General features: G+C 38.7%; 4 protein-coding genes across 4 annotated transcripts; all 4 read left to right on the forward strand.

Moving 5' to 3' along the window:
- Positions 1-3,456: 3,456 nt before the first annotated feature.
- Positions 3,457-7,079, forward strand: LOC306783564 (C-type lectin domain family 4 member E-like; the record flags this gene model as incomplete). The annotated part of the gene is made up of 4 exons (XM_079277272.1): positions 3,457-3,613; positions 4,714-4,856; positions 6,040-6,143; positions 6,398-7,079. 4 exons carry the CDS (start codon positions 3,457-3,459, stop codon positions 6,552-6,554), a joined length of 561 nt encoding a protein of 186 aa, XP_079133398.1. The 3' UTR covers positions 6,555-7,079.
- A 4,994-nt stretch (positions 7,080-12,073) lies between these two features.
- LOC306783565 (C-type lectin domain family 4 member E-like) lies at positions 12,074-17,265 on the forward strand (the record flags this gene model as incomplete). Its single annotated transcript, XM_079277273.1, has 6 exons — positions 12,074-12,140; positions 12,211-12,318; positions 14,234-14,347; positions 15,445-15,587; positions 16,144-16,247; positions 16,487-17,265. 6 exons carry the CDS (start codon positions 12,074-12,076, stop codon positions 16,647-16,649), a joined length of 699 nt encoding a protein of 232 aa, XP_079133399.1. The 3' UTR covers positions 16,650-17,265.
- Positions 17,266-30,514: 13,249 nt separating this feature from the next.
- On the forward strand, positions 30,515-45,851 carry LOC306783566 (uncharacterized protein). The gene is made up of 12 exons (XM_079277274.1): positions 30,515-30,625; positions 30,696-30,803; positions 33,680-33,859; positions 34,516-34,658; positions 35,888-35,991; positions 36,246-36,396; positions 39,687-39,771; positions 39,842-39,949; positions 41,911-42,153; positions 43,320-43,462; positions 44,692-44,795; positions 45,050-45,851. The coding sequence occupies exons 1-12, from the start codon at positions 30,541-30,543 to the stop codon at positions 45,204-45,206; spliced, it is 1,611 nt and encodes a 536-aa protein (XP_079133400.1). The 5' UTR covers positions 30,515-30,540; the 3' UTR covers positions 45,207-45,851.
- Positions 45,852-55,668: 9,817 nt separating this feature from the next.
- Positions 55,669-58,083, forward strand: LOC306783567 (uncharacterized protein; the record flags this gene model as incomplete). Its single annotated transcript, XM_079277275.1, has 4 exons — positions 55,669-55,778; positions 55,849-55,956; positions 57,728-57,886; positions 57,950-58,083. Exons 1-4 carry the CDS (start codon positions 55,694-55,696, stop codon positions 58,081-58,083), a joined length of 486 nt encoding a protein of 161 aa, XP_079133401.1. The 5' UTR covers positions 55,669-55,693.
- Positions 58,084-72,089: the final 14,006 nt, after the last annotated feature.

The raw sequence follows: 72,089 nt of genomic DNA on the forward strand, positions 1-72,089 counted from the left end.
GACTGAAGCTGAGCGGTGATTTTCAATTGTTCGTCCTTGGTACCGAAAACAATTACTTCTGTTTTATCTTTGTTTAATTGAAGAAAATTCTGGCACATCCAGTTGTTGATTTGTTCAATGCAGTTACCCAGCCCTTGTATGGGATTATAGTCCCCTGGTGACATAGTTATGTAGATTTGTGTATCGTCTGCATAATTATGATAACACACTTTGTTGTTTTCCATAATCTGAGCTAGTGGAAGCATGTAGATGTTGAACAGAAGAGGCCCCAGTATTGAACCTTGGGGAACACCACATGTCATTTTAGTCAGCTCCGATGTGTAATGAGCTACAGACACAAAGTATTCTCGGCCCTTCAAGTAGGATTCAAACCAGTTAAGTGCTGTGCCAGAGAGTCCCACCCAGATTTTTAGTCTTTCTAGGAGTATGGCATGGTCGACCGTGTCGAATGCAGCACTGAGATCTAGTAAGACTAAGACTGAACTTCTGCCATTGTCTATGTTTAAGTGGATGTCGTTGAAAACCTTAACAAGAGCAGTTTCAGTGCTGTGGTGCTGTCGAAAGCCTGACTGGAAAACATCAAAGCAGTTATTTACGGCCAAGAAGTCGGTCAGCTGTTGGAAAACCGCTTTTTCAATTATTTTACTCAAAAATGGGAGGTTTGATATTGGCCTATAATTTTTCATCGTTGCGGAGTCTAAACTAACCTTCTTTAGGAGCGGTTTAATAACTGCAGTTTTTAGGGCTTGTGGGAAGACACCTGAGAGAAGGGATGTGTTTACAATTTGTAAAAGATCAGGCCGAAGGTATTTTCCTGACACTTCTGTGGGACACTCATCCCCGAAGACTGGTCGGACTACTGACGGAGTTACCGCCGTGCTGGGTGCGATTCTGCCCTTTTTTCTGTTGGGCAGGACCCGCTCACGCTACACACTTCTTTACTCTTTACCACTTCTCTTTACCACTTCTCTTTTCTTCCGAAGACTGCTTAAGTTTTTTCCAGAAAGATATGATGAAATGAAGAAGACCTTCCTGAAAATGGTTCTGAAATGTCAACTTTTGTGTGTTTATGATCAGCAGCGGACAGCTTCCACATTTCAGGCAAGAAAAAGACAGATTTTATATATTTTAGGTGAGTTGAGGTTTCATCTTTTCATTTATTAAAGGATGACATTACAGGTGAAGCAACTTAAAAACACAGTTGTTCTGGTGTGTGTGTGTGTGTGTGTGTGTGTGTGTGTGTGTGTGTGTGTGTAATCATGAACATGAATAAAATCGTATAAAATGTTCCTCGAGTCTCGTAAGATCTCTTCTTGTGTTTATCATCTTATTCGATACATTCTTCAGTAAACCTTGGTCGTCTTTGATCTCCCTGAATTCCTCACAGCCGTCCTGCTGTCTTTGTCTTCAGGTTCAGACAGGATGTCACTTCACTGTCATGCTGTCAGGCCTCTTATTAAAGCTGCATAGAGAGAGCTTTACAGGATCAGTAAACTATCCATATTATTCTCCTTCAGTAAGTTGATGTCTGAGATTGGCACGCTGCTTCCAGTCTTGAGATAATGAGTTCAAAGTTTTTCATATAAATAAATGTCTGTTGAGTCACTTTCTATCTCAGAAAGACTGTTTGATCTCTGGAATGTGAATACGCACCTGCAGTTACCACGTATGGCCACAGGTGTCGCTAAAGAGAACAAAACACATCTTCGAAATTGTAACTTACAGTTTTTCATGTTAAATATTTGTCTTTTAATGTTCCACAAAAGAGCAAGTTAGCATTTCACAAAATGTATCTCAGACTCTGCTAGGTGTTCCTGTAGTTTTATTATTCATGCATTTATTTGTTCGCTTTGATGTCATTAAGAGTCAGAAATGGATTTTTGAATCCAGATTAGAGGAGATCTTCAGCACGCAAGTGTTCATGTGACTGCTGTTAAACAGATTCAGTTTCAGTGGTGAATCATGATGAAGATTTTGTTTTTCCAGCATCTTGAAAAGTCATGACTTCCTCTTTTTCTAAAATAGATTATAACCAACAAGAGTTTCCTCATTTCATGCAGTGTGTGCTGCAGAGCTGACCTGCTATGAAATAGATGTTATCCTCGAGAGCGATGGAGGAATTACACGTCTATGAATATGATGAACCTGACGACTCGAGCCCTTCCACCAATGGGACAGGTGAGAATGTGAACAGATGAGTGCTGTTTATTGTATTGATGACTGTGTTCATGGTCTTCTCTGTGTTCAGGTCCCAGGAGCTCAAAGTTGAAGAGCAGATCTGATGGAGCTGTTTTTCTGTCTCTGGGGCTGCTGAGTGTTTTCCTGCTGGCTCGACTCATCAGCTTCTTTGTCTACCGTGAGTCTGATCTTCATCCAAGTCTTCACTTGAGATCTACAGCAGCGTTAATCTGCTCTGAAAGATGTTTTACCTAAATGTCTATCTGCATCCTGGCTCCTCTGACGCTTTTCTTTTTATTGACTTTTCAACTTTTGTTCTTTGTCCTTGAATCACTTTTTAAATATGTTTTTAAAAGCACCACAGAATAGAGTGAAACACTGACCTGGTGAAGCACTTCTTTTGTAATTATATTAGTTATGAATATTAATTTCTCTGTCCTACAGCATCATGTAGATACACTTCTCTGGTCGATGAAGAGCGTCGCCTTTCACCAACTTTTAAATTGACACGAAACCATGTTTGAATTCAGGTTGTTTGTCATGAATAAACCAGTATGAATACATGAATACACCAGTATGAATACATGAATACACCAGTATGAACACATTAATACACCAGTATGAACACATGAATACACCAGTATGAATACATGAATACACCAGCATGAACACATGAATACACCAGTATGACACATGAATACACCAGTATGATACATGAATACACCAGTATGATACATGAATACACCAGCATGATACATGAATACACCAGCATGAACACATGAATACACCAGCATGATACATGAATACACCAGTATGAATACATGAATACACCAGCATGATACATGAATACACCAGCATGATACATGAATACACCAGTATGAAAACATGAATACACCAGTATGAATACATGAATACACCAGTATGAATACATGAATACACCAGTATGATACATGAATACACCAGCATGATACATGAATACACCAGCATGATACATGAATACACCAGTATGAAAACATGAATACACCAGTATGAACACATGAATACACCAGTATGATACATGAATACACCAGTATGATACATGAATACACCAGTATGATACATGAGGTGTTATGATCTTGATTTGTTCCAGACCATAACTCAGTGGGTGGATCAGCTGCAGATCTGTCCACTGTCAAAGCCAACCTGACTGAGTGTCTCCGGGCCAGTGAAGACAAGCTGTCCTCTGTGTCTGAAGAGAGAGACCTGCTGAACGCCAGCCTCACTAATCTGATGGAAGAGATGGACAGACGTCAGCGTTTGTCCACTAATCTGATGGAAGAGATGGACAGACGTCAGCGTTTGTCCACTAATCTGACAGAAGAGATGGACAGACGTCAGCGTTTGTCCACTAATCTGATGGAAGAGATGGACAGACGTCAGCGTTTGTGCAATCAGAGTGAGTGCTTGTCTCTGTAAACTGTATTTACAGTCTGTTCGTCCTGTCCAAATAACTCTATTTAAACATGAATTATGTACAAGGCATCTTTTCCAAGTGATGGTAGCATCTATTTTATAGCTAAAGCCAGAGTTTTAGTGTTAAATGTTTTAAATGTGTCCTCTGCATCTTCACTTCAACTGTTCTTCAAAAGTCCTAATTTTGAAAGACGTTCTGGTCCTTTCATGATTCTGATCATCTTCAGAACAAGTCGTACATGTGATAAACATTCAGTGCAATATTAAAGTCATAGAAAGGGTTAGGACCATACAAGTGTTTCTGCCTCCTCCTTATTGTATGTATAATATCTATCATAATTACCATCATTAATAGTTTTGTTTTCTTATTGCTCATTTTATTGGTGATTCTTGTTTGGTTTTCTTATAATTTGTTAAATGTACACCTAAATATTTACTTTTTATTATTATTTTTCTTCTCTTTTTAAATACATTGCCTACTTTTTGTTCTGATGTGATGAAGAAATAAATCTGTAAGTAATCAGTCATTTGATCCAATAAGTAGTTGTTCTGATAGTCGAGTGTGAGGAGTCACTACAGACCCTTCAGATGAGGCCGAGGGAGGAAAGTTTCAAGTTATTTATTGTTATGTGCACAACAACTACAGAGAAGCAATGTTTGCAATGAAAACCTTAATCTCAGTCTCCCGACAACAATTATCAATAAATATGTATTTTAAAAAATCACGCAAGCAAAAATGGATGTATGAGACATAAAATAGTTCAGAAGTTCCAATAAAGGGATAAAATATAACATCTATGAAATTAAATGATGTATTTGTGGAAGATAATAATTGCAAGATGCATAAACTTTGATGTAAACAGGTATTTAGTTCGTTTCTCTGTGTGATGAGAAGTAATGAATCTTATATACAGAGATGTAGAACAGTAAGTTAAAGTAAAGTGATGTGTGTCGTAGTGATGCGCTCCACAGCTCAACAGTTCAGAGGTCTCAGCAGGAAGCCAACAACAACACAACGGCTTCATTTTAAAGACGTGGGTCTCGTCTGATCTTTATTGGTTTATGTTTGCATCATTTTTACAGAGAAAACGTGTCCTGAAGGATGGAGGAGGTTCAGTTGTTCCTGTTATCTTCTCTCTACACGGACTGGTTCCTGGGAGGAGAGCAGAAAGGACTGCAGAGACAAAGGAGCAGATCTGGTGATCATAGACTCGCTTCAAGAACAGGTAGTGTGAAATTATATATATATTTATCTTTAGTGTTTCCAGATGACAACCTCTGGGTTTGACAAGTGAAGCCAAAGCTGCATTCTCTCTAGTGTCCACCAGGGAAATGACTCTACTTCTCTCTTGATTTATTACCTCAGTAAACATTGTAAACATGAGTTTATGTCTTAATCTCTAGTTTCACGTCTTCTTCAATACAGCATGATGTTCATTTAGTACATTATGGTCCATTTAGAGTCACACAGACCATAAAGCAGGGGATGCTTTAGGGCGGGGCTACACAGTGATTGACAGTCTGTGTATTCATATTAACACTTTCACAGTTTGTTTTCATGAAAGTTTATTGTAATATTTTGGTCTGTGGAGACTGTAAAGCCCTCTGAGACAAACTTAAATGTTTCCATGTTATACTTCATTCATATACTCCACTACACTTCTGAGGCAAATATTGTACTTACAAAAAAAACGACATTTACTTCTAAGCTTTAGTTACTTTAATATTCAGATTATTAATACACATTTTTATTGACAAATAAACTGTCATAGTGTAGTAATAATAATAATAATAATAATAATAATGACAATGATAATAATAATAATATTATCATAATAGTATATACTGTTTATGCTTAAATGCGCCAGTCTACACAATGAGTACCTATACTTTTGTTTTAAGTACATTTTGATTCTGATACTTATGTACTTTTTCTTAAATACAATTCTGAATGGAGTACTTTTACTGAGTATTGTAGTATTTCTACTTTTATTTGAGTAAAGATATGAGTACGTCTTCCACCACTGACCACGTCTGCTCCTTTTTCACCACGCTGCACTTTAATGGTTTTATTGTTCAGATACTTTTTATTCTGAAATATATTTTTTGTTTTTGTTTCATGGGTATTCATGCCCTCCCGTCTTTTCTTCTTCTCTTTTACTCTGCTTGTATTCTGTATATTACTCTATACAGATGTGGACATTACATCCTGTTAACATCCATTTACTGTATATCAGCTATAATGATTACATTAAAATAACATGGCATATCTTTGAGCTAATATGATTTATAAGTGAATTTTTATCAGCGTTTGGATGGATCACTCTAAACTACGTTAAAAATGAAATTAAAATGTAAATACAAAAATATATATCTAAATACAGACTCTTTCTTTTTAATCTTGAACAGGAATTCCTCTTAAACATCGTCACAGAATACACTTGGATTGGTTTGAGTGACGGAGACGACGAGGGCACCTGGAAATGGGTTGATGGAACTCCACTGACTGAAGCGTAAGACACACAACAATGTTCATATTTGAAGATACACACAACTATTGCTGCATAATAATAAGTTATTATTCTAGCAAAAGTCCCTCAATAATTATTACCAAAATCTGACTGAGCGGAAACATTGTTTTGCAAGTGTTGCTGCTCTGCACGGATAATTAAAGTAATTTGGTTAGAAGATAAAAAATCCTCATTTTTATTTTACTCGAGAAACTTAAAAGCTGCATTATTAAATGTTTTGAATAATCACCTCCTAGGTACTGGGACCTTGATCAACCTAATAACGGTGCAGGAAATCCACAGTTGGGTGAACAGGACTGTGGTGAAATTGTAGTTAGCAGGAACGCAGAAAGAAACTGGAATGATCGGCGGTGTGATGACCCTCGGCATTGGATCTGTGAAAATCTGGCTTAATATTTCAAGGTTCAAGGGTTCAAGGATCATTTATTGTCATTGTTAAACACAGAGATGCTCAATGAAATGAAGTTGTAGCACATTTATAACACAACAAACACAACAAAACACAAACAGCTGTACATTCCTGTCGTGCATTTATTGAATTTGCATCATAAGCAACAAAAACAATTCTCTGGTCAGATAATACGGCCGACATCTTCACATTAAAAATTCAACATGAGGAGAAAACATTGTCCATCAACTGTGACTGTGTTTGAGCAGCAAGCATCACGATGTGATGTGAAGTGTGTCCTGCTGTCCACCCGTCAAGTATTACATCTGTCAACATGTTATTATGATTCTGCAAAAGGCTTTAAATGGTGTGTGTGTGATATAAAGAGAGCATGTAAAGGGTTGGAGGTCAGGTATCAAGTTCTCCGTGTGACTGTTTTGTGTAAATCAGCTGCTTTGTACCAGGAAGATGAACCACAGGAAGCTGTGATCTTCATCTGTATACATGTGCTGATGACTGTAAAGAATTAAAGCTGCATATTATACTGAATAGATACTATAATGAAGCTTGAGCCTGAAATGCACTTATTAGGGTAATAAAGTTGACTTCAGCTGTTTTCTTCCACATTTAGAGGACGACTCATTTATTCTCACACTCACCAATGCACCGTACTCGTATGAACATCTCTCAAAGTCCCTTAAACCTACTATATTACAGTCCACTTCACAAATAACATCGACACAGCATATTTATTTCTATGCAATTGAAAATGACTTCATTATTGGACCATTTAAGGAATTGTTCTCAAACTGTTCCTGTTTGTGAGAGAAGATTGCCATCAAGTAGGGTGTGTTCACTTGTTACTTCCTCGAAAGTTAAACTTCAGAGAAAACTATTGAGACCAACAAGACTGGGTTTAGTCGTTTACATGTGTCGTAGTTCGTGCTGCAGGTTTGACCCTTCATGAAATAATTTCCATCATTGGAGGAAATCTATGCCAAAGTTCAACATGACAATCCTGTTGATACAGACAGGCAGTGTGTTTCTGACTGTTTGTCTAAACTGTTTTTGTCTAACTGTTACTCTTGTAAAGCGGCCTTGGGTCCCCTGAAAGGCGCTATATAAATCAAAGTTATTATTATTATTATTATTATATCTTCATCTGTCATAGTTACGGTTACTGACTTGTGTGATGGTGTGTTAGGGTCATAGGAGGTCAAATATATTCATTACGGAGCATGGGGAGAGGGTAATAATACAAAATGAACTGAAGAGATTAAAGTTGTAAAAAGTGAAAATGTGTTTGTTCTCAGAGATAAAGTTGCAAATTTCATAAAATAACAGACTGAGCATTCAATAAAACATCTTCGTATCTCGCTTAGTGGCAAAATTCAGATGACGGCTGGTGTTACTACGGTTTTGCGATCAACAATTTTTTTTATTTTCTTGTAAATTGTTGACTTTATCATTTCAAAGAATATTCAAGGGGTCTTTTTGCAATGAAAATTTTTTTTTTCTCATAGATTTACGACTTTCATCCTCAAATTTCGGAGTTATTTCTCTGAATATTCGCCACTCCCCTGACTCTGTATTTATTTTTTACGTTGTTGTTTTTAACTACAATGGCTCGAATAGGTTGTCCTACATTTGTCTGTCTTGTTTCATTTTTCTCCTTTAAAGGAACAGTTTGTAGGATTTATTGCTATTTGGCAGAAATATAATATTTATAACTATGTTGTCACTCGTGTAAAATCACCTGAAACTAAGAATTGTTGTGTTTGTTAGCTTAGAATGAGTCCTTCATATCTACATAAGGAGCTTTGACTCTTCACAGAGTCAGCCATGTTTTCTACGGCAGCCCAGAACGGACAAACCAAACCCTGACTCTTGTTGTGGAATATTTCCTTAACAAGTTCAGGAGTGAAGTTGGTTTTATCCAAAGTGTCTAACATAAAAACAGAGTCTCGATGAATGATCAAAGTTTCAAGAAGTCAATTTAATGTTTGCAAACAGAGAACACAAAACACCACCACGTATTGCAGTGAGCTGTGAATATGCTCTAAAGACACAAAATCCAAACAAGATATTTATACCGGCCGGCAGAGAGAACCAGATAAAACACAGGAGACTACGGCAGAAATGTTTAGTCTAACAAGAATCAGTTGATCCAGAGAAAGACCACGTCGGCTGTTTGTCCCGACTGGGAAAGAAAAGTGACCTTCGTCCTAGACCAAATAGGTCAATGTGTTCAGACATCCAGACGCCCATACAAATGAACTTTCTAAACAGCAATATGTCTCACAGATAATAACATGAGGAGGTTAAAACATTTTTTATCATTACACTCCACTCTTTTGGTTATACCATAACCACAATTAACATAATAAAAAAATGTAACCAGACTAACTAGAGACAAAGGGTGGACTGCCTTTGTCTCAACGGACCCCAGAGGATTATTCTGCCTCTGTCTTGAGAGGTCTGTTCCTAGCTAGATCACGCTTCATGATGAAAGGCCTGGGTGGGCTCCGTTTCGAGCCCTGCTTCTCAGGACCACGTTGAGGTTGTGATGGGTAGCGGGTTGTTGTCCTTTTCTTTTCCCTCGTGGTATTGATGAGTTGTAGACAGTTAGCACAGATCACGACGTGTCTGTCGGCCACTGCCCGTTGTGATCCCGTCCGTGAATCACTGCTTGTCCTCCTGCGATGGTTCTTTCGGTGGTGCCCGTTGGCTGGCACTGGATGCAGGTGTTTGCTCACCTGAAGCTTCTCCTGGGTCGGGAACCTTTTTGCAGTGTGACGCGTGGACCCAAGTGGCTCTCTCAGCTACCTTTACTGCCGTGTGGGTGATGAGGAGGATCTGGAACGGGCCCAGCCAGCGCTGTGCTCTCCAGTTCTTCCGTCTGAAATCTTTCACCACTACGAAGTCACCGGGTTTCAGGTTGTGGAGCGGTCCCTCTGCTTGCCTCGGGAGGGCAGCTGCCACCTGTTGTCGTATGTCAGATAGAGCAGAGGACAGTTGCGCACAATATCTCAACATTTCATGTTCGCATAAGGCGGTGGATGGGGGCGGTGCCGTGGGTGCTTCCGTGCCTACATGAGGAGGAAAACCAAACAATATCTCAAAAGGACTCAGATTGCTGCGTGTTCGTTTCCTCATACGCATGTACATCAGCACTAGAGGCAGGGCTTTTGTCCATGGTAACCCAGTGTCAGCACAACATTTTGCTAACTTTGTTTTGAGGGTACCGTTTTCTCGTTCCACAGCGCCACCACTGGCAGGATGGTAAGCACAGTGTGTTCTTAAGTCGATACCCAAATAGGCGCTTAGTTCTGTAATGGCCTGGTTTACAAAATGAGAACCGTTGTCACTTGATATTTTCGTAGGAATGCCCCAACGAGGAATGATTTCCGAAATCAATGCCTTTGCCACTGTTGCAGCGGTCTGTTTGCTTGATGGAAAAACTTCAACCCACTTTGACCACATGTCCACCATCACAAGACAGTGTTTCTTACCTTCAGATGGAGAGAGCTCAACAAAGTCCATCATAATGTGTTCAAAGGGCCGTGTTGGAGGCGGATGTGCAGCTTGGCTGGACACCGCTACAGGCCTGCCTACATTGTGAGTAGAACAGGTTACACATGCAGAACAAAATTTTTGTGCATATGAGGTGAACCCCTTCGTGAACCATGTTTCATTTAATGCCCTCAACATTCCTCCTTTTGACACGTGGTCTAACCCATGTGTCAACTTGGCATAATGATTGAAATAGTGCTTAGGCAGACATGGCTTAGCATCAGGTCCCACCCAAAGTCCATCTGTGTACGTACACCCTGAACTAGACCACAGCCGTCGCTCTTCCGGAGTGGAGAGAGTTTGCATTGCTATGAGCGAAGAAGGAACTTGCACGCATGAAAACGCGAGAGCAGAGGAAGTGGGGACCGGACGTCGAGCCGCAGCTTTGGCAGCCGCGTCTGCTCGTGCATTTCCTGTTGGTACGTCATGTTTTTAAGTTACTTGAAGTTGTTCCATGGCAGTGAAACGAGGCAGTAGTAAGGTACAGACGTTCTACGTAACTGTACTCAAACTGGGTGTTCGGGTTACATCCTACTGAGAGCGCCTAGGGCGTATTCGTACAAGGCTCTCAGAAAGACAAGAATTCCGAAATTAACGACTCAGCTACGGGGTGAGATAACAGGCCGAAGGTATTTTCCTGACACTTCTGTGGGACACTCATCCCCGAAGACTGGTCGGACTACTGACGGAGTTACCGCCGTGCTGGGTGCGATTCTGCCCTTTTTTCTGTTGGGCAGGACCCGCTCACGCTACACACTTCTTTACTCTTTACCACTTCTCTTTACCACTTCTCTTTTCTTCCGAAGACTGCTTAAGTTTATTCCCCGAAAGATATGATGAAATGAAGAAGACCTTCCTAAATGATTCTGAAATGTCAACTTTTGTGTGTTTATGATCAGCAGAGGACAGCTTCCACATTTCAGGCAAGAAAAAGACAGATTTTATATATTTTAGGTGAGTTGACTTCATCAGGTTTCATCTTTTCATTTATTAAAGGATGACATTACAGGTGAAGCAACTTAAAAACACAGTTGTTCTGGTGTGTGTGTGTGTGTGTGTGTGTGTGTGTGCGTGTGTGTGTGTGTGTGTGTGTGTAATCATGAACATGAATAAAATCGTATAAAATGTTCCTCGAGTCTCGTAAGATCTCTTCTTGTGTTTATCATCTTATTCGATACATTCTTCAGTAAACCTTGGTCGTCTTTGATCTCCCTGAATTCCTCACAGCCGTCCTGCTGTCTTTGTCTTCAGGTTCAGACAGGATGTCACTTCACTGTCATGCTGTTAGGCCTCTTATTAAAGCTGCATAGAGAGAGCTTTACAGGATCAGTAAACTATCCATATTATTCTCCTTCAGTAAGTTGATGTCTGAGATTGGCACGCTGCTTCCAGTCTTGAGATAATGATTTCAAAGTTTTTCATAAAAATAAATGTCTGTTGAGTCACTTTCTATCTCAGAAAGACTGTTTGATCTCTGGAATGTGAATACGCACCTGCAGTTACCACTTATGGCCACAGGTGTCGCTAAAGAGAACAAAACACATCTTCGAAATTGTAACTTACAGTTTTTCATGTTAAATATTTGTCTTTTAATGTTCCGCAAAAGAGCAAGTTAGCATTTCACAAAATGTATCTCAGACTCTGCTAGGTGTTCCTGTAGTTTTATTATTCATGCATTTATTTGTTCGCTTTGATGTCATTAAGAGTCAGAAATGGATTTTTGAATCCAGATTAGAGGAGATCTTCAGCACGCAAGTGTTCATGTGACTGCTGTTAAACAGATTCAGTTTCAGTGGTGAATCATGATGAAGATTTTGTTTTTCCAGCATCTTGGAAAGTCATGACTTCCTCTTTTTCTAAAATAGATTATAACCAACAAGAGTTTCTTCATTTCATGCAGTGTGTGCTGCAGAGCTGACCTGCTATGAAATAGATGTTATCCTCGAGAGCGATGGAGGAATTACACGTCCATGAATATGATGAACCTGACGACTCGAGCCCTTCCACCAATGGGACAGGTGAGAATGTGAACAGATGAGTGCTGTTTATTGTATTGATGACTGTGTTCATGGTCTTCTCTGTGTTCAGGTCCCAGGAGCTCAAAGTTGAAGAGCAGATCTGATGGAGCTGTTTTTCTGTCTCTGGGGCTGCTGAGTGTTTTCCTGCTGGCTCGACTCATCAGCTTCTTTGTCTACCGTGAGTCTGATCTTCATCCAAGTCTTCACTTGAGATCTACAGCAGCGTTAATCTGCTCTGAAAGATGTTTTACCTAAATGTCTATCTGCATCCTGGCTCCTCTGTGACGCTTTTCTTTTTATTGACTTTTCATCTTTTGTTCTTTGTCCTTGAATCACTTTTTAAATATGTTTTTAAAAGCACCACAGAATAGAGTGAAACACTGACCTTGTGAAGCACTTCTTTTGTAATTATATTAGTTATGAATATTAATTTATCCACCCCACAGCATCATGTAGATACACTTCTCTGGTCGATGAAGAGCGTCGCCATTTACCAACTTTTAAATTGACACGAAACCATGTTTGAATTCAGGTTGTTTGTCATTTCAACATTTACTCAGTATTATTATGTTTACTGGGAAGATGATGGGATGTGATTGTAGATATACTATAACAGTGTTTAGATTTATTATATCTTTATCTTACAAGACAATTATTTCTTCCATTTCATATTTTCTGAAATGTTGTGTAAATATGCAAATGAGGCATTATCTAATATTTGTTAGTGAATTCAGGAGAAATCTACAGATTCAAATAGAGTGTTTTTATTTTTATGTTTTCTCTCCACGAGTCTAAAAAGAAGCAAAGTAGCTCAAAGGTTTTGCCCGTCGCGTCACCTTAAATTACCACCAGTATGAATACATGAATACACCAGTATGAATACATGAATACACCAGTATGATACATGAATACACCAGTATGAATACATGAATACACCAGTATGATACATGAATACACCAGCATGATACATGAATACACCAGTATGAATACATGAATACACCAGTATGATACATGAATACACCAGTATGATACATGAATACACCAGCATGATACATGAATACACCAGTATGATACATGAATACACCAGTATGATACATGAATACACCAGTATGAAAACATGAATACAGTATGATACATGAATACACCAGTATGATACATGAATACACCAGTATGATACATGAATACACCAGTATGAACACATGAATACACCAGTATGATACATGAATACACCAGTATGAAAACATGAATACACCAGTATGATACATGAATACACCAGTATGATACATGAATACACCAGTATGATACATGAATACACCAGTATGATACATGAATACACCAGTATGAAAACATGAATACAGTATGATACATGAATACACCAGTATGATACATGAATACACCAGCATGATACATGAATACACCAGTATGAAAACATGAATACAGTATGATACATGAATACACCAGTATGAACACATGAATACACCAGTATGATACATGAATACACCAGTATGAAAACATGAATACACCAGTATGATACATGAATACACCAGTATGATACATGAATACACCAGTATGATACACGAATACACCAGCATGATACATGAATACACCAGTATGAACACATGAATACAGTATGATACATGAATACACCAGTATGATACATGAATACACCAGTATGAATACACCAGTATGATACATGAATACACCAGTATGAACACATGAATACACCAGTATGATACATGAATACACCAGTATGAAAACATGAATACACCAGTATGATACATGAATACACCAGCATGATACATGAATACACCAGTATGATACATGAATACACCAGTATGATACATGAATACACCAGTATGAATACACCAGTATGATACATGAATACACCAGTATGAACACATGAATACACCAGTATGATACATGAATACACCAGTATGATACATGAATACACCAGTATGAATACACCAGTATGATACATGAATACACCAGTATGAATACATGAATACACCAGTATGAACACATGAATACACCAGTATGATACATGAATACACCAGTATGAACACATGAGGTTTTATGGTCTTCATTTATTCCAGACCGGGCCAGTGAAGACAAGCTGTCCTCTGTGTCTGAAGAGAGAGACCTGCTGAACGCCAGCCTCACTAATCTGATGGAAGAGATGGACAGACGTCAGCGTTTGTGCAATCAGAGTGAGTGCTTGTCTCTGTAAACTGTATTCACAGTCTGTTCGTCCTGTCCAAATAACTCTATTTAAACATGAATTATGTACAAGGCATCTTTTCCAAGTGATGGTAGCATCTATTTTATAGCTAAAGCCAGAGTTTTAGTTTTAAATGTTTTAAATGTGTCCTCTGCCTCTTCACTTCAACTGTTCTTCAAAAGTCCTAATTTTGAAAGACGTTCTGGTCCTTTCATGATTCTGATCATCTTCAGAACAAGTCGTACATGTGATAAACATTCAGTGCAATATTAAAGTCATAGAAAGGGTTAGGACCATACAAGTGTTTCTGCCTCCTCCTTATTGTATGTATAATATCTATCATAATTACCATCATTAATAGTTTTGTTTTCTTATTGCTCATTTTATTGGTTGTTATTGTTTGGTTTTCTTATAATTTGTTAAATGTACACCTAAATATTTACTTTTATTATTATTTTTCTTCTCTTTTTAAATACATTGCCTACTTTTTGTTCTGATGTGATGAAGAAATAAATCTGTAAGTAATCAGTCATTTGATCCAATAAGTAGTTGTTCTGATAGTCGAGTGTGAGGAGTCACTACAGACCCTTCAGATGAGGCCGAGGGAGGAAAGTTTCAAGTTATTTATTGTTATGTGCACAACAACTACAGAGAAGCAATGTTTGCAATGAAAACCTTAATCTCAGTCTCCCGACAACAATTATCAATAAATATGTATTTAAAAAAATCACGCAAGCACAAATGGATGTATGAGACATAAATATTTCAGAAGTTCCAATAAAGGGATAAAATATAACATCTATGAAATTAAATGATGTATTTGTGACAGATAATAATTGCAAGATGCATAAACTTTTATGTAAACAGGTATTTAGTCCGTTTCTCTGTGTGATGAGAAGTAATGAATCTTATATACAGAGATGTAGAACAGTAAGTTAAAGTAAAGTGATGTGTGTCGTAGTGATGCGCTCCACAGCTCAACAGTTCAGAGGTCTCAGCAGGAAGTCAACAACAACACAACGGCTTCATTTTAAAGACGTGGGTCTCGTCTGATCTTTATTGGTTTATGTTTGCATCATTTTACAGAGGAAACGTGTCCTGAAGGATGGTTGAGGTTCAGTAGTTCCTGTTATCTTCTCTCTACACGGACTGCTTCCTGGGAGGAGAGCAGAAAGGACTGCAGAGACAAAGGAGCAGATCTGGTGATCATAGACTCGCTTCAAGAACAGGTAGTGTGAAATTATATATATATTTATCTTTAGTGTTTCCAGATGACAACCTCTGGGTTTGACAAGCGAAGCCAAAGCTTCATGTGTTAAAGCTGCATTCTCTCTAGTGTCCACCAGGTGGCGACTCCTCTGGTTGTATAGAAGTATTTGAGTAAAGATATGAGTACGTCTTCCACCACTGACCACGTCTGCTCCTTTTTCACCACGCTGCACTTTAATGGTGTTATTGTTCATATACTTTTTATTCTGGAATATATTTTTGTTTTTATTTCATGGGTATTCATGCCCTCCAGTCTTTTCTTCTTCTCTTTTACTCTGCTTGTATTCTGTATATTAGTCGATACAGATGTGGACATAACATCCTGATGTATTATTTACTGTATATCAGCTGTAATGATTACATTAAAATAACATGCCATCTTTGAGCTAGTACGATTTATAAGTGAATTATTATCAGAGTGTTCGGATGGATCACTCTAAACTGCATTAATAATATGTCTACAAATTAAATATATATATATTTAAACAGACTTTCCGTCCTTTTAATCTTGAACAGGAATTCCTCTCAAGCATCGTCACACATCGCACTTGGATTGGTTTGAGTGACGGAGACGACGAGGGCACCTGGAAATGGGTTGATGGAACTCCACTGACTGAAGCGTAAGACACACAACAATGTTCATACAACTATTGCTGCACCTACTATTGTTATTATTAGTGGTTAAACTCTCAATAATTATTACCAAATTCAAACTTAACTGAAACATTGTTTTGCAAGTGTTGCTGCACTACACGGAGAATTAAAGTAATTTGGTTACAAGATAAAAAATCCTCGTTTTTATTTTACTCGAGAAACTTAAAAGCTGCATTATTAAATGTTTTGAATAATCACCTCCTAGGTACTGGAATGTCAACTTTAATCAACCTGATAACGGTGGAGGAGATCCACAGTTTGGTGAAGAGGACTGTGCTGAAATTATATTTGACAGGAAGACAGAAAGAAACTGGAATGATCTGCGGTGTGATACATCTGTGCATTGGATCTGTGAAAATCTGGCTTAATATTTCAAGGTTCAAGGGTTCAAGGATCATTTGTTGTCATTGTTAAACACAGAGATGCTCAATGAAATGAAGTTGTAGCACATTTATAACACAACAAACACAACAAAACACAAACAGCTGTACATTCCTGTCGTGCATTTATTGAATTTGCATCATAAGCAACAAAAACAATTCTCTGGTCAGATAATACGGCCGACATCTTCACATTAAAAATTCAACATGAGGAGAAAACATTGTCCATCAACTGTGACTGTGTTTGAGCAGCAAGCATCACGATGTGAACACAGAGTCCACCTCCTCTGGTCCCTCCAGAGTCCTGCTCTCTGTCCTGCTGTCCACCCGTCAAGTATTACATCTGTCAACATGTTATTATGATTCTGCAAAAGGCTTTAAATGGTGTGTGTGTGATATAAAGAGAGCATGTAAAGGGTTGGAGGTCAGGTATCAAGTTCTCCGTGTGACTGTTTTGTGTAAATCAGCTGCTTTGTACCAGGAAGATGAACCACAGGAAGCTGTGATCTTCATCTGTATACATGTGCTGATGACTGTAAAGAATTAAAGCTGCATATTATACTGAATAGATACTATAATGAAGCTTGAGCATGAAATGCACTTATTAGGGTAATAAAGTTGACTTCAGCTGTTTTCTTCCACATTTAGAGGACGACTCATTTATTCTCACACTCACCAATGCACCGTACTCGTATGAACATCTCTCAAAGTCCCTTAAACCTACTATATTACAGTCCACTTCACAAATAACATCGACACAGCATATTTATTTCTATGCAATTGAAAATGACTTCATTATTGGACCATTTAAGGAATTGTTCTCAAACTGTTCCTGTTTGTGAGAGAAGATTGCCATCAAGTAGGGTGTGTTCACTTGTTACTTCCTCGAAAGTTAAACTTCAGAGAAAACTATTGAGACCAACAAGACTGGGTTTAGTCGTTTACATGTGTCGTAGTTCGTGCTGCAGGTTTGACCCTTCATGAAATAATTTCCATCATTGGAGGAAATCTATGCCAAAGTTCAACATGACAATCCTGTTGATACAGACAGGCAGTGTGTATATCTTCATCTGTCATAGTTACGGTTACTGACTTGTGTGATGGTGTGTTAGGGTCATAGGAGGTCAAATATATTCATTACGGAGCATGGGGAGAGGGTAATAATACAAAATGAACTGAAGAGATTAAAGTTGTAAAAAGTGAAAATGTGTTTGTTCTCAGAGATAAAGTTGCAAATTTCACAAAATAACAGACTGAGCATTCAATAAAACATCTTCGTATCTCGCTTAGAGGCAAAATTCAGATGACGGCTGGTGTTACTACGGTTTTGCGATCAACAATTTTTTTTATTTTCTTGTAAATTGTTGACTTTATCATTTCAAAGAATATTCAAGGGGTCTTTTTGCAATGAAAATTTTTTTTTTCTCGTAGATTTACGACTTTCATCCTCAAATTTCGGAGTTATTTCTCTGAATATTCGCCCCTCCCCTGACTCTGTATTTATTTTTTACGTTGTTGTTTTTAACTACAATGGCTCGAATAGGTTGTCCTACATTTGTCTGTCTTGTTTCATTTTTCTCCTTGAAAGGAACAGTTTGTAGGATTTATTGCGATTTGGCAGAAATATAATATTTATAACTATGTTGTCACTCGTGTAAAATCACCTGAAACTAAGAATTGTTGTGTTTGTTAGCTTAGAATGAGTCCTTCATATCTACATAAGGAGCTTTGACTCTTCACAGAGTCAGCCATGTTTCTACGGCAGCCCAGAACGGACAAACCAAACCCTGACTCTTGTTGTGGAATATTTCCTTAACAAGTTCAGGAGTGAAGTTGGTTTTATCCAAAGTGTCTAACATAAAAACAGAGTCTCGATGAATGATCAAAGTTTCAAGAAGTCAATTTAATGTTTGCAAACAGAGAACACAAAACACCACCACGTATTGCAGTGAGCTGTGAATATGCTCTAAAGACACAAAATCCAAACAAGATATTTATACCGGCCGGCAGAGAGAACCAGATAAAACACAGGAGACTACGGCAGAAATGTTTAGTCTAACAAGAATCAGTTGATCCAGAGAAAGACCACGTCGGCTGTTTGTCCCGACTGGGAAAGAAAAGTGACCTTCGTCCTAGACCAAATAGGTCAATGTGTTCAGACATCCAGACGCCCATACAAATGAACTTTCTAAACAGCAATATGTCTCACAGATAATAACATGAGGAGGTTAAAACATTTTTTATCATTACACTCCACTCTTTTGGTTATACCATAACCACAATTAACATAATAAAAAACTGTAACCAGACTAACTAGAGCACAAAGGGTGGACTGCCTTTGTCTCAACGGACCCCAGAGGATTATTCTGCCTCTGTCTTGAGAGGTCTGTTCCTAGCTAGATCACGCTTCATGATGAAAGGCCTGGGTGTGCTCCGTTTCGAGCCCTGCTTCTCAGGACCACGTTGAGGTTGTGATGGGTAGCGGGTTGTTGTCCTTTTCTTTTCCCTCGTGGTATTGATGAGTTGTAGACAGTTAGCACAGATCACGACGTGTCTGTCGGCCACTGCCCGTTGTGATCCCGTCCGTGAATCACTGCTTGTCCTCCTGCGATGGTTCTTTCGGTGGTGCCCGTTGGCTGGCACTGGATGCAGGTGTTTGCTCACCTGAAGCTTCTCCTGGGTCGGGAACCTTTTTGCAGTGTGACGCGTGGACCCAAGTGGCTCTCTCAGCTACCTTTACTGCCGTGTGGGTGATGAGGAGGATCTGGAACGGGCCCAGCCAGCGCTGTGCTCTCCAGTTCTTCCGTCTGAAATCTTTCACCACTACGAAGTCACCGGGTTTCAGGTTGTGGAGCGGTCCCTCCGCTTGCCTCGGGAGGGCAGCTGCCACCTGTTGTCGTATGTCAGATAGAGCAGAGGACAGTTGCGCACAATATCTCAACATTTCATGTTCGCATAAGGCGGTGGATGGGGGCGGTGCCGTGGGTGCTTCCGTGCCTACATGAGGAGGAAAACCAAACAATATCTCAAAAGGACTCAGATTGCTGCGTGTTCGTTTCCTCATACGCATGTACATCAGCACTAGAGGCAGGGCTTTTGTCCATGGTAACCCAGTGTCAGCACAACATTTTGCTAACTTTGTTTTGAGGGTACCGTTTTCTCGTTCCACAGCGCCACCACTGGCAGGATGGTAAGCACAGTGTGTTCTTAAGATACCCAAATAGGCGCTTAGTTCTGTAATGGCCTGGTTTACAAAATGAGAACCGTTGTCACTTGATATTTTCGTAGGAATGCCCCAACGAGGAATGATTTCCGAAATCAATGCCTTTGCCACTGTTGCAGCGGTCTGTTTGCTTGATGGAAAAACTTCAACCCACTTTGACCACATGTCCACCATCACAAGACAGTGTTTCTTACCTTCAGATGGAGAGAGCTCAACAAAGTCCATCATAATGTGTTCAAAGGGCCGTGTTGGAGGCGGATGTGCAGCTTGGCTGGACACCGCTACAGGCCTGCCTACATTGTGAGTAGAACAGGTTACACATGCAGAACAAAATTTTTGTGCATATGAGGTGAACCCCTTCGTGAACCATGTTTCATTTAATGCCCTCAACATTCCTCCTTTTGACACGTGGTCTAACCCATGTGTCAACTTGGCATAATGATTGAAATAGTGCTTAGGCAGACATGGCTTAGCATCAGGTCCCACCCAAAGTCCATCTGTGTACGTACACCCTGAACTAGACCACAGCCGTCGCTCTTCCGGAGTGGAGAGAGTTTGCATTGCTATGAGAGAAGAAGGAACTTGCACGCATGAAAACGCGAGAGCAGAGGAAGTGGGGACCGGACGTCGAGCCGCAGCTTTGGCAGCCGCGTCTGCTCGTGCATTTCCTGTTGGTACGTCATGTTTTTAAGTTACTTGAAGTTGTTCCATGGCAGTGAAACTCGGCAGTAGTAAGGTACAGACGTTCTACGTAACTGTACTCAAACTGGGTGTTCGGGTTACATCCTACTGAGAGCGCCTAGGGCGTATTCGTACAAGGCTCTCAGAAAGACAAGAATTACCGAAATGAACGACTCAGCTACGGGGTGAGATAACAGGCCGAAGGTATTTTCCTGACACTTCTGTGGGACACTCATCCCCGAAGACTGGTCGGACTACTGACGGAGTTACCGCCGTGCTGGGTGCGATTCTGCCCTTTTTTCTGTTGGGCAGGACCCGCTCACGCTACACACTTCTTTACTCTTTACCACTTCTCTTTACCACTTCTCTTTTCTTCCGAAGACTGCTTAAGTTTTTTCCAGAAAGATATGATGAAATGAAGAAGACCTTCCTAAATGATTCTGAAATGTCAACTTTTGTGTGTTTATGATCAGCAGCGGACAGCTTCCACATTTCAGGCAAGAAAAAGACAGATTTTATATATTTTAGGTGAGTTGACTTCATCAGGTTTCATCTTTTCATTTATTAAAGGATGACATTACAGGTGAAGCAACTTAAAAACACAGTTGTTCTGGTGTGTGTGTGTGTGTGTGTGTGTGTGTGTGTGTGTGTGTAATCATGAACATGAATAAAATCGTATAAAATGTTCCTCGAGTCTCGTAAGATCTCTTCTTGTGTTTATCATCTTATTCGATACATTCTTCAGTAAACCTTGGTCGTCTTTGATCTCCCTGAATTCCTCACAGCCGTCCTGCTGTCTTTGTCTTCAGGTTCAGACAGGATGTCACTTCACTGTCATGCTGTTAGGCCTCTTATTAAAGCTGCATAGAGAGAGCTTTACAGGATCAGTAAACTATCCATATTATTCTACTTCAGTAAGTTGATGTCTGAGATTGGCACGCTGCTTCCAGTCTTGAGATAATGATTTCAAAGTTTTTCATAAAAATAAATGTCTGTTGAGTCACTTTCTATCTCAGAAAGACTGTTTGATCTCTGGAATGTGAATACGCACCTGCAGTTACCACGTATGGCCACAGGTGTCGCTAAAGAGAACAAAACACATCTTCGAAATTGTAACTTACAGTTTTTCATGTTAAATATTTGTCTTTTAATATTCCGCAAAAGAGCAAGTTAGCATTTCACAAAATGTATCTCAGACTCTGCTAGGTGTTTCTGTAGTTTTATTATTCATGCATTTATTTGTTCGCTTTGATGTCATTAAGAGTCAGAAATGTATTTTTGAATCAAGATTAGAGGAGATCTTCAGCACGCAAGTGTTCATGTGACTGCTGTTAAACGGATGTTGAACTTAAAAACAGTTGCAGTGGTGAATGATGAAGAAAAAGATAAATTATTTTGAAAGTCGTGACTTATAAGCAACAAGAGTTTCCTCATTTCATGCAGTGTGTGCTGCAGAGCTGACCTGCTATGAAATAGATGTTATCCTCGAGAGCGATGGAGGAATTACACGTCCATGAATATGATGAACCTGACGACTCGAGCCCTTCCACCAATGGGACAGGTGAGAATGTGAACAGATGAGTGCTGTTTATTGTATTGATGACTGTGTTCATGGTCTTCTCTGTGTTCAGGTCCCAGGAGCTCAAAGTTGAAGAGCAGATCTGATGGAGCTGTTTTTCTGTCTCTGGGGCTGCTGAGTGTTTTCCTGCTGGCTCGACTCATCAGCTTCTTTGTCTACCGTGAGTCTGATCTTCATCCAAGTCTTCACTTGAGCTCTACAGCAGCGTTAATCTGCTCTGAAAGATGTTTTACCTAAATGTCTATCTGCATCCTGGCTCCTCTGTGACGCTTTTCTTTTTATTGACTTTTCATCTTTTGTTCTTTGTCCTTGAATCACTTTTTAAATATGTTTTTAAAAGCACCACAGAATAGAGTGAAACACTGACCTGGTGAAGCACTTCTTTTGTAATTATATTAGTTATGAATATTAATTTCTCTGTCCTACAGCATCATGTAGATACACTTCTCTGGTCGATGAAGAGCGTCGCCTTTCACCAACTTTTAAATTGACACGAAACCATGTTTGAATGCAGTGTTTAGATTTATTATATCTTTATCTTACAGGACAATTATTTCTTGCATCATATATATTCTGAAATGTTATGTTTAAATATAAAATGAGGCATTATCGAATAACTTTTGGTGAATTTAGGAGAAATCGACAGATTTAAAGAGTGTTTTTTATGTTTTCTCTCCACGAGTCTAAAAAGAAGCAAAGTAGCTCAAAGATTTTGCCCGTTGCGTCGCCTTAAATTACCACCAGTATGAACACATGAATACACCAGCATGATACATGAATACACCAGTATGATACATGCATACACCAGTATGAACACATGAATACACCAGTATGATACATGAATACACCAGTATGAATACATGAATACACCAGTATGAACACATGAATACACCAGTATGATACATGAATACACCAGTATGATACATGAATACACCAGTATGATACATGAATACACCAGTATGAACACATGAATACACCAGTATGATACATGAATACACCAGTATGAACACATGAATACACCAGTATGAACACATGAATACACCAGTATGAAACCATGAATACACCAGTATGAACACATGAATACACCAGTATGATACATGAATACACCAGTATGAATACATGAATACACCAGTATGATACATGAATACACCAGTATGATACATGAATACACCAGTATGAAAACATGAATACACCAGTATGAAAACATGAATACACCAGTATGAAAACATGAATACACCAGTATGATACATGAATACACCAGTATGAACACATGAATACACCAGTATGAACACATGAATACACCAGTATGAAACCATGAATACACCAGTATGATACATGAATACACGAGTATGAATACATGAATACACCAGTATGATACATGAATAAACCAGTATGAATACATGAATACACCAGTATGATACATGAATACACCAGTATGAACACATGAATACACCAGTATGATCCATGAATAAACCAGTATGAATACATGAATACACCAGTATGAACACATGAATACACCAGTATGAACACATGAATAAACCAGTATGAATATATGAATACACCAGTCTGATACATGAATAAACCAGTATGACTACATGAATAAACCAGTATGAATACACCAGTATGAATACATGAATACACCAGTATGATACATTAATAAACCAGTATGAATACATGAATACACCAGTATGAATACATGAATACACCAGTATGAAAACATGAATACAGTATGATACATGAATACACCAGTATGAATACATGAATACACCAGTATGATACATGAATACACCAGTATGATACATGAATACACCAGTATGAAAACATGAATACACCAGTATGAATACATGAATACACCAGTATGAAAACATGAATACACCAGTATGAATACATGAATACACCAGTATGAATACATGAATACACCAGCATGATACATGAATACACCAGTATGAATTCATGAATACACCAGTATGAATACATGAATACACCAGTATGATACATGAATAAACCAGTATGATACATGAATACACCAGTATGATACATGAATACACCAGTATGAACACATGAATACACCAGCATGATACATGAATACACCAGTATGATACATGAATACACCAGTATGATACATGAATACACCAGTATGATACATGAATACACCAGTATGAACACATGAATACACCAGTATGATACATGAATACACCAGTATGAATACATGAATACACCAGTATGAACACATGAATACACCAGTATGATACATGAATACACCAGTATGAATACATGAATACACCAGTATGATACATGAATACACCAGTATGATACATGAATACACCAGTATGAATACATGAATACACCAGTATGATACATGAATACACCAGTATGATACATGAATACACCAGTATGAATACATGAATACACCAGTATGATACATGAATAAACCAGTATGATACATGAATACACCAGTATGATACATTAATACACCAGTATGAATACATGAATACACCAGTATGAACACATGAATACACCAGTATGATACATGAATACACCAGTATGAACACATGAGGTTTTATGGTCTTGATTTATTCCAGACCGGGCCAGTGAAGACAAGCTGTCCTCTGTGTCTGAAGAGAGAGACCTGCTGAACGCCAGCCTCACTAATCTGATGGAAGAGATGGACAGACGTCAGCGTTTGTGCAATCAGAGTGAGTGCTTGTCTCTGTAAACTGTATTTACAGTCTGTTCGTCCTGTCCAAATAACTCTATTTAAACATGAATTATGTACAAGGCATATTTTCCAAGTGTTGGTAGCATCTATTTTATAGCTAAAGCCAGAGTTTTAGTGTTAAATGTTTTAAATGTGTCCTCTGCATCTTCACTTCAACTGTTCTTCAAAAGTCCTAATTTTGAAAGACGTTCTGGTCCTTTCATGATTCTGATCATCTTCAGAACAAGTCATACATGTGATAAACATTCAGTGCAATATTAAAGTCATAGAAAGGGTTAGGACCATACAAGTGTTTCTGCCTCCTCCTTATTGTATGTATAATATCTATCATAATTACCATCATTAATAGTTTTGTTTTCTTATTGCTCATTTTATTGGTTGTTATTGTTTTGTTTTATTATTATTTGACACATGTACATCTAAATATTTACTTTTTGGGGAATTTCAGGTTACACATTACTTTTGCCACCAAGTATTTATTTTTCCTTCTTTTTCTTCTCTTTTTAAATACATTGCCTACTTTTTGTTCTGATGTGATGAAGAAATAAATCTGTAAGTAATCAGTCATTTGATCCAATAAGTAGTTGTTCTGATAGTCGAGTGTGAGGAGTCACTACAGACCCTTCAGATGAGGCAGAGGGAGGAAAGTTTCAAGTTATTTATTGTTATGTGCACAACAACTACAGAGAAGCAATGTTTGCAATGAAAACCTTAATCTCAGTCTCCCGACAACAATTAGCAATAAATATGTATTTTAAAAAATCACGCAAGCACAAATGGATGTATGAGACATAAAATAGTTCAGAAGTTCCAATAAAGGGATAAAATATAACATCTATGAAATTAAATGATGTATTTGTGGAAGATAATAATTGCAAGATGCATAAACTTTTATGTAAACAGGTATTTAGTTCGTTTCTCTGTGTGATGAGAAGTAATGAATCTTATATACAGAGATGTAGAACAGTAAGTTAAAGTAAAGTGATGTGTGTCGTAGTGATGCGCTCCACAGCTCAACAGTTCAGAGGTCTCAGCAGGAAGTCAACAACAACACAACGGCTTCATTTTAAAGACGTGGGTCTCGTCTGATCTTTATTGGTTTATGTTTGCATCATTTTTACAGAGAAAACGTGTCCTGAAGGATGGAGGAGGTTCAGTTGTTCCTGTTATCTTCTCTCTACACGGACTGGTTCCTGGAAGGAGAGCAGAAAGGACTGCAGAGACAAAGGAGCAGATCTGGTGATCATAGACTCGCTTCAAGAACAGGTAGTGTGAAATTATATATATATTTATCTTTAGTGTTTCCAGATGACAACCTCTGGGTTTGACAAGTGAAGCCAAAGCGTCATGTGTTAAAGCTGCATTCTCTCTAGTGTCCACCAGGGGGCGACTCCTCTGGTTGTATAGAAGTATTTGAGTAAAGATATGAGTACGTCTTCCACCACTGACCACGTCTGCTCCTTTTTCACCACGCTGCACTTTAATGGTGTTATTGTTCATATACTTTTTATTCTGGAATATATTTTTGTTTTTATTTCATGGGTATTCATGCCCTCCAGTCTTTTCTTCTTCTCTTTTACTCTGCTTGTATTCTGTATATTACTCTATACAGATGTGGACATAACATCCTGATGTATTATTTACTGTATATCAGCTGTAATGATTACATTAAAATAACATGCCATCTTTGAGCTAGTACGATTTATAAGTGAATTATTATCAGAGTGTTCGGATGGATCACTCTAAACGACATTAATAATCTGAAAATGAAAATGTAATTAAAAAAGAATGAATAAAAAATAAGTTAACATAAATACCAGTACAGACTTTCTGTCCTTTTAATCTTGAACAGGAATTCCTCTTAAACATCGTCAGACATCGCACTTGGATTGGTTTGAGTGACGGAGACGACGAGGGCACCTGGAAATGGGTTGATGGAACTCCACTGACTGAAGCGTAAGACACACAACAATGTTCATATTTGAAGATACACACAACTATTGCTGCATAATAATAAGTTATTATTCTAGCAAAATTCCCTCAATAATTATTACCAAAATCTGACTGAGCGGAAACATTGTTTTGCAAGTGTTGCTGCACTACACGGAGAATTAAAGTAATTTGGTTAGAAGATAAAAAATCCTCGTTTTTATTTTACTCGAGAAACTTAAAAGCTGCATTATTAAATGTTTTGAATAATCACCTCCTAGGTACTGGGATGTCAACTTTAATCAACCTGATAACGGTGCAGGAATTCCACGGTTGGGTGAAGAGGACTGTGCTGAAATTAAAGTTGGCAGGAACGCAGAAATAAACTGGAATGATCTGCGGTGTGATACATCTGTGCATTGGATCTGTGAAAATCTGGCTTAATATTTCAAGGTTCAAGGGTTCAAGGATCATTTATTGTCATTATTAAACACAGAGATGCTCAATGAAATGAAGTTGTAGCACATTTATAACACAACAAACACAACAAAACACAAACAGCTGTACATTCCTGTCGTGCATTTATTGAATTTGCATCATAAGCAACAAAAACAATTCTCTGGTCAGATAATACGGCCGACATCTTCACATTAAAAATTCAACATGAGGAGAAAACATTGTCCATCAACTGTGACTGTGTTTGAGCAGCAAGCATCACGATGTGAACACAGAGTCCACCTCCTCTGGTCCCTCCAGAGTCCTGCTCTCTGTCCCGCTGTCCACCCGTCAAGTATTACATCTGTCAACATGTTATTATGATTCTGCAAAAGGCTTTAAATGGTGTGTGTGTGATATAAAGAGAGCATGTAAAGGGTTGGAGGTCAGGTATCAAGTTCTCCGTGTGACTGTTTTGTGTAAATCAGCTGCTTTGTACCAGGAAGATGAACCACAGGAAGCTGTGATCTTCATCTGTATACATGTGCTGATGACTGTAAAGAATTAAAGCTGCATATTATACTGAATAGATACTATAATGAAGCTTGAGCATGAAATGCACTTATTAGGGTAATAAAGTTGACTTCAGCTGTTTTCTTCCACATTTAGAGGACGACTCATTTATTCTCACACTCACAAATGCACCGTACTCGTATGAACATCTCTCAAAGTCCCTTAAACCTACTATATTACAGTCCACTTCACAAATAACATCTACACAGCATATTTATTTCTATGCAATTGAAAATGACTTCATTATTGGACCATTTAAGGAATTGTTCTCAAACTGTTCCTGTTTGTGAGAGAAGATTGCCATCAAGTAGGGTGTGTTCACTTGTTACTTCCTCGAAAGTTAAACTTCAGAGAAAACTATTGAGACCAACAAGACTGGGTTTAGTCGTTTACATGTGTCGTAGTTCGTGCTGCAGGTTTGACCCTTCATGAAATAATTTCCATCATTGGAGGAAATCTATGCCAAAGTTCAACATGACAATCCTGTTGATACAGACAGGCAGTGTGTATATCTTCATCTGTCATTGTTACGGTTACTGACTTGTGTGATGGTGTGTTAGGGTCATAGGAGGTCAAATATATTCATTACGGAGCATGGGGAGAGGGTAATAATACAAAATGAACTGAAGAGATTAAAGTTGTAAAAAGTGAAAATGTGTTTGTTCTCAGAGATAAAGTTGCAAATTTCATAAAATAACAGACTGAGCATTCAATAAAACATCTTCGTATCTCGCTTAGAGGCAAAATTCAGATGACGGCTGGTGTTACTACGGTTTTGCGATGAACTTTTTTTTTTTTTTTTCTTGTAAATTGTTGACTTTATCATTTCAAAGAATATTCAAGGGGTCTTTTTGCAATGAAATTTTTTTTTTTCTCATAGATTTACGACTTTCATCCTGAAATTTCGGAGTTATTTCTCTGACTATTCGCCACTCCCCTGACTCTGTATTTATTTTTTACGTTGTTGTTTTTAACTACAATGGCTCGAATAGGTTGTCCTACATTTGTCTGTCTTGTTTCATTTTTCTCCTTTAAAGGAACAGTTTGTAGGATTTATTGCGATTTGGCAGAAATATAATATTTATAACTATGTTGTCACTCGTGTAAAATCACCTGAAACTAAGAATAGTTGTGTTTGTTAGCTTAGAATGAGTCCTTCATATCTACATAAGGAGCTTTGACTCTTCACAGAGTCCGCCATGTTTCTACGGCAGCCCAGAACGGACAAACCAAACCCTGACTCTAGAGAGACTTTCATGTTTTTAAGTTACTTGAAGTTGTTCCATGGCAGTGAAACTCGGCAGTAGTAAGGTACAGACGTTCTACGTAACTGTACTCAAACTGGGTGTTCGGGTTACATCCTACTGAGAGCGCCTAGGGCGTATTCGTACAAGGCTCTCAGAAAGACAAGAATTCCGAAATTAACGACTCAGCTACGGGGTGAGATAACAGGCCGAAGGTATTTTCCTGACACTTCTGTGGGACACTCATCCCCGAAGACTGGTCGGACTACTGACGGAGTTACCGCCGTGCTGGGTGCGATTCTGCCCTTTTTTCTGTTGGGCAGGACCCGCTCACACTACACACTTCTTTACTCTTTACCACTTCTCTTTACCACTTCTCTTTTCTTCCGAAGACCGCTTAAGTTTTTTCCAGAAAGATATGATGAAATGAAGAAGACCTTCCTGAAAATGGTTCTGAAATGTCAACTTTTGTGTGTTTATGATCAGCAGCGGACAGCTTCCACATTTCAGGCAAGAAAAAGACAGATTTTATATATTTTAGGTGAGTTGACTTCATCAGGTTTCATCTTTTCATTTATTAAAGGATGACATTACAGGTGAAGCAACTTAAAAACACAGTTGTTCTGGTGTGTGTGTGTGTGTGTGTGTGTGTGTGTGTAATCATGAACATGAATAAAATCGTATAAAATGTTCCTCGAGTCTCGTAAGATCTCTTCTTGTGTTTATCATCTTATTCGATACATTCTTCAGTAAACCTTGGTCGTCTTTGATCTCCCTGAATTCCTCACAGCCGTCCTGCTGTCTTTGTCTTCAGGTTCAGACAGGATGTCACTTCACTGTCATGCTGTTAGGCCTCTTATTAAAGCTGCATAGAGAGAGCTTTACAGGATCAGTAAACTATCCATATTATTCTACTTCAGTAAGTTGATGTCTGAGATTGGCACGCTGCTTCCAGTCTTGAGATAATGAGTTCAAAGTTTTTCATATAAATAAATGTCTGTTGAGTCACTTTCTATCTCAGAAAGACTGTTTGATCTCTGGAATGTGAATACGCACCTGCAGTTACCACTTATGGCCACAGGTGTCGCTAAAGAGAACAAAACACATCTTCGAAATTGTAACTTACAGTTTTTCATGTTAAATATTTGTCTTTTAATGTTCCACAAAAGAGCAAGTTAGCATTTCACAAAATGTATCTCAGACTCTGCTAGGTGTTCCTGTAGTTTTATTATTCATGCATTTATTTGTTCGCTTTGAGGTCATTAAGAGTCAGAAATGGATTTTTGAATCCAGATTAGAGGAGATCTTCAGCACGCAAGTGTTCATGTGACTGCTGTTAAACAGATTCAGTTTCAGTGGTGAATCATGATGAAGATTTTGTTTTTCCAGCATCTTGAAAAGTCATGACTTCCTCTTTTTCTAAAATAGATTATAAGCAACAAGAGTTTCCTCATTTCATGCAGTGTGTGCTGCAGAGCTGACCTGCTATGAAATAGATGTTATCCTCGAGAGCGATGGAGGAATTACACGTCCATGAATATGATGAACCTGACGACTCGAGCCCTTCCACCAATGGGACAGGTGAGAATGTGAACAGATGAGTGCTGTTTATTGTATTGATGACTGTGTTCATGGTCTTCTCTGTGTTCAGGTCCCAGGAGCTCAAAGTTGAAGAGCAGATCTGATGGAGCTGTTTTTCTGTCTCTGGGGCTGCTGAGTGTTTTCCTGCTGGCTCGACTCATCAGCTTCTTTGTCTACCGTGAGTCTGATCTTCATCCAAGTCTTCACTTGAGATCTACAGCAGCGTTAATCTGCTCTGAAAGATGTTTTACCCAAATGTCTATCTGCATCCTGGCTCCTCTGTGACGCTTTTCTTTTTATTGACTTTTCATCTTTTGTTCTTTGTCCTTGAATCACTTTTTAAATATGTTTTTAAAAGCACCACAGAATAGAGTGAAACACTGACCTTGTGAAGCACTTCTTTTGTAATTATATTAGTTATGAATATTAATTTCTCTATCCTACAGCATCATGTAGATACACTTCTCTGGTCGATGAAGAGCGTCGCCTTTCACCAACTTTTAAATTGACACGAAACCATGTTTGAATGCAGTGTTTAGATTTATTATATCTTTATCTTACAGGACAATTATTTCTTGCATCATATATATTCTGAAATGTTATGTTTAAATATAAAATGAGGCATTATCGAATAACTTTTGGTGAATTTAGGAGAAATCGACAGATTTAAAGAGTGTTTTTTATGTTTTCTCTCCACGAGTCTAAAAAGAAGCAAAGTAGCTCAAAGATTTTGCCCGTTGCGTCGCCTTAAATTACCACCAGTATGAACACATGAATACACCAGCATGATACATGCATACACCAGTATGAACACATGAATACACCAGTATGATACATGAATACACCAGTATGATACATGAATACACCAGTATGAACACATGAATACACCAGTATGAACACATGAATACACCAGTATGATACATGAATACACCAGTATGAACACATGAATACACCCGTATGAACACATGAATACACCCGTATGAATCCATGAATACACCAGTATGATACATGAATACACCAGTATGAATACATGAATACACCAGTATGAAAACATGAATACACCAGTATGAAAACATGAATACACCAGTATGATACATGAATACACCAGTATGAACACATGAATACACCAGTATGAACACATGAATACACCAGTATGATACATGAATACACCAGTATGAACACATGAATACACCAGTATGATCCATGAATAAACCAGTATGAATACATGAATACACCAGTATGATACATGAATACACCAGTATGAATACATGAATACACCAGTATGATACATGAATACACCAGCATGATACATGAATACACCAGCATGATACATGAATACACCAGTATGAATACATGAATACACCAGTATGATACATGAATACACCAGTATGAATACATGAATACACCAGCATGAATACATGAATACACCAGCATGATACATGAATACACCAGTATGATACATGAATACACCAGTATGAACACATGAATACACCAGTATGAATTGTTACGTGATATCTGGGGGGTGACCCCTCACGATTTTTTAATCCGATAATAAAAAATTGAAAAATTAATAATTATTAATTTTATTTTTATTTTTTATTATTAGAATAAGTATCCGTGTGGTTTGGGCATTTCAAGAATGCCATCAGTAATGTACCGAGCTGGATCAAACATAACTTACCTCAGGGGATGAAGGAGATCATCTGAGGTGTGACCCCTCTCCAGGGCTGACTTCTCAGGAAAATATCAAGAAAAGGACTTGGTCGAAGAAACTAATTCGTTATTTATTTATTTGCATTTAAATCAAAGTATAGTCTCTTGGTCCAAAATGCAGAGGAAAATCGTCAACTGAAAAATATAAGAAAAAATCACCTAAGTATTCAAAAACCCCTTCAGAGTAGTTTACAGACAAAGGATCTTAAAAACACGGACTCAGCCAGCAGACGAACTGGCTGTGTAGGCTAAGGAGGAAAAAGTTAAGGATTCACCCAGCGCAGGACTGGACAGAGTGAGCCTTCTCTCCTGACTAGACTTCAACAAATCTTCTAAGTTTTCTTAAAAACCTCAGACTCTCAAAGTCCGGAGATTCTGTAAAAAGTTAAAGTTTCACCCCGTGCAGGCAGCAGCCCTGTACGGGGTTAGAGCCTCCTTCCAACTCCTGCTCCAAGTCTTTCTTCCAAGGTCCCGCTCCAAGTGTGCGTCCTGCTGTTTCAAAACTGCTGGTATTTATACTAATACGGGCTTCAGATGTCTGACTTCAAACGGATTCCTACCCTTCACATCACTTGATTGATGACACAAAAACCCTTACTTCAGCGTAATCTTTGAAAGCCAGGTCTGCCTTCGTGGTCCATATGAGCTCCTCAGCATTTTTAGCGACGCCACTGTCAAGGCTAAGTTTATTTATGGGTGCCCCCAGGCTATCTTACTGATCTGACCGCCTCATAGCTTTTCCCTGAAACCGCTGACTCCGTCTTTTTGACTTCGGCTGGGATTCTCCCTTCTTTCTTCTCTAGACTAATGACCTATATTCTCATGCCTCACACCGCCTCCGGCCTCCCGGACTTCACGGGGGTGCGATGGCTGCCCCCCCCTCCTTCTCCCCTAGACTAGGTGGCGTCTCAGTCTTCCTTCTTTGTGTGAATATGCTGGCTCAGCTCGTGGACTTCCCCATGAACCGAGGAGAGCATCGGGGGGGGGGAGGGGGGGTGAGGGTGTGTGTGTGTGAATGAGTGTGCGCCCACCCGTACACATCACAGGGGTTTTGGACAACCGCCTCAGAGCCTCAGAGTCATATGCCTGATTTAAACAACGGCTTTGCTGGTAGAGACATCACTACTTCGCAAAATCTCCACCGTGTTCAACAGAATACATGAATACACCAGTATGATACATGAATACACCAGTATGAACACATGAATACACCAGTATGAACACATGAATACACCAGTATGAACACATGAATACACCAGTATGAACACATGAATACACCAGTATGAACAGATGAATACACCAGTATGATACATGAGGTGTTATGATCTTGATTTGTTCCAGACCATAACTCAGTGGGTGGATCAGCTGCAGATCTGTCCACTGTCAAAGCCAACCTGACTGAGTGTCTCCGGGCCAGTGAAGACAAGCTGTCCTCTGTGTCTGAAGAGAGAGACCTGCTGAACGCCAGCCTCACTAATCTGATGGAAGAGATGGACAGACGTCAGCGTTGGTGCAATCAGAGTGAGTCCTTGTCTCTGTAAACTATTTTTAAAAATTTTTAAATACATTGCCTACTTTTTGTTCAGATGTGATGAAGAAATAAATCTGTAAGTAATCAGTCATTTGATCCAATAAGTAGTTGTTCTGATAGTCGAGTGTGAGGAGTCACTACAGACCCTTCAGATGAGGCCGAGGGAGGAAAGTTTCAAGTTATTTATTGTTATGTGCACAACAACTACAGAGAAGCAATGTTTGCAATGAAAACCTTAATCTCAGTCTCCCGACAACAATTATCAATAAATATGTATTTAAAAAAATCACGCAAGCAAAAATGGATGTATGAGACATAAAATAGTTCAGAAGTTCCAATAAAGGGATAAAATATAACATCTATGAAATTAAATGATGTATTTGTGACAGATAATAATTGCAAGATGCATAAACGTTTATGTAAACAGGTATTTCGTTTGTTTCTCTGTGTGATGAGAAGTAATGAATCTTATATACAGAGATGTAGAACAGTAAGTTAAAGTAAAGTGATGTGTGTCGTAGTGATGCGCTCCACAGCTCAACAGTTCAGAGGTCTCAGCAGGAAGTCAACAACAACACAACGGCTTCATTTTAAAGACGTGGGTCTCGTCTGATCTTTATTGGTTTATGTTTGCATCATTTTACAGAGAAAACGTGTCCTGAAGGATGGAGGAGGTTCAGTTGTTCCTGTTATCTTCTCTCTACACGGACTGGTTCCTGGGAGGAGAGCAGAAAGGACTGCAGAGACAAAGGAGCAGATCTGGTGATCATAGACTCGCTTCAAGAACAGGTAGTGTGAAATTATATATATATTTATCTTTAGTGTTTCCAGATGACAACCTCTGGGTTTGACAAGTGAAGCCAAAGCTTCATGTGTTAAAGCTGCATTCTCTCTAGTGTCCACCAGGGGGCGACTCCTCTGGTTGTATAGAAGTCTATGAGAAAATGACTCTACTTCTCTCTTGATTTATTACCTCAGTAAACATTGTAAACATGAGTTTATGTCTTAATCTCTAGTTTCACGTCTTCTTCAATACAGCATGATGTTCATTTAGTACATTATGGTCCATTTAGAGTCACACAGACCATAAAGCAGGGGATGCTTTAGGGCGGGGCTACACAGTGATTGACAGTCTGTGTATTCATATTAACACTTTCACAGTTTGTTTTCATGAAAGTTTATTGTAATATTTTGGTCTGTGGAGACTGTAAAGCCCTCTGAGACAAACTTGAATGTTTCCATGTTATACTTCATTCATATACTCCACTACACTTCTGAGGCAAATATTGTACTTACAAAAAAAACGACATTTACTTCTAAGCTTTAGTTACTTTAATATTCAGATTATTAATACACATTTTTATTGACAAATAAACTGTCATAGTGTAGTAATAATAATAATAATAATAATAATGACAATGATAATAATAATAATATTATCATAATAGTATATACTGTTTATGCTTAAATGGGCCAGTCTACACAATGAGTACCTATACTTTTGTTTTAAGTACATTTTGATTCTGATACTTATGTACTTTTTCTTAAATACAATTCTGAATGGAGTACTTTTACTAAGTATTGTAGTATTTCTACTTTTATTTGAGTAAAGATATGAGTACGTCTTCCACCACTGACCACGTCTGCTCCTTTTTCACCACGCTGCACTTTAATGGTTTTATTGTTCAAATACTTTTTATTCTGGAACATATTTTTAGTTTTTATTTCATGGGTATTCATGCCCTCCCGTCTCTTCTTCTTCTCTTTTACTCTGCTTGTATTCTGTATATTACTCTATACAGATGTGGACATTACATCCTGTTAACATCCATTTACTGTATATCAGCTATAATGATTACATTAAAATAACATGGCATATCTTTGAGCTAATATGATTTATAAGTGAATTTTTATCAGCGTTTGGATGGATCACTCTAAACTACATTAAAAATGAAATTAAAATGTAAATACAAAAATATATATCTAAATACAGACTCTGTCTTTTTAATCTTGAACAGGAATTCCTCTTAAGCATCGTCACAGAATACACTTGGATTGGTTTGAGTGACGGAGACGACGAGGGCACCTGGAAATGGGTTGATGGAACTCCACTGACTGAAGCGTAAGACACACAACAATGTTCATATTTGAAGATACACACAACTATTGCTGCATAATAATAAGTTATTATTCGAGCAAAATTCCCTCAATAATTATTACCAAAATCTGACTGAGCGGAAACATTGTTTTGCAAGTGTTGCTGCACTACACGGATAATTAAAGTAATTTGGTTAGAAGATAAAAAATCCTCGTTTTTATTTTACTCGAGAAACTTAAAAGCTGCATTATTAAATGTTTTGAATAATCACCTCCTAGGTACTGGGGCCTTGATCAACCTAATAACGGTGGAGGATATCCACATTTGGGTGAACAGGACTGTGCTGAAATTGATGTTGACTGGAAGACAGAAAGAAACTGGAATGATCTGCGGTGTGATACATCTCGGCATTGGATCTGTGAAAATCTGGCTTAATATTTCAAGGTTCAAGGGTTCAAGGATCATTTATTGTCATTGTTAAACACAGAGATGCTCAATGAAATGAAGTTGTAGCACATTTATAACACAACAAACACAACAAAACACAAACAGCTGTACATTCCTGTCGTGCATTTATTGAATTGGCATCATAAGCAACAAAAACAATTCTCTGGTCAGATAATACGGCCGACATCTTCACATTAAAAATTCAACATGAGGAGAAAACATTGTCCATCAACTGTGACTGTGTTTGAGCAGCAAGCATCACGATGTGAACACAGAGTCCACCTCCTCTGGTCCCTCCAGAGTCCTGCTCTCTGTCCTGCTGTCCACCCGTCAAGTATTACATCTGTCAACATGTTATTATGATTCTGCAAAAGGCTTTAAATGGTGTGTGTGATATAAAGAGAGCATGTAAAGGGTTGGAGGTCAGGTATCAAGTTCTCCGTGTGACTGTTTTGTGTAAATCAGCTGCTTTGTACCAGGAAGATGAACCACAGGAAGCTGTGATCTTTATCTGTATACATGTGCTGATGACTGTAAAGAATTAAAGCTGCATATTATACTGAATAGATACTATAATGAAGCTTGAGCCTGAAATGCACTTATTAGGGTAATAAAGTTGACTTCAGCTGTTTTCTTCCACATTTAGAGGACGACTCATTTATTCTCACACTCACCAATGCACCGTACTCGTATGAACATCTCTCAAAGTCCCTTAAACCTACTATATTACAGTCCACTTCACAAATAACATCTACACAGCATATTTATTTCTATGCAATTGAAAATGACTTCATTATTGGACCATTTAAGGAATTGTTCTCAAACTGTTCCTGTTTGTGAGAGAAGATTGCCATCAAGTAGGGTGTGTTCACTTGTTACTTCCTCGAAAGTTAAACTTCAGAGAAAACTATTGAGACCAACAAGACTGGGTTTAGTCGTTTACATGTGTCGTAGTTCGTGCTGCAGGTTTGACCCTTCATGAAATAATTTCCATCATTGGAGGAAATCTATGCCAAAGTTCAACATGACAATCCTGTTGATACAGACAGGCAGTGTGTATATCTTCATCTGTCATAGTTACGGTTACTGACTTGTGTGATGGTGTGTTAGGGTCATAGGAGGTCAAATATATTCATTACGGAGCATGGGGAGAGGGTAATAATACAAAATGAACTGAAGAGATTAAAGTTGTAAATTTCATAAAATAACAGACTGAGCATTCAATAAAACATCTTCGTATCTCGCTTAGAGGCAAAATTCAGATGACGGCTGGTGTTACTACGGTTTTGCGATGAACTATTTTTTTTATTTTCTTGTAAATTGTTGACTTTATCATTTCAAAGAATATTCAAGGGGTCTTTTTGCAATGAAATTTTTTTTTTTCTCATAGATTTACGACTTTCATCCTGAAATTTCGGAGTTATTTCTCTGAATATTCGCCCCTCCCCTGACTCTGTATTTATTTTTTACGTTGTTGTTTTTAACTACAATGGCTCGAATAGGTTGTCCTACATTTGTCTGTCTTGTTTCATTTTGCTCCTTTAAAGGAACAGTTTGTAGGATTTATTGCGATTTGGCAGAAATATAATATTTATAACTATGTTGTCACTCGTGTAAAATCACCTGAAACTAAGAATTGTTGTGTTTGTTAGCTTAGAATGAGTCCTTCATATCTACATAAGGAGCTTTGACTCTTCACAGAGTCCGCCATGTTTCTACGGCAGCCCAGAACGGACAAACCAAACCCTGACTCTAGAGAGACTTTCATGTTTTTAAGTTACTTGAAGTTGTTCCATGGCAGTGAAACGAGGCAGTAGTAAGGTACAGACGTTCTACGTAACTGTACTCAAACTGGGTGTTCGGGTTACATCCTACTGAGAGCGCCTAGGGCGTATTCGTACAAGGCTCTCAGAAAGACAAGAATTCCGAAATTAACGACTCAGCTACGGGGTGAGATAACAGGCCGAAGGTATTTTCCTGACACTTCTGTGGGACACTCATCCCCGAAGACTGGTCGGACTACTGACGGAGTTACCGCCGTGCTGGGTGCGATTCTGCCCTTTTTTCTGTTGGGCAGGACCCGCTCACGCTACACACTTCTTTACTCTTTACCACTTCTCTTTACCACTTCTCTTTTCTTCCGAAGACTGCTTAAGTTTTTTCCAGAAAGATATGATGAAATGAAGAAGACCTTCCTGAAAATGATTCTGAAATGTCAACTTTTGTGTGTTTATGATCAGCAGCGGACAGCTTCCACATTTCAGGCAAGAAAAAGACAGATTTTATATATTTTAGGTGAGTTGACTTCATCAGGTTTCATCTTTTCATTTATTAAAGGATGACATTACAGGTGAAGCAACTTAAAAACACAGTTGTTCTGGTGTGTGTGTGTGTGTGTGTGTGTGTGTGTGTGTGTGTGTGTGTGTGTGTGTGTAATCATGAACATGAATAAAATCGTATAAAATGTTCCTCGAGTCTCGTAAGATCTCTTCTTGTGTTTATCATCTTATTCGATACATTCTTCAGTAAACCTTGGTCGTCTTTGATCTCCCTGAATTCCTCACAGCCGTCCTGCTGTCTTTGTCTTCAGGTTCAGACAGGATGTCACTTCACTGTCATGCTGTTAGGCCTCTTATTAAAGCTGCATAGAGAGAGCTTTACAGGATCAGTAAACTATCCATATTATTCTCCTTCAGTAAGTTGATGTCTGAGATTGGCACGCTGCTTCCAGTCTTGAGATAATGATTTCAAAGATTTTCATATAAATAAATGTCTGTTGAGTCACTTTCTATCTCAGAAAGACTGTTTGATCTCTGGAATGTGAATACGCACCTGCAGTTACCACTTATGGCCACATGTGTCGCTAAAGAGAACAAAACACATCTTCGAAATTGTAACTTACAGTTTTTCATGTTAAATATTTGTCTTTTAAAGTTCAGCAAAAGAGCAAGTTAGCATTTCACAAAATGTATCTCAGACTCTGCTAGGTGTTCCTGTAGTTTTATTATTCATGCATTTATTTGTTCGCTTTGAGGTCATTAAGAGTCAGAAATGGATTTTTGAATCCAGATTAGAGGAGATCTTCAGCACGCAAGTGTTCATGTGACTGCTGTTAAACAGATTCAGTTTCAGTGGTGAATCATGATGAAGATTTTGTTTTTCCAGCATCTTGGAAAGTCATGACTTCCTCTTTTTCTAAAATAGATTATAAGCAACAAGAGTTTCCTCATTTCATGCAGTGTGTGCTGCAGAGCTGACCTGCTATGAAATAGATGTTATCCTCGAGAGCGATGGAGGAATTACACGTCCATGAATATGATGAACCTGACGACTCGAGCCCTTCCACCAATGGGACAGGTGAGAATGTGAACAGATGAGTGCTGTTTATTGTATTGATGACTGTGTTCATGGTCTTCTCTGTGTTCAGGTCCCAGGAGCTCAAAGTTGAAGAGCAGATCTGATGGAGCTGTTTTTCTGTCTCTGGGGCTGCTGAGTGTTTTCCTGCTGGCTCGACTCATCAGCTTCTTTGTCTACCGTGAGTCTGATCTTCATCCAAGTCTTCACTTGAGCTCTACAGCAGCGTTAATCTGCTCTGAAAGATGTTTTACCTAAATGTCTATCTGCATCCTGGCTCCTCTGTGACGCTTTTCTTTTTATTGACTTTTCATCTTTTGTTCTTTGTCCTTGAATCACTTTTTAAATATGTTTTTAAAAGCACCACAGAATAGAGTGAAACACTGACCTTGTGAAGCACTTCTTTTGTAATTATATTAGTTATGAATATTAATTTCTCTGTCCTACAGCATCATGTAGATACACTTCTCTGGTCGATGAAGAGCGTCGCCTTTCACCAACTTTTAAATTGACACGAAACCATGTTTGAATGCAGTGTTTAGATTTATTATATCTTTATCTTACAGGACAATTATTTCTTGCATCATATATATTCTGAAATGTTATGTTTAAATATAAAATGAGGCATTATCGAATAACTTTTGGTGAATTTAGGAGAAATCGACAGATTTAAAGAGTGTTTTTTATGTTTTCTCTCCACGAGTCTAAAAAGAAGCAAAGTAGCTCAAAGATTTTGCCCGTTGCGTCACCTTAAACTACCACCAGTATGAACACATGAATACACCAGCATGATACATGAATACACCAGTATGATACATGCATACACCAGTATGAACACATGAATACACCAGTATGATACATGAATACACCAGTATGATACATGAATACACCAGTATGAACACATGAATACACCAGTATGAACACATGAATGCACCAGTATGATACATGCATACACCAGTATGAACACATGAATACACCAGTATGATACATGAATACACCAGTATGATACATGAATACACCAGTATGAACACATGAATACACCAGTATGAACACATGAATACACCAGTATGAACACATGAATACACCAGTATGATACATGAATACACCAGTATGAACACATGAATACACCCGTATGAACACATGAATACACCCGTATGAATCCATGAATACACCAGTATGATACATGAATACACCAGTATGAATACATGAATACACCAGTATGAACACATGAATACACCAGTATGAACACATGAATACACCAGTATGAATACATGAATACACCAGTATGATACATGAATACACCAGTATGAATACATGAATACACCAGTATGATACATGAATACACCAGTATGAAAACATGAATACACCAGTATGAAAACATGAATACACCAGTATGATACATGAATACACCAGTATGAACACATGAATACACCAGTATGAACACATGAATACACCAGTATGAACACATGAATACACCAGTATGAAAACATGAATACACCAGTATGATACATGAATACACGAGTATGAATACATGAATACACCAGTATGAATACATGAATACACCAGTATGATACATGAATACACCAGTATGATACATGAATACACCAGTATGAACACATGAATACACCAGTATGATCCATGAATAAACCAGTATGAATACATGAATACACCAGTATGATACATGAATACACCAGTATGAATACATGAATACACCAGTATGATACATGAATACACCAGCATGATACATGAATACACCAGCATGATACATGAATACACCAGTATGAATACATGAATACACCAGTATGATACATGAATACACCAGTATGAATACATGAATACACCAGCATGAATACATGAATACACCAGCATGATACATGAATACATCAGTATGATACATGAATACACCAGTATGAACACATGAATACACCAGTATGAATACATGAATACACCAGTATGATACATGAATACACCAGTATGAACACATGAATACACCAGTATGAACACATGAATACACCAGTATGAACACATGAATACACCAGTATGATACATGAATACACCAGTATGAACACATGAATACACCAGTATGAACAGATGAATACACCAGTATGATACATGAGGTGTTATGATCTTGATTTGTTCCAGACCATAACTCAGTGGGTGGATCAGCTGCAGATCTGTCCACTGTCAAAGCCAACCTGACTGAGTGTCTCCGGGCCAGTGAAGACAAGCTGTCCTCTGTGTCTGAAGAGAGAGACCTGCTGAACGCCAGCCTCACTAATCTGATGGAAGAGATGGACAGACGTCAGCGTTTGTCCACTAATCTGATGGAAGAGATGGACAGACGTCAGCGTTTGTCCACTAATCTGATGGAAGAGATGGACAGACGTCAGCGTTTGTGCAATCAGAGTGAGTGCTTGTCTCTGTAAACTGTATTTACAGTCTGTTCGTCCTGTCCAAATAACTCTATTTAAACATGAATTATGTACAAGGCATCTTTTCCAAGTGATGGTAGCATCTATTTTATAGCTAAAGCCAGAGTTTTAGTGTTAAATGTTTTAAATGTGTCCTCTGCATCTTCACTTCAACTGTTCTTCAAAAGTCCTAATTTTGAAAGACGTTCTGGTCCTTTCATGATTCTGATCATCTTCAGAACAAGTCGTACATGTGATAAACATTCAGTGCAATATTAAAGTCATAGAAAGGGTTAGGACCATACAAGTGTTTCTGCCTCCTCCTTATTGTATGTATAATATCTATCATAATTACCATCATTAATAGTTTTGTTTTCTTATTGCTCATTTTATTGGTTGTTATTGTTTGGTTTTATTATTATTTGACACATGTACATCTAAATATTTACTTTTTGGGGAATTTCAGGTTACACATTACTTTTGCCACCAAGTATTTATTTTTCCTTCTTTTTCTTCTCTTTTTAAATACATTGCCTACTTTTTGTTCTGATGTGATGAAGAAATAAATCTGTAAGTAATCAGGCATTTGATCCAATCAGTAGTTGTTCTGATAGTCGAGTGTGAGGAGTCACTACAGACCCTTCAGATGAGGCCGAGGGAGGAAAGTTTCAAGTTATTTATTGTTATGTGCACAACAACTACAGAGAAGCAATGTTTGCAATGAAAACCTTAATCTCAGTCTCCCGACAACAATTATCAATAAATATGTATTTAAAAAAATCACGCAAGCAAAAATGGATGTATGAGACATAAAATAGTTCAGAAGTTCCAATAAAGGGATAAAATATAACATCTATGAAATTAAATGATGTATTTGTGACAGATAATAATTGCAAGATGCATAAACTTTTATGTAAACAGGTATTTTGTTTGTTTCTCTGTGTGATGAGAAGTAATGAATCTTATATACAGAGATGTAGAACAGTAAGTTAAAGTAAAGTGATGTGTGTCGTAGTGATGCGCTCCACAGCTCAACAGTTCAGAGGTCTCAGCAGGAAGTCAACAACAACACAACGGCTTCATTTTAAAGACGTGGGTCTCGTCTGATCTTTATTGGTTTATGTTTGCATCATTTTACAGAGAAAACGTGTCCTGAAGGATGGAGGAGGTTCAGTTGTTCCTGTTATCTTCTCTCTACACGGACTGGTTCCTGGGAGGAGAGCAGAAAGGACTGCAGAGACAAAGGAGCAGATCTGGTGATCATAGACTCGCTTCAAGAACAGGTAGTGTGAAATTATATATATATTTATCTTTAGTGTTTCCAGATGACAACCTCTGGGTTTGACAAGTGAAGCCAAAGCTTCATGTGTTAAAGCTGCATTCTCTCTAGTGTCCACCAGGGGGCGACTCCTCTGGTTGTATAGAAGTCTATGAGAAAATGACTCTACTTCTCTCTTGATTTATTACCTCAGTAAACATTGTAAACATGAGTTTATGTCTTAATCTCTAGTTTCACGTCTTCTTCAATACAGCATGATGTTCATTTAGTACATTATGGTCCATTTAGAGTCACACAGACCATAAAGCAGGGGATGCTTTAGGGCGGGGCTACACAGTGATTGACAGTCTGTGTATTCATATTAACACTTTCACAGTTTGTTTTCATGAAAGTTTATTGTAATATTTTGGTCTGTGGAGACTGTAAAGCCCTCTGAGACAAACTTGAATGTTTCCATGTTATACTTCATTCATATACTCCACTACACTTCTGAGGCAAATATTGTACTTACAAAAAAAACGACATTTACTTCTAAGCTTTAGTTACTTTAATATTCAGATTATTAATACACATTTTTATTGACAAATAAACTGTCATAGTGTAGTAATAATAATAATAATAATAATAATGACAATGATAATAATAATAATATTATCATAATAGTATATACTGTTTATGCTTAAATGGGCCAGTCTACACAATGAGTACCTATACTTTTGTTTTAAGTACATTTTGATTCTGATACTTATGTACTTTTTCTTAAATACAATTCTGAATGGAGTACTTTTACTAAGTATTGTAGTATTTCTACTTTTATTTGAGTAAAGATATGAGTACGTCTTCCACCACTGACCACGTCTGCTCCTTTTTCACCACGCTGCACTTTAATGGTTTTATTGTTCAAATACTTTTTATTCTGGAACATATTTTTAGTTTTTATTTCATGGGTATTCATGCCCTCCCGTCTCTTCTTCTTCTCTTTTACTCTGCTTGTATTCTGTATATTACTCTATACAGATGTGGACATTACATCCTGTTAACATCCATTTACTGTATATCAGCTATAATGATTACATTAAAATAACATGGCATATCTTTGAGCTAATATGATTTATAAGTGAATTTTTATCAGCGTTTGGATGGATCACTCTAAACTACATTAAAAATGAAATTAAAATGTAAATACAAAAATATATATCTAAATACAGACTCTGTCTTTTTAATCTTGAACAGGAATTCCTCTTAAGCATCGTCACAGAATACACTTGGATTGGTTTGAGTGACGGAGACGACGAGGGCACCTGGAAATGGGTTGATGGAACTCCACTGACTGAAGCGTAAGACACACAACAATGTTCATATTTGAAGATACACACAACTATTGCTGCATAATAATAAGTTATTATTCGAGCAAAATTCCCTCAATAATTATTACCAAAATCTGACTGAGCGGAAACATTGTTTTGCAAGTGTTGCTGCACTACACGGATAATTAAAGTAATTTGGTTAGAAGATAAAAAATCCTCGTTTTTATTTTACTCGAGAAACTTAAAAGCTGCATTATTAAATGTTTTGAATAATCACCTCCTAGGTACTGGGGCCTTGATCAACCTAATAACGGTGCAGGAAATCCACATTTGGGTGAACAGGACTGTGCTGAAATTGATGTTGACTGGAAGACAGAAAGAAACTGGAATGATCTGCGGTGTGATACATCTCGGCATTGGATCTGTGAAAATCTGGCTTAATATTTCAAGGTTCAAGGGTTCAAGGATCATTTATTGTCATTGTTAAACACAGAGATGCTCAATGAAATGAAGTTGTAGCACATTTATAACACAACAAACACAACAAAACACAAACAGCTGTACATTCCTGTCGTGCATTTATTGAATTTGCATCATAAGCAACAAAAACAATTCTCTGGTCAGATAATACGGCCGACATCTTCACATTAAAAATTCAACATGAGGAGAAAACATTGTCCATCAACTGTGACTGTGTTTGAGCAGCAAGCATCACGATGTGAACACAGAGTCCACCTCCTCTGGTCCCTCCAGAGTCCTGCTCTCTGTCCTGCTGTCCACCCGTCAAGTATTACATCTGTCAACATGTTATTATGATTCTGCAAAAGGCTTTAAATGGTGTGTGTGTGATATAAAGAGAGCATGTAAAGGGTTGGAGGTCAGGTATCAAGTTCTCCGTGTGACTGTTTTGTGTAAATCAGCTGCTTTGTACCAGGAAGATGAACCACAGGAAGCTGTGATCTTTATCTGTATACATGTGCTGATGACTGTAAAGAATTAAAGCTGCATATTATACTGAATAGATACTATAATGAAGCTTGAGCCTGAAATGCACTTATTAGGCTAATAAAGTTGACTTCAGCTGTTTTCTTCCACATTTAGAGGACGACTCATTTATTCTCACACTCACCAATGCACCGTACTCGTATGAACATCTCTCAAAGTCCCTTAAACCTACTATATTACAGTCCACTTCACAAATAACATCTACACAGCATATTTATTTCTATGCAATTGAAAATGACTTCATTATTGGACCATTTAAGGAATTGTTCTCAAACTGTTCCTGTTTGTGAGAGAAGATTGCCATCAAGTAGGGTGTGTTCACTTGTTACTTCCTCGAAAGTTAAACTTCAGAGAAAACTATTGAGACCAACAAGACTGGGTTTACTCGTTTACATGTGTCGTAGTTCGTGCTGCAGGTTTGACCCTTCATGAAATAATTTCCATCATTGGAGGAAATCTATGCCAAAGTTCAACATGACAATCCTGTTGATACAGACAGGCAGTGTGTATATCTTCATCTGTCATAGTTACGGTTACTGACTTGTGTGATGGTGTGTTAGGGTCATAGGAGGTCAAATATATTCATTACGGAGCATGGGGAGAGGGTAATAATACAAAATGAACTGAAGAGATTAAAGTTGTAAAAAGTGAAAATGTGTTTGTTCTCAGAGATAAAGTTGCAAATTTCATAAAATAACAGACTGAGCATTCAATAAAACATCTTCGTATCTCGCTTAGAGGCAACATTCAGATGACGGCTGGTGTTACTACGGTTTTGCGATCAACAATTTTGAAAAGGAGTCACTACAGACCCTTTACACTTATAAATACCTTCTGATTGCTTTATTGTAGGATACAAAATAATGTAAATAAAGAAAATACACTGACAAAGATCAAAGACAGAATGTAAATACAGTTTACACATCATGTTGAATCCACACAATCTCTCTCTGTCGTTTCCGTGTTGGAGCGTTTAGCGCTGGTTGTGTTGAAGCGATGATGAAACACTGATGAGCTCTGACTGATGTCTGTCAGATAAAGAGTGCTGGAGGAAGTATTCACATCCTTCACTGAAGTAAAAGTACTGATATCACTCTCTCTTTGATAAACCTCCACAACAAGGAAACGTCCTGCACTCACTGAAGTAAAAACATTTATCACATATAATTATTATTATTAATGTGCATGACACAGTTTACAGCTGTCGGTGTTGAAGGTTGTGCTAAGAAATGTGTCACAAACATTCAAAATAGAGTAGAAGTATAAAGTTGCATTAAATGTGAATAATCTAGTGAAGTACCTTGAATTTGTATATAAGTACAAGTCTTCAGTAAATGCACTCGCTCACACAACGGCGGATGTTTATTCTCTTTATTTCATATTTTTCTTTGGGTCCATTCTGGAATTAGCTGCACACAACTTGTTTCAACCATCGTGAAGAAAACCAGATAAATACTGAGAGGATTTAGTTCTCACGCATGTTGTTTGAAGATAAAAAGTTTTCTTTACCACTTCTCTTTTCTTTCTGAGATACTGCTTCAGTTTTCTTCCCTAAAAATACGACGAAGTGAAGAACACCTTCTTTGTTCTGGTGTGTGTGTGTGTGTGTGTGTGTGTGTGTGTGTGTGTGTGTGTGTGTGTGTGTGTAATCATGAACATGAATAAAATCGTATAAAATGTTCCTCGAGTCTCTTACGATCTCTTCTTGTGTTTATCATCTTATTCAACGTATGTAATGTATCTCAGACTCTGCTAGGTGTTCCTGTAGTTTTATTATTCATGCATTTATTTGTTCGCTTTGATGTCATTAAGAGTCAGAAATGTATTTTTGAATCAAGATTAGAGGAGATCTTCAGCACGCAAGTGTTCATGTGACTGCTGTTAAACGGATGTTGAACTTAAAAAACAGTTGCAGTGGTGAATGATGAAGAAAAAGATAAATTATTTTGAAAGTCGTGACTTATAAGCAACAAGAGTTTCTTCATTTCATGCAGTGTGTGCTGCAGAGCTGACCTGCTATGAAATAGATGTTATCCTCGAGAGCGATGGAGGAATTACACGTCCATGAATATGATGAACCTGACGACTCGAGCCCTTCCACCAATGGGACAGGTGAGAATGTGAACAGATGAGTGCTGTTTATTGTATTGATGACTGTGTTCATGGTCTTCTCTGTGTTCAGGTCCCAGGAGCTCAAAGTTGAAGAGCAGATCTGATGGAGCTGTTTTTCTGTCTCTGGGGCTGCTGAGTGTTTTCCTGCTGGCTCGACTCATCAGCTTCTTTGTCTACCGTGAGTCTGATCTTCATCCAAGTCTTCACTTGAGATCTACAGCAGCGTTAATCTGCTCTGAAAGATGTTTTACCTAAATGTCTATCTGCATCCTGGCTCCTCTGTGACGCTTTTCTTTTTATTGACTTTTCATCTTTTGTTCTTTGTCCTTGAATCACTTTTTAAATATGTTTTTAAAAGCACCACAGAATAGAGTGAAACACTGACCTTGTGAAGCACTTCTTTTGTAATTATATTAGTTATGAATATTAATTTATCCACCCCACAGCATCATGTAGATACATTTCTCTGGTCGATGAAGAGCGTCGCCATTTACCAACTTTTAAATTGACACGAAACCATGTTTGAATTCAGGTTGTTTGTCATTTCAACATTTACTCAGTATTATTATGTTTACTGGGAAGATGATGGGATGTGATTGTAGATATACTATAACAGTGTTTAGATTTATTATATCTTTATCTTACAAGACAATTATTTCTTCCATTTCATATTTTCTGAAATGTTGTGTAAATATGCAAATGAGGCATTATCTAATATTTGTTAGTGAATTCAGGAGAAATCTACAGATTCAAATAGAGTGTTTTTATTTTTATGTTTTCTCTCCACGAGTCTAAAAAGAAGCAAAGTAGCTCAAAGGTTTTGCCCGTCGCATCACCTTAAATTACCACCAGTATGAATACATGAATACACCAGTATGATACATGAATACACCAGTATGATACATGAATACACCAGTATGAATACATGAATACACCAGTATGATACATGAATACACCAGTATGATACATGAATACACCAGTATGATACACGAATACACCAGTATGATAACATGAATACAGTATGATACATGAATACACCAGTATGATACATGAATACACCAGTATGATACATGAATACACCAGTATGAATACATGAATACACCAGTATGATAACATGAATACAGTATGATACATGAATACACCAGTATGATACATGAATACACCAGTATGATACATGAATACACCAGTATGATACATGAATACACCAGTATGAACACATGAATACACCAGTATGATACATGAATACACCAGTATGAATACACCAGTATGATACATGAATACACCAGTATGAATACACCAGTATGATACATGAATACACCAGTATGAACACATGAATACACCAGTATGATACATGAATACACCAGTATGATACATGAATACACCAGTATGATACATGAATACACCAGCATGATACATGAATACACCAGTATGAAACATGAATACACCAGTATGAATACACCAGTATGATACATGAATACACCAGTATGAACACATGAATACACCAGTATGATACATGAATACACCAGTATGAACACATGAATACACCAGCATGATACATGAATACACCAGTATGATACATGAATACACCAGTATGAATACACCAGTATGATACATGAATACACCAGTATGAATACATGAATACACCAGTATGAACACATGAATACACCAGTATGATACATGAATACACCAGTATGAACACATGAGGTTTTATGGTCTTGATTTATTCCAGACCGGGCCAGTGAAGACAAGCTGTCCTCTGTGTCTGAAGAGAGAGACCTGCTGAACGCCAGCCTCACTAATCTGATGGAAGAGATGGACAGACGTCAGCGTTTGTCCACTAATCTGATGGAAGAGATGGACAGACGTCAGCGTTTGTGCAATCAGAGTGAGTGCTTGTCTCTGTAAACTGTATTTACAGTCTGTTCGTCCTGTCCAAATAACTTTATTTAAACATGAATTATGTACAAGGCATCTTTTCCAAGTGATGGTAGCATCTATTTTATAGCTAAAGCCAGAGTTTTAGTTTTAAATGTTTTAAATGTGTCCTCTGCATCTTCAATTCAACTGTTCTTCAAAAGTCCTAATTTTGAAAGACGTTCTGGTCCTTTCATGATTCTGATCATCTTCAGAACAAGTCGTACATGTGATAAACATTCAGTGCAATATTAAAGTCATAGAAAGGGTTAGGACCATACAAGTGTTTCTGCCTCCTCCTTATTGTATGTATAATATCTATCATAATTACCATAATTTATAGTTTTGTTTTCTTATTGCTCATTTTATTGGTTGTTATTGTTTTGTTTTATTATTATTTGACACATGTACATCTAAATATTTACTTTTTGGGGAATTTCAGGTTACACATTACTTTTGCCACCAAGTATTTATTTTTCCTTCTTTTTCTTCTCTTTTTAAATACATTGCCTACTTTTTGTTCAGATGTGATGAAGAAATAAATCTGTAAGTAATCAGTCATTTGATCCAATCAGTAGTTGTTCTGATAGTCGAGTGTGAGGAGTCACTACAGACCCTTCAGATGAGGCCGAGGGAGGAAAGTTTCAAGTTATTTATTGTTATGTGCACAACAACTACAGAGAAGCAATGTTTGCAATGAAAACCTTAATCTCAGTCTCCCGACAACAATTATCAATAAATATGTATTTTAAAAAATCACGCAAGCAAAAATGGATGTATGAGACATAAAATAGTTCAGAAGTTCCAATAAAGGGATAAAATATAACATCTATGAAATTAAATGATGTATTTGTGGAAGATAATAATTGCAAGATGCATAAACGTTGATGTAAACAGGTATTTAGTTCATTTCTCTGTGTGATGAGAAGTAATGAATCTTATATACAGAGATGTAGAACAGTAAGTTAAAGTAAAGTGATGTGTGTCGTAGTGATGCGCTCCACAGCTCAACAGTTCAGAGGTCTCAGCAGGAAGTCAACAACAACACAACGGCTTCATTTTAAAGACGTGGTTCTCGTCTGATCTTTATTGGTTTATGTTTGCATCATTTTTACAGAGAAAACGTGTCCTGAAGGATGGTTGAGGTTCAGTAGTTCCTGTTATCGTCTCTCTACACGGGCTGCTTCCTGGAAGGAGAGCAGAAAGGTCTGCAGAGACAAAGGAGCAGATCTGGTGATCATAGACTCGCTTCAAGAAGAGGTAGTGTGAAATTATATATATATTTATCTTTAGTGTTTCCAGATGACAACCTCTGCGTTTGACAAGTGAAGCCAAAGCTTCATGTGTTAAAGCTGCATTCTCTCTAGTGTCCACCAGGGGGCGACTCCTCTGGTTGTATAGAAGTCTATAGAAAATGACTCTACTTCTCTCTTGATTTATTACACATTTGTATCAACAAATAAACTATCATGTAGTATAATAACAATAATTATTATGATTATTATTATAATAATATATATTGTTTTATGTTTAAATGGGTAATTCTACACAATGAGTACCTATACTGTTGTTTTAAGTACATTTTGATTTTGATACTTTAGCACTTTTACTTAAATACAATTCTGAATGGAGTACTTTCACTGAGTATTGTAGTATTTCTACTTTTATTTGAATAAAGATATGAGTACGTCTTCCACCACTGACCACGTCTGCTCCTTTTTCACCACGCTGCACTTTAATGGTTTTATTGTTCAAATACTTTTTATTCTGGAATATATTTTTTGTTTTTATTTCATGGGTATTCATGCCCTCCAGTCTTTTCTTCTTCTCTTTTACTCTGCTTGTATTCTGTATATTAGTCGATACAGATGTGGACATAACATCCTGATGTATTATTTACTGTATATCAGCTGTAATGATTACATTAAAATAACATGCCATCTTTGAGCTAGTACGATTTATAAGTGAATTATTATCAGAGTGTTCGGATGGATCACTCTAAACTGCATTAATAATATGTCTACAAATTAAATATATATATATTTAAACAGACTTTCTGTCCTTTTAATCTTGAACAGGAATTCCTCTCAAGCATCGTCACAGATCACTCTTGGATTGGTTTGAGTGACGGAGACGACGAGGGCACCTGGAAATGGGTTGATGGAACTCCACTGACTGAAGCGTAAGACACACAACAATGTTCATATTTGAAGATACACACAACTATTGCTGCATAATAATAAGTTATTATTCGAGCAAAAGTCCCTCAATAATTATTACCAAAATCTGACTGAGCGGAAACATTGTTTTGCAAGTGTTGCTGCTCTGCACGGAGAATTAAAGTAATTTGGTTAGAAGATAAAAAATCCTCGTTTTTATTTTACTCGCGAAACTTAAAAGCTGCATTATTAAATGTTTTGAATAATCACCTCCTAGGTACTGGAGCCTTGATGAACCTAATAACGGTGGAGGAAATCCACAGTTTGGTGAAGAGGACTGTGCTGAAATTAAAAATGGCAGGAACGCAGAAAGAAACTGGAATGATCTGCGGTGTGATGACCCTCGGCATTGGATCTGTGAAAATCTGGCTTAATATTTCAAGGTTCAAGGGTTCAAGGATCATTTATTGTCATTATTAAACACAGAGATGCTCAATGAAATGAAGTTGTAGCACATTTATAACACAACAAACACAACAAAACACAAACAGCTGTACATTCCTGTCGTGCATTTATTGAATTTGCATCATAAGCAACAAAAACAATTCTCTGGTCAGATAATACGGCCGACATCTTCACATTAAAAATTCAACATGAGGAGAAAACATTGTCCATCAACTGTGACTGTGTTTGAGCAGCAAGCATCACGATGTGAACACAGAGTCCACCTCCTCTGGTCCCTCCAGAGTCCTGCTCTCTGTCCTGCTGTCCACCCGTCAAGTATTACATCTGTCAACATGTTATTATGATTCTGCAAAAGGCTTTAAATGGTGTGTGTGTGATATAAAGAGAGCATGTAAAGGGTTGGAGGTCAGGTATCAAGTTCTCCGTGTGACTGTTTTGTGTAAATCAGCTGCTTTGTACCAGGAAGATGAACCACAGGAAGCTGTGATCTTCATCTGTATACATGTGCTGATGACTGTAAAGAATTAAAGCTGCATATTATACTGAATAGATACTATAATGAAGCTTGAGCCTGAAATGCACTTATTAGGGTAATAAAGTTGACTTCAGCTGTTTTCTTCCACATTTAGAGGACGACTCATTTATTCTCACACTCACCAATGCACCGTACTCGTATGAACATCTCTCAAAGTCCCTTAAACCTACTATATTACAGTCCACTTCACAAATAACATCTACACAGCATATTTATTTCTATGCAATTGAAAATGACTTCATTATTGGACCATTTAAGGAATTGTTCTCAAACTGTTCCTGTTTGTGAGAGAAGATTGCCATCAAGTAGGGTGTGTTCACTTGTTACTTCCTCGAAAGTTAAACTTCAGAGAAAACTATTGAGACCAACAAGACTGGGTTTAGTCGTTTACATGTGTCGTAGTTCGTGCTGCAGGTTTGACCCTTCATGAAATAATTTCCATCATTGGAGGAAATCTATGCCAAAGTTCAACATGACAATCCTGTTGATACAGACAGGCAGTGTGTATATCTTCATCTGTCATTGTTACGGTTACTGACTTGTGTGATGGTGTGTTAGGGTCATAGGAGGTCAAATATATTCATGACGGAGCATGGGGAGAGGGTAATAATACAAAATGAACTGAAGAGATTAAAGTAGTAAAAAGTGAAAATGTGTTTGTTCTCAGAGATAAAGTTGTAAATTTCATAAAATAACAGACTGAGCATTCAATAAAACATATTCGTATCTCGCTTAGTGGCAAAATTCAGATGACGGCTGGTGTTACTACGGTTTTGCGATGAACTATTTTTTTTATTTTCTTGTAAATTGTTGACTTTATCATTTCAAAGAATATTCAAGGGGTCTTTTTGCAATGAAATTTTTTTTTTTCTCATAGATTTACGACTTTCATCCTGAAATTTCGGAGTTATTTCTCTGAATATTCGCCCCTCCCCTGACTCTGTATTTATTTTTTACGTTGTTGTTTTTAACTACAATGGCTCGAATAGGTTGTCCTACATTTGTCTGTCTTGTTTCATTTTGCTCCTTTAAAGGAACAGTTTGTAGGATTTATTGCGATTTGGCAGAAATATAATATTTATAACTATGTTGTCACTCGTGTAAAATCACCTGAAACTAAGAATTGTTGTGTTTGTTAGCTTAGAATGAGTCCTTCATATCTACATAAGGAGCTTTGACTCTTCACAGAGTCCGCCATGTTTCTACGGCAGCCCAGAACGGACAAACCAAACCCTGACTCTAGAGAGACTTTCATGTTTTTAAGTTACTTGAAGTTGTTCCATGGCAGTGAAACGAGGCAGTAGTAAGGTACAGACGTTCTACGTAACTGTACTCAAACTGGGTGTTCGGGTTACATCCTACTGAGAGCGCCTAGGGCGTATTCGTACAAGGCTCTCAGAAAGACAAGAATTACCGAAATTAACGACTCAGCTACGGGGTGAGATAACAGGCCGAAGGTATTTTCCTGACACTTCTGTGGGACACTCATCCCCGAAGACTGGTCGGACTACTGACGGAGTTACCGCCGTGCTGGGTGCGATTCTGCCCTTTTTTCTGTTGGGCAGGACCCGCTCACGCTACACACTTCTTTACTCTTTACCACTTCTCTTTACCACTTCTCTTTTCTTCCGAAGACTGCTTAAGTTTTTTCCAGAAAGATATGATGAAATGAAGAAGACCTTCCTGAAAATGATTCTGAAATGTCAACTTTTGTGTGTTTATGATCAGCAGCGGACAGCTTCCACATTTCAGGCAAGAAAAAGACAGATTTTATGTATTTTAGGTGAGTTGACTTCATCAGGTTTCATCTTTTCATTTATTAAAGGATGACATTACAGGTGAAGCAACTTAAAAACACAGTTGTTCTGGTGTGTGTGTGTGTGTGTGTGTGTGTGTGTGTAATCATGAACATGAATAAAATCGTATAAAATGTTCCTCGAGTCTCGTAAGATCTCTTCTTGTGTTTATCATCTTATTCGATACATTCTTCAGTAAACCTTGGTCGTCTTTGATCTCCCTGAATTCCTCACAGCCGTCCTGCTGTCTTTGTCTTCAGGTTCAGACAGGATGTCACTTCACTGTCATGCTGTTAGGCCTCTTATTAAAGCTGCATAGAGAGAGCTTTACAGGATCAGTAAACTATCCATATTATTCTCCTTCAGTAAGTTGATGTCTGAGATTGGCACGCTGCTTCCAGTCTTGAGATAATGATTTCAAAGTTTTTCATATAAATAAATGTCTGTTGAGTCACTTTCTATCTCTGAAAGACTGTTTGATCTCTGGAATGTGAATACGCACCTGCAGTTACCACTTATGGCCACAGGTGTCGCTAAAGAGAACAAAACACATCTTCGAAATTGTAACTTACAGTTTTTCATGTTAAATATTTGTCTTTTAATGTTCCGCAAAAGAGCAAGTTAGCATTTCACAAAATGTATCTCAGACTCTGCTAGGTGTTCCTGTAGTTTTATTATTCATGCATTTATTTGTTCGCTTTGAGGTCATTAAGAGTCAGAAATGGATTTTTGAATCCAGATTAGAGGAGATCTTCAGCACGCAAGTGTTCATGTGACTGCTGTTAAACAGATTCAGTTTCAGTGGTGAATCATGATGAAGATTTTGTTTTTCCAGCATCTTGGAAAGTCATGACTTCCTCTTTTTCTAAAATAGATTATAACCAACAAGAGTTTCTTCATTTCATGCAGTGTGTGCTGCAGAGCTGACCTGCTATGAAATAGATGTTATCCTCGAGAGCGATGGAGGAATTACACGTCCATGAATATGATGAACCTGACGACTCGAGCCCTTCCACCAATGGGACAGGTGAGAATGTGAACAGATGAGTGCTGTTTATTGTATTGATGACTGTGTTCATGGTCTTCTCTGTGTTCAGGTCCCAGGAGCTCAAAGTTGAAGAGCAGATCTGATGGAGCTGTTTTTCTGTCTCTGGGGCTGCTGAGTGTTTTCCTGCTGGCTCGACTCATCAGCTTCTTTGTCTACCGTGAGTCTGATCTTCATCCAAGTCTTCACTTGAGCTCTACAGCAGCGTTAATCTGCTCTGAAAGATGTTTTACCTAAATGTCTATCTGCATCCTGGCTCCTCTGTGACGCTTTTCTTTTTATTGACTTTTCATCTTTTGTTCTTTGTCCTTGAATCACTTTTTAAATATGTTTTTAAAAGCACCACAGAATAGAGTGAAACACTGACCTGGTGAAGCACTTCTTTTGTAATTATATTAGTTATGAATATTAATTTCTCTGTCCTACAGCATCATGTAGATACACTTCTCTGGTCGATGAAGAGCGTCGCCTTTCACCAACTTTTAAATTGACACGAAACCATGTTTGAATTCAGGTTGTTTGTCATGAATAAACCAGTATGAATACATGAATACACCAGTATGAATACATGAATACACCAGTATGAACACATTAATACACCAGTATGAATACATGAATACACCAGTATGAATACATGAATACACCAGTATGATACATGAATACACCAGCATGATACATGAATACACCAGTATAAAAACATGAATACACCAGTATGAACACATGAATACACCAGTATGATACATGAATACACCAGCATGAACACATGAATACACCAGTATGACACATGAATACACCAGTATGATACATGAATACACCAGTATGATACATGAATACACCAGTATGAACACATGAATACACCAGTATGATACATGAATACACCAGCATGATACATGAATACACCAGTATGAATACATGAATACACCAGTATGACACATGAATACACCAGTATGATACATGAATACACCAGTATGAACACATGAATACGCCAGCATGATACATGAATACACCAGTATGAATACATGAATACACCAGTATGATACATGAATACACCAGTATGACACATGAATACACCAGTATGATACATGAATACACCAGTATGAACACATGAATACACCAGTATGAATACATGAATACACCAGTATGAACACATGAATACACCAGTATGATACATGAATACACCAGTATGATACATGAATACACCAGTATGAAAACATGAATACAACAGTATGAACACATGAATACACCAGTATGATACATGAATACACCAGTATGATACATGAATACACCAGTATGAAAACATGAATACACCAGTATGAACACATGAATACACCAGTATGAATACATGAATACACCAGTATGAACACATGAATACACCAGTATGATACATGAATACACCAGTATGATACATGAATACACCAGTATGAAAACATGAATACACCAGTATGAACACATGAATACACCAGTATGATACATGAATACACCAGTATGAAAACATGAATACACCAGTATGAACACATGAATACACCAGTATGATACATGAATACACCAGTATGATACATGAATACACCAGTATGAAAACATGAATACACCAGTATGAACACATGAATACACCAGTATGAATACATGAATACACCAGTATGAACACATGAATACACCAGTATGATACATGAATACACCAGTATGATACATGAATACACCAGTATGAAAACATGAATACACCAGTATGAACACATGAATACACCAGTATGATACATGAATACACCAGTATGATACATGAATACACCAGTATGAAAACATGAATACACCAGTATGAACACATGAATACACCAGTATGATACATGAATACACCAGTATGATACATGAATACACCAGCATGATACATGAATACACCAGTATGATACATGAGGTGTTATGATCTTGATTTGTTCCAGACCATAACTCAGTGGGTGGATCAGCTGCAGATCTGTCCACTGTCAAAGCCAACCTGACTGAGCGTCTCCGGGCCAGTGAAGACAAGCTGTCCTCTGTGTCTGAAGAGAGAGACCTGCTGAACGCCAGCCTCACTAATCTGATGGAAGAGATGGACAGACGTCAGCGTGAACATGAATACACCAGTATGATACATGATGTGTTATTATCTTCATTTATTCCAGACCGGGCCAGTGAAGACAAGCTGTCCTCTGTGTCTGAAGAGAGAGACCTGCTGAACGCCAGCCTCACTAATCTGACGGAAGAGATGGACAGACGTCAGCGTTGGTGCAATCAGAGTGAGTCCTTTTCTCTGTAAACTATTTTTAAAAATTTTTAAATACATTGCCTACTTTTTGTTCTGATGTGATGAAGAAATAAATCTGTAAGTAATGTGGAAGATAATAATTGCAAGATGCATAAACTTTGATGTAAACAGGTATTTAGTTCGTTTCTCTGTGTGATGAGAAGTAATGAATCTTATATACAGAGATGTAGAACAGTAAGTTAAAGTAAAGTGATGTGTGTCGTAGTGATGCGCTCCACAGCTCAACAGTTCAGAGGTCTCAGCAGGAAGTCAACAACAACACAACGGCTTCATTTTAAAGACGTGGGTCTCGTCTGATCTTTATTGGTTTATGTTTGCATCATTTTTACAGAGAAAACGTGTCCTGAAGGATGGTTGAGGTTCAGTAGTTCCTGTTATCGTCTCTCTACACGGGCTGCTTCCTGGAAGGAGAGCAGAAAGGACTGCAGAGACAAAGGAGCAGATCTGGTGATCATAGACTCGCTTCAAGAACAGGTAGTGTGAAATTATATATATATTTATCTTTAGTGTTTCCAGATGACAACCTCTGGGTTTGACAAGTGAAGCCAAAGCTTCATGTGTTAAAGCTGCATTCTCTCTAGTGTCCACCAGGGGGCGACTCCTCTGGTTGTATAGAAGTATTTGAGTAAAGATATGAGTACGTCTTCCACCACTGACCACGTCTGCTCCTTTTTCACCACGCTGCACTTTAATGGTGTTATTGTTCATATACTTTTTATTCTGGAATATATTTTTGTTTTTATTTCATGGGTATTCATGCCCTCCAGTCTTTTCTTCTTCTCTTTTACTCTGCTTGTATTCTGTATATTAGTCGATACAGATGTGGACATAACATCCTGATGTATTATTTACTGTATATCAGCTATAATGATTACATTAAAATAACATGCCATCTTTGAGCTAGTACGATTTATAAGTGAATTATTATCAGAGTGTTCGGATGGATCACTCTAAACTGCATTAATAATATGTCTACAAATTAAATATATATATATTTAAACAGACTTTCTGTCCTTTTAATCTTGAACAGGAATTCCTCTTAAGCATCGTCACAGATCACACTTGGATTGGTTTGAGTGACGGAGACGACGAGGGCACCTGGAAATGGGTTGATGGAACTCCACTGACTGAAGCGTAAGACACACAACAATGGTCATATTTGAAGATACACACAACTATTGCTGCATAATAATAAGTTATTATTCTAGCAAAATTCCCTCAATAATTATTACCAAAATCTGACTGAGCGGAAACATTGTTTTGCAAGTGTTGCTGCACTACACGGATAATTCAACTAATTTGGTTAGAAGATAAAAAACCCTCGTTTTTATTTTACTCGAGAAACTTAAAAGCTGCATTATTAAATGTTTTGAATAATCACCTCCTAGGTACTGGAATGTCAACTTTAATCAACCTGATAACGGTGGAGGAGATCCACAGTTTGGTGAAGAGGACTGTGCTGAAATTATATTTGACAGGAAGACAGAAAGAAACTGGAATGATCTGCGGTGTGATACATCTGTGCATTGGATCTGTGAAAATCTGGCTTAATATTTCAAGGTTCAAGGGTTCAAGGATCATTTGTTGTCATTGTTAAACACAGAGATGCTCAATGAAATGAAGTTGTAGCACATTTATAACACAACAAACACAACAAAACACAAACAGCTGTACATTCCTGTCGTGCATTTATTGAATTTGCATCATAAGCAACAAAAACAATTCTCTGGTCAGATAATACGGCCGACATCTTCACATTAAAAATTCAACATGAGGAGAAAACATTGTCCATCAACTGTGACTGTGTTTGAGCAGCAAGCATCACGATGTGAACACAGAGTCCACCTCCTCTGGTCCCTCCAGAGTCCTGCTCTCTGTCCCGCTGTCCACCCGTCAAGTATTACATCTGTCAACATGTTATTATGATTCTGCAAAAGGCTTTAAATGGTGTGTGTGTGATATAAAGAGAGCATGTAAAGGGTTGGAGGTCAGGTATCAAGTTCTCCGTGTGACTGTTTTGTGTAAATCAGCTGCTTTGTACCAGGAAGATGAACCACAGGAAGCTGTGATCTTCATCTGTATACATGTGCTGATGACTGTAAAGAATTAAAGCTGCATATTATACTGAATAGATACTATAATGAAGCTTGAGCATGAAATGCACTTATTAGGGTAATAAAGTTGACTTCAGCTGTTTTCTTCCACATTTAGAGGACGACTCATTTATTCTCACACTCACCAATGCACCGTACTCGTATGAACATCTCTCAAAGTCCCTTAAACCTACTATATTACAGTCCACTTCACAAATAACATCTACACAGCATATTTATTTCTATGCAATTGAAAATGACTTCATTATTGGACCATTTAAGGAATTGTTCTCAAACTGTTCCTGTTTGTGAGAGAAGATTGCCATCAAGTAGGGTGTGTTCACTTGTTACTTCCTCGAAAGTTAAACTTCAGAGAAAACTATTGAGACCAACAAGACTGGGTTTAGTCGTTTACATGTGTCGTAGTTCGTGCTGCAGGTTTGACCCTTCATGAAATAATTTCCATCATTGGAGGAAATCTATGCCAAAGTTCAACATGACAATCCTGTTGATACAGACAGGCAGTGTGTATATCTTCATCTGTCATAGTTACGGTTACTGACTTGTGTGATGGTGTGTTAGGGTCATAGGAGGTCAAATATATTCATGACGGAGCATGGGGAGAGGGTAATAATACAAAATGAACTGAAGAGATTAAAGTTGTAAAAAGTGAAAATGTGTTTGTTCTCAGAGATAAAGTTGCAAATTTCATAAAATAACAGACTGAGCATTCAATAAAACATCTTCGTATCTCGCTTAGAGGCAAAATTCAGATGACGGCTGGTGTTACTACGGTTTTGCGATGAACTTTTTTTTTTTTTTTTCTTATAAATTGTTGACTTTATCATTTCAAAGAATATTCAAGGGGTCTTTTTGCAATGAAATTTTTTTTTTTCTCATAGATTTACGACTTTCATCCTGAAATTTCGGAGTTATTTCTCTGACTATTCGCCACTCCCCTGACTCTGTATTTATTTTTTACGTTGTTGTTTTTAACTACAATGGCTCGAATAGGTTGTCCTACATTTGTCTGTCTTGTTTCATTTTTCTCCTTTAAAGGAACAGTTTGTAGGATTTATTGCGATTTGGCAGAAATATAATATTTATAACTATGTTGTCACTCGTGTAAAATCACCTGAAACTAAGAATAGTTGTGTTTGTTAGCTTAGAATGAGTCCTTCATATCTACATAAGGAGCTTTGACTCTTCACAGAGTCCGCCATGTTTCTACGGCAGCCCAGAACGGACAAACCAAACCCTGACTCTAGAGAGACTTTCATGTTTTTAAGTTACTTGAAGTTGTTCCATGGCAGTGAAACGAGGCAGTAGTAAGGTACAGACGTTCTACGTAACTGTACTCAAACTGGGTGTTCGGGTTACATCCTACTGAGAGCGCCTAGGGCGTATTCGTACAAGGCTCTCAGAAAGACAAGAATTCCGAAATTAACGACTCAGCTACGGGGTGAGATAACAGGCCGAAGGTATTTTCCTGACACTTCTGTGGGACACTCATCCCCGAAGACTGGTCGGACTACTGACGGAGTTACCGCCGTGCTGGGTGCGATTCTGCCCTTTTTTCTGTTGGGCAGGACCGGCTCACGCTACACACTTCTTTACTCTTTACCACTTCTCTTTACCACTTCTCTTTTCTTCCGAAGACTGCTTAAGTTTATTCCAGAAAGATATGATGAAATGAAGAAGACCTTCCTGAAAATGATTCTGAAATGTCAACTTTTGTGTGTTTATGATCAGCAGCGGACAGCTTCCACATTTCAGGCAAGAAAAAGACAGATTTTATGTATTTTAGGTGAGTTGACTTCATCAGGTTTCATCTTTTCATTTATTAAAGGATGACATTACAGGTGAAGCAACTTAAAAACACAGTTGTTCTGGTGTGTGTGTGTGTGTGTGTGTGTGTGTGTGTAATCATGAACATGAATAAAATCGTATAAAATGTTCCTCGAGTCTCGTAAGATCTCTTCTTGTGTTTATCATCTTATTCGATACATTCTTCAGTAAACCTTGGTCGTCTTTGATCTCCCTGAATTCCTCACAGCCGTCCTGCTGTCTTTGTCTTCAGGTTCAGACAGGATGTCACTTCACTGTCATGCTGTTAGGCCTCTTATTAAAGCTGCATAGAGAGAGCTTTACAGGATCAGTAAACTATCCATATTATTCTACTTCAGTAAGTTGATGTCTGAGATTGGCACGCTGCTTCCAGTCTTGAGATAATGATTTCAAAGATTTTCATATAAATAAATGTCTGTTGAGTCACTTTCTATCTCTGAAAGACTGTTTGATCTCTGGAATGTGAATACGCACCTGCAGTTACCAATTATGGCCACAGGTGTCAGCAGACTTTTCTTTTGAGCAGTCGATCATTGTAAGGGCCTAAGGGGCAGGGTAGTGGCTGGAATCTACATTCCAGCCAGAAGGCTCCACCCACTCCTTCAGGGGAGCGTTGAGATCAGGATCAGACAGCGGAGTGTCGTCAGGATCAGCAGGTGGACAAATGTCCAGCACATCCTCTCTGTTCTCACTTCAAACACCAAATTGCATATCACACGATTCAACTTCTTGGTGCTCATGCAGTGGAGAGAGTAATAGTTTCACCCCTTCATCTAATGCTCTCATGAACGAACACAACCCTGGTCACATCCTGCTTATCAATAGGTCTGACATGAGCCTCTCTCACCCAATTCAGTGGAGCAATGTTTTCCTACAGCAGCCATCTCTCTCAAAGCCCAATGAACGCATTACCTCTGTCGCACACAGAGCTGAAACAAGAGTAGAGCCGCTTCAGCCAGATGGCTCAGTAGGTCGCTTGAGCTTACAGGGTTTAGCCAAAACCTACACCACTGATGGAAAACATCCATAGATTTATAGTGTAAACATAGATATCTACAGTAATTGTGTACAATAAATGTTTTTGTTCGTAAAAATGAAAGTCCTGGTTTACACTTCATCATCATCCTTTAATCCATTTTTATTAAAGTTGCATGCTGTTGAACGACAATTCCAAATTTCAAATACAGAAGAAATGCAATAAATCCATAAAAAATACTCTCAATAAACTGAAAAAAATTAAAATGCCATTTTAGGTTTCAAAGTTTTTTTCCCCAACAACGAATCACATGACTTCTTGTGTGTGAAAAGGGTCCTTCATGGTGCTGAACCCAAAAAGAATGATGACACCGCTGTGCAGTCCTCTGCTTCACGGAGTGTTTTAGCATCTTCCAGCTCAGCGTTTTGGTTTTCCCAACTGGATACTTGACTTTTTTGGCTCAATCTAATTCTGTTTCACAAGTATTTTTCCACGTTTGCACTGTAGCATTGCAACTGGCTAAATATGCAGCTGTCTTACATCACACACACACACACACACACACACACCATACCACCCAGTACTCCACAGAGCCAAATACAACAAATGCATCTGCTCCCAGTGATGAGGTTGTGAGGGTTTTCCGATAGTGTGCTGCGTGAGAGATGAAGAGGACTATGCTCTTGAAAGCATCTGCTGTGGTTCCATCAGTGTAAAACTAGCTTTGATCAGCCGTGCACTAAAAGCGGAGATGCACCAGTTTGTTTGTATCGACTGGACAGCTGCTCTGACTTCAACCAAATGGCAAAGAATGATGAGCTGTAGTTGCATCAATCTTCAGCCATTCACAATGCTGTTATCAATTGTCCAATTATTCTGCCAAGCCGGAGAATATAGAACAAATAGTGAGTGAGAATATCGAACAAATAGAGAGTGAGAATATAGAACAAATAGTGAGTGAGAATATCGAACAAATAGAGAGTGAGAATATCGAACAAATAGAGTGAGAATATCGAACAAATAGAGAGTGAGAATATAGAACAAATAGAGTGAGAATATAGAACAAATAGAGAGTGAGAATATAGAACAAATAGTGAGTGAGAATATAGAACAAATAGAGAGTGAGAATATAGAACAAATAGTGAGTGAGAATATCGAACAAATAGAGAGTGAGAATATAGAACAAATAGTGAGTGAGAATATCGAACAAATAGAGTGTGAGAATATCGAACAAATAGAGTGAGAATATAGAACAAATAGAGAGTGAGAATATAGAACAAATAGAGTGAGAATATAGAACAAATAGAGTGAGAATATAGAACAAATTGTGAGTGAGAATATCGAACAAATTGTGAGTGAGAATATCGAACAAATTGTGAGTGAGAATATCGAACAAATAGAGAGTGAGAATATCGAACAAATAGAGAGTGAGAATATAGAACAAATAGAGAGTGAGAATATAGAACAAATAGAGAGTGAGAATATAGAACAAATAGAGTGAGAATATAGAACAAATTGTGAGTGAGAATATCGAACAAATAGAGAGTGAGAATATAGAACAAATAGAGAGTGAGAATATAGAACAAATAGAGAGTGAGACCGCCCTATGGGCCCACCGCTCGAAGGGATGTGCGGAGGGGTGATTGGCTAAAAGGGCTAAAGGGGATCCTGTCCTGTGTGAGTTTTCATGTGTACCTTTAGAGCTGCGTTGCACAAAAATCTTTTCTCACAAACTGAGCAGCTGTAAGGTTTCTCTCCTCAGTGGATTCTCATGTGAATCTTTAAACTGCGTTTCAGTGAAAACGATTTCTCACAAACTGAGCAGCTGTAAGGTTTCTCTCCTGTGTGGACTCTCATGTGAATCTTTAACTTTGAACAACAGTTGAAAGATTTCTCACAAACTGAGCAGCTGTAAGGTTTCTCTCCTGTGTGGATTCTCATGTGAATCTTTAAACTGTGTTTCCGTGAAAACGATTTCTCACAAACTGAGCAGCTGTAAGGTTTCTCTCCTCTGTGGATTCTCATGTGTGTCTTTAAATTTGAACGACAGTTGAAAGATTTCTCACAAACTGAGCAGCTGTAAGGTTTCTCTCCTCTGTGGATTCTCATGTGTGTCTTTAAACTGTATTTCCGTGAAAACGATTTCTCACAAACTGAGCAGCTGTAAGGTTTCTCTCCTCTGTGGATTCTCATGTGTGTCTTTAAACTGTCTTTCCGTGAAAACGATTTCTCACAAACTGAGCAGCTGAAAGGTTTCTCTCCTGTGTGGACTCTCATGTGTGTCTTCAGATCTCCACTTCTGCCAGTTGTTTTCCCACACTCAGAGCATGTTAATAGTTTCTCACCAGCACTACATCTTGAATCACTGACAGAAACTTCATCAGGTTTTAAAAAGTTTAAACCTGACTGAGGTTCTCTGTTCTCCTTCCAATCATCACTGTCATCAGTGTCAGAAGACTCTCCAGTCTTGTCATCAGTATCTGGTCCTTGATGTCTGTCTGAATCCAAGTTCCTGTCTGGTTCTGGTCCTCCACAGTCCTCTCCATCAGCTTCTGTTTCCATCTGTTCAGGCTCTGGGTCCTCCGGTTCCTCTTTAATGTGTGGGGGCTCTGGGTCCTCCGGTTCCTCTTTAATGTGTGGGGGCTCTGGGTCCTCCGGTTCCTCTTTAATGTGTGGGGGCTCTGGGTCCTCCGGTTCCTCTTTAATGTGTGGGGGCTCTGGGTCCTCCTGTTCCTCTTTAATGTGTGGGGGCTCTGGGTCCTCCGGTTCCTCTTTAATGTGTGGGGGCTCTGGGTCCTCCGGTTCCTCTTTAATGTGTGGGGGTTCTTGATCCTCCTGTTCCTCTTTAATGTGTGGGGGCTCTGGGTCCTCCGGTTCCTCTTTAATGTGTGGGGGCTCTGGGTCCTCCTGTTCCTCTTTAATGTGTGGGGGCTCTGGGTCCTCCGGTTCCTCTTTAATGTGTGGGGGCTCTGGGTCCTCCGGTTCCTCTTTAATGTGTGGGGGCTCTGGGTCCTCCTGGTCCAGACTGGAGCTCCACTCCTGCTGCTCAGAGGGAACCTCTTCTTCAACCACCAGCAGCTGCTGGACATCTGCAGGAAAACAGTAAACACACACAGAGATGTTACAAAGAAATATTAGTGTTGAGCAATGACACAATCTGAACTCATAAACTTTTTCTAGAGACTGCTCTCAGGAACCTATCGGTCAAGGTTGATGCTGCAAACGTGGTGTTATCAAAGAGAACAAACTTGTTGTATATACTAAATAGTTTCTGTCATATAACGTTAGAAGCTGAGAGAACAGATCAGAAGAAGAAGAAAAAGATTCACTGCAACCGAGTCTCACTCCAAACTACATGATAAAGTTCTCAGCCGGAGCATGAACAGTGTTCGACAACAGAGAAGAAATACAGTGAACCAACCTGCTCTTTGTATCCGGACTGCAGGGTTGTAAACAGCGTCCAGTAGTCTCCGTTGTCGCTCGTTCTGCTCTTTTGAACGAGACAGTTCCTCCTCGAGCTCTGCTATCGTTCCTTCAAACAGACCAAACATCTCTTCCTCCGCCGCAGTTAGTCGCTGGTTGACTAAATATCTCAACATTCGGACTTTAGACATTGTCACTAAACCACAGCAACTCTCCCTCCAGACAAACTAACCGTTAACAACCGTTTGCTCACTCTGACCTGCGCTGGGTTGCTAGGTTACGTTCAGCTCCGTCTACTTCCTGCTAGCATGCTAACGTCATTAGCTCCGTAGGACAACTGCGGTCACGTGAGCCGTCACCCGCGGATTAGTTCCACATGTAGATGGAAAGTATGTGGTAACCGTTACAGTGGTACTTGTACAATATAATTGATGAAATATGTATTATTATAACGAAGCATAAGAACTATTTAAATATTAACATACTGATTGTCTCTCCCATATCTAACGTTACACCCTTGTACATGTATTTAATGTTCAACACTATGATATTAAAATAATATCGTACTATATATATATATATATTCTATTCATTTCATTAAAAACTGTTGCCTTTGGGTCAAAACTATAACTGTAATGCTGATGCAAGTGTTGTAACGTGACACAGTTCTGCACATTAATGATGGGGGATTATAAATGTGTTCCAGCAGGGGTTATCTCAAAGCTCTAAAATGTAAATCTGATTCAGAGGTAACAGCAAATAACTACGTTCTCTTCTGACATACGTTCAGCTAAACTGCAGTTAAACTGGACACACAACGATCCTTCCATCGTTCAGACAACTTCACACAATGCTGTGTGTTCATTCAGTTCATTTACTTTGGAAAACTGCAACCAAGCTTATTTTTTGTTTTGTTTTTACTCTGCAGTTCAGCCACCATTAACACTCATTCCTGAAAGGAACTATTCAGAAATGCCTCTAAAACAACACATCAACAGCTGCACTTTTGATCATCACAAGCATCATGTAGGAGCGGTCGGTCGATTAACGCGCATTCTCTCGTAATGTCACTTCGAAACTTTATTTTATTCGAGAACAGCATCAGAAGCATACATGGAAATGATCTTAAACAGAAAAGCCCGCTTTGTCTCCTAATGCGGTTTCGTAATGCGTAATGCTTAATGCGGTTGAAAATAGTTAGCCCTTCCGCTCTCTAGTCGAACGAACACACCTGCACGTCCTCAGGTGAGGTCTACATAAAGAGTCAACGCCCCCTGACGTCATCATTGTGTCACAATCATTTTGGCAGTAACGTCCCAACAGGTTCAACAGTAAATCATAACCAGCATGGTTTGATGTACAATCAGTAGCATGACCATAATTTCCCCAAAAGTATAGAATGTACAGGTAAAACACAAATCAGAGTAATGGCTTCTACACTCCGGCCCCTAATTGACCGGTATAGGGCAATTCATACATTTATACATAGGAAGCCTATTCTTAAGAGTCCTTTGTGACAATATTCAAAACTATCACGTGTCCATGGAATTTCAAAAATAAGCCAAAAAATGTAATCCATTTAGTTTCCGCGAGTCCATTTCGCCAAACAAGTTCATAAGATTTCGGCAAAAGGTTCAACGAAGAAAAAAGTTCTTGAGAAAAGGATAAGAAAAAAGAGAGAAAAGGTTCAACTAAAGTCTCTTCAGGTGTCAAATACAAAAAAGGGCCAAGGGACTTGTCTCATCAGGTCATGTTCTGTAGAAGGCACAGCTTTGTGATGGGCCTTTCCAAGGTGCCATTTTGTGTCCTGATCTTGACTCGACGTACATGTCCTTTTTTGTCGGGGAAGATTTCCGTGATTCTGCCCATGGGCCAGGAGTTGCGTGGTGAGCTCTCATCAATGATCAGCACTATGTCTCCATGCTTTAGGTTCCTTTTAGTTTCATTCCATTTCTGCCTCTCCTGTAGCAATGGGAGGTACTCTCGTGTCCACCGTTTCCAGAAGAGATCAGCTATATATTGGGTCTGTTTCCATCTTCTTCTGGAATAGGTGTCACTTTTGTCAAAGAGTCCAGGTGGAAGAGTCGGCCTTCGCTTCATTTGAAGCAGGTGGTTGGGTGTCAGGGGTTCTGGATCTTTCACATCCTGAGATAGGACTGTGATGGGCCGGTCATTCATGATTGCCTCTACTTCGCATAGAGCTGTTTGGAGACTTTCGTCATCCAGGGTCTGTTCCCTCGTGATGGAGTAGAGAATCTTTTTGATTATCCGGATGAGCCGCTCCCATACACCTCCATGATGAGGACCATAGGGTGGATTGAATGTCCATTTAATACCTACAGCGTGCATCGAATGCTGGATTTTGCTGAGGTCAAGGTGGGTAAATGCTTCGCGAAGCTCTCGTTCTGCCCCAACGAAATTTGTGCCGTTGTCAGAAACAATCTCCTTCACTTGGCCTCGTCTGCAGATAAAACGTCGGAGTGCAGAAATGCAGGAGTCTGTATCCATTGAGTAGGCCATCTCCAGGTGTACGGCTCTGCATGAGAGGCACGTAAACAAGGCTCCATATCTTTTTACTTTGCTGCGGCCACGCTTGACTTCTATGGGGCCAAAGTAGTCCAGTCCCGTATGGGTAAAGGGTGGCAAGTCAGGTGTTATCCTGTGAAGAGGTAGGTCGGACATCTTTTGTGTCATTGCGGTGCCATGCCATCTCCTGCAGAGTACACAATCCCGTGTTATCCTTCTTGCAGCGGAATTTGCTCTAAGGATCCAGTATTTTGTTCTGAGTTTTGCGATCATTTGATTTCTTCCACAATGACCCATTGAGGCGTGTATGTGGTGTAGCAGTATCTTTGACAGGTGATTGTCCTTGGGCAAAATGGCAGGATGTTTGGTTTCCTCTGGCATTGCCAGCTTGCTTAGTCTGCCGCCAACTCTCAGGATTCCCTGTTGGAGGATGGGATCTAGTCTGTAGATCCTACTGTTTCTCTTTACGGGTAAGCCCTTTTGTAGAGAGGTCACCTCATCCTGGAAGGATTGTTGTTGAACGTAGGACACAAGTGCTTGTTCGGCCTTGCTTAAATCCTCCACCGACAGCCGTGACCTAGGTGGGTCTGAGTCACTCGTTTTTTCCTTTTTTAGGTCCAATTGTCTCAGACGTTCTTTGAATTTTAAGAGCCAGGCTGATGATCGAATCAATTGGTCCCATGATGAGAAGTGCTCAATAAGACGAGTCAGTGGACTTTGAATCTGCCGTGCACTTGTAGTGAAAGCTCCAGCCACCTTCCTGACCTCCGGGTCACCGTGGGACAGTGTGGGTGGTACCCGGATCACTGGCCAGTCTGTTTCCGGTTGCATCAGAAAATTTGGACCCCTCAGCCAGTGTCCTTCTTGAAGGAACTTCTCAGCTTTCATGCCTCTTGATGCATTGTCTGCAGGATTGAGTCCGGTCTTTATGTGGCGCCATTGGCCTTTGTGTGTCAGATCCCGAATAGTGGTCACTCTGTTAGCCACGTAGGTCTGAAACCTTCTGGCGTCATTTTGGATATATTTTAATACGGCGGTGCTGTCGGTCCAGAAAACTGAGTCTCCGAGGGTTGACTCGAGCTCTCTCCTTAACATCCTGTCCATCCTAGCAGCGAGGACTGCACTGGCAAGCTCCAGTCTTGGGATTGTCATCACCTTTAAAGGTGCAACTCTTGCCTTCCCGATCACAAACACAATGTGAGGTAGTCCGTTGTTACTGGTCAGCTTCAAATAGCTGACTGTCCCGTAACCTCTTTCACTTGCATCGCAGAAGTGGTGCATCTGTGCTCTAGTAACTTCAAAATCTGGTGGCTTAAAGCATCTCTTGATTCTTAGACTGGAAATCAGGTTAAGATCTTTAAGCCACTCCTTCCATCTCTCTGTGTAAGCAGTTGGTATCGATTCATCCCATCCACAATTCAGCTTGCACAGGTCCTGCAGTATTCCTTTCCCTGTCAGCATGACTGGTGCTATGAACCCAAGAGGATCGTATACTGAGTTCAACACAGACAAAATGCTTCTGCGGGTGACCGATTGTTGTTTCGGGGTGATCGAGAAGAAGAACGTGTCTGACTCAATGTCCCATCGCATGCCAAGAGCCCTTTCTATGGGCAGTTTGTCTTTGTCGAGGTCTAGATCTTTGACCTCTTTTGCCCTCTCTTCAGCTGCTACAGAGGCAAGGACTGCTCGACTGTTACTGGTCCATTTGGTGAGTCTAAATCCACCTGTGGTGCATACTGATCTGAGCTCTTTCACCAGGCAGATTGCCTGGCTCTCGCTTCGGACAGATTTGAGGCAGTCGTCTACATAGAAGTTGTGACGAATGGTGTTGAGAACTTCAGCACTACACTTTCCTTCATTATCATCGGCTGTTCGCTTCAGTGCGAAATTGGCGCAGCTCGGGGATGAGACCGCTCCAAAGAGATGCACCGTCATCCGGTACTCTGCTAGCGGTTGGTTGGTGTCGCCGTCTGGCCACCACAGGAATCTGAGGAAGTCCACATCATGTTTAGGTATTCTTACTTGATGGAACATTCCTTCGATGTCCCCCATCACTGCTACTGGCTCCTGTCGGAATCTGAGGAGTACACCCAGCAAGGTGTTCGTAAGGTCAGGACCCTGTAGCAGCTCCTGATTCAGCGAAGTTCCTTGGAATGAGGAGGTACAGTCGAACACCACCCGGATTGTCTTTTTCCTTTTGTGGTAGACACCATGGTGAGGGATGTACCACAGTCTTCCATCTTTCCGAGGGAGCTGTTCCTCTGGCACTCTTTCTGCATGTCCTTTCCTCAAGACATCACTCATGAAGCCATTATAGTCTTTCCGAAAGGCTTCATCTTTCTGGAATCTGCGGGCAAGATTTAATACTCTTTGTTCCGCCATTTTCCTGTTGTTTGGCAGGCTGATGTTATCCTGGCGGAACGGAAGTCGTATTTCGTAGTGGCCTTCTTTCCTTTTGACTGAGTTGTTCATCACTTGTAGGAATTTCTTATCTTCAAATGAGTGTTCTTGTTTTTCATTGTAGGCCAATTCTGAGAAGTCCTGGTTATATTGGTGTATCAGGAGCTCTTCCAGCTTGGCCACTGATATTCTATTGGACGTTATCTGTGGTCGACCATGCTCATCCATAGGTGCAGTACTGCAGAGTGGTCCATTTATAGTCCAACCTAGGCTTGTTAGGACTGCGTAGGGCCCTTCCCCTTGGCTGTTGATCACTCTCAGTGGCTCCATAGCCTTTGGGACATTTGCACCGATCAATAGGCCTACCTCAGCCTTGATGGTTCTTAGTTGGACCCCCTTTAGATAAGAGCATCCTTTTATGTCCATTTCTGTAGGAATGTTCTCTTGACTGACAGGAATGGCATCTTGGGTGAAGACTTCAGGAAGCTCTATGAAGCTGTTGCCATCCAGGCTGCATACTTCCAGTCCTCTTATTGCTTGGGTTTTCACAGGCTTTTCATGACCCATTGTTCGGAGTAAGATCTCTGTTTTCTTTCCTCGGACGGACAACTGTTCCATCAGGTTTTCCGTGACAAAGGTAGCAGTGCTTCCAGGGTCTAGAAACGCATAGGTTTCTATCAAACAGCTGCCTTTATGTGCCTTTATCTTTACAGGTACCACTGCTAACTTGT

This window comes from Melanostigma gelatinosum (genome assembly GCF_949748355.1).
Source record: "Melanostigma gelatinosum genome assembly, chromosome: 10".
Classification (NCBI taxonomy): Eukaryota; Metazoa; Chordata; class Actinopteri; order Perciformes; family Zoarcidae; genus Melanostigma; species Melanostigma gelatinosum.

Bases quoted from the DNA above. Each gene is read 5' to 3' on its own strand.
- LOC306783566 (XM_079277274.1), top strand. From the start codon at position 30,541: ATGTTATCCTCGAGAGCGATGGAGGAATTACACGTCCATGAATATGAT. The intron at 42,154-43,319 runs GTCAGCGTTTGT...ATCATTTTACAG, and splicing joins GATGGAAGAGATGGACAGAC to AGAAAACGTGTCCTGAAGGA. The intron at 43,463-44,691 runs GTAGTGTGAAAT...AATCTTGAACAG, and splicing joins TAGACTCGCTTCAAGAACAG to GAATTCCTCTTAAGCATCGT.